We start from the raw sequence: 72,089 nt of genomic DNA, 5'->3' as shown, positions 1-72,089 counted from the left end.
GGAAGACCCCATGACCATGGACGTGGGATTGAGAACTTGTCTGACTATCAACTGTATGTGTCACATTGTTAAGTTGCTTACCTTCATTGAGATATAGTTCCCTCATGGATTAATTTAAAGATTATGTGGTATGGATTAAATTATTACATAAACTATTGGCATAATGATTAATCAAGTGATAAAGTCTCAACCTAAATGGTTCTTGTTCGTGGAGTGTCGTGTCCCGCGAGATGAGGATTGTGGGGAGTGAGGAGGGTGGCCCAGGGTTAAGAAAAGACAGTAGCCATTAATAGAGTACAAGTGGGGCCAAGGGACTCCAGCCTCAAGGACCGGGCCCTGAATCTCTGGCCTAAGCATAGATTTTGTTAATTAGGTGAGGAAGTAAAGGAGATAAAGCTTGTCAATCTCAAGATCTGTGAATCCCATACATCATAATAGGAAACTGATTCAAGCCAATCACCCTTGCCTGCAGGCAGCTGAACTGTAAGTCTCAGGATGTATGTACTTCGCCAAGGGACACAATCTTTATGCATATGAATAGATGGAGAGCACATCATTGAGTCACTTCCCCTGCAGGTTGTGAGAAGGAATGCAGCCACAGAGGCAGAGGCTCTTCTTAGCCGGGGGAAGGTGGGAGCTGTGCCCACCTCTGTGAACCCCGTGGATTCACCTGTTGGTCCCCACTCGACTGTGCCTGGCTCGAGTTGTCCCCACCATGGGGAATCTTACTCGTCATTGGCTGACCAGCCATCTTTTGGGGGCCAAACAGAGAGACATAAGGTGCAACCACAAAGGTGAAGCAATGTCCCTGAAAGGATCCGTCTTGTTGCGGAAAAAAAGACTCAAGTGGCACGCAGAGATCAGGGAAAACACAGCTTTATTACGCCGGTGGGCTCAGTGGGATTATTCCCAAAAGACTGAGCACTGACTGGGGTCGGGCGCTTTGTTTTATAGGGTTAGGCCTCCGGGTTTGTGGGGTATTCGCGCTATTGTTATTGCGGAGCTAAGGGATTGGTTAAATCTGGCCGGTGCAACAGCTGTGATCACGCAATACTGTTTTGACGGGAAAGCCTCTAACTGCTGTGCTCCCAGGGAAACTGCTCCGATCAGATATCGGAGGAGGGAGGGGGCGGGAAGCTCTGCAGGTACAAGGAGACAGAAAGGTAGGCTGTTGCGTGGCAACAACAGAGCTGCATGTTTGTTTCAGTACTTTCCAAAGCCTGACTTAATGCCTGGCAAAGGGCTAGTGTTTTCCTTAACAGTGGTATTTACCAGATGCCAAAGGTTGTGTTGACTTGCTCTAATAAAGTACGCTAAGAAGAGCAAGTGTTCCCTTTGACCCTCATCTACCACCACCAAATATGTGATGATGGAAGGAGAACTGACTCTCGGTGGTGAACACACAATGTGATTTATAGATGATGTATAACAGGATTGTATACCTGAAACCTATGTAACTTTACTAACCATTATACCCCAATAAACTTAAAAAAAAATAGACCAAGTATGATTGGAGACATCATGTGATTATTCTATTGTCACAATCTTAGATGGATCTTCATTGTCCAGCAAGCTACTTTTATAGTGATAAAATAGAATCTTTAGGGGATTGTATCACAACACTAATCTGCAGCATTTCCTCATAGATGCCATTTGGGTTTTTATTTCACTAGGAAAGAAGAATTACAAAAACTTCTACTTGAACTTTCCTTCCCTCGTTTAGTGAAACAGAAGAGAAACACATCTGTTCAACCAGTTGCTGTCTACTTCAACTGTGCTTCCAAAACTTGCAGTGTAACTGCCGGCTATATTCACAGACTGACCCTGCCCACTGATTGTGAGATGGATTTCGGACAATTTTACATATCCTATGTAACTGTCTCTGTAAAATATCAATTTTCACATAAAATTCAGGCCAATCATTGAGTCATTTCCCCCATATATCTTTTTCCATTTGTCTCCATATCACGTTCCTTCCTAGAAAGAGTCTACACAGTGTATTACTCGTTGCTAGATGCCAGGTGCGCATAGAAAAAGCTAATTCTGGTTCTCATTTTTATTGGCCATTACATACATGTACACGCAGCTAAAGATTGCAATATTTTGCTCCTTCCATAGACACAGATGCTGAATTAATTACAGAGGCTCTGCCAATAAATAATTATATTATTCCAGGGAATCTGGATGGAAGAGAACTTGCAGGGGGAGAAGGAGGAAGGGAGGAGGCAAGCTGGTGGGGTGTGATGTCATTAAGGCCCCATGGAAGAGGGCGTGGTTACAGTCAGTGTTAGAAGCAGTGACTTCTGTCACACAGGCATGCCTGTGAGAATTGTACATTCATCAATAGTTTGTTCATACATCATTATAATGTTCGTCAGAGAAAGTATATCTATATCTATATCTCTATCTCTATCTCTATCTCTATCTCTATCTCTATCTCTATCTCTATCTCTATCTCTATCTATATCTATATATCAATCTATCTCTCTATCTAGCTATCTAGCTATCATCTATATGCGGTGTCTTTTTAGATTAAATTCATTAGTATATGGTACCTGTCAAAATTGTATCACAATTACTTTTCTTCATTTTGACTGTTATAAATGTTATTCTCAAAGAAACTTTAAAATCAACAGATGAGCAGATTAAGTGTTAAATATATGTAAAGATAATTGAGAAGAGGGATCATTGTATGGAACAAATATGAGGAAGATGCTCTAAAGCCCTAGTTCTTTTAAAACAGGTATCCTGGTACATTTTTTTCATTATTTAAACACACTGACTTAAGGTAACACATAGTTACATAGCAACCGGCCATCTATCTATTTTAGAGACAAGCATTAAGTATTCTTTGAGTTAATCCAAGTACTTTATTAACAATTATAATAAAGTACTTTATTAAGCTAAATTTTTATTTTATATATGTAATATTTGTTTACTTTCATACTAAAATGCTTGATTCGATGGGACATTTTATCACAACATTATTTATGAAGATATCAAATATCTGCCTTTGTTTAATTCTCTTTTACTTATCATTATATGTAAATATGCTTGTCTGGATATTAAGAGGGCACATATTAGTCCCCTGTTGACGGCTGTTATTTATAACATAATAGAAACATTGTGCTCATGAATATTGTGGTTGAATCAATTTTGAATTAATTATGGAACACTGTGGAATGTTTAAATAATACAAGAAAATTCTACAAATTCATTCATAAATTTTTTTCTTCTATTCACCCTCTAGTCATTAAAACAACATCATTTAACATTATTTAAATCTGCCTATATGTGTATCAAGTGAATTACATTTTCTTTATAGCCTCAAAATTGAGGTCTGGTGCAATAGCATCTAACAATCACAGTATCTTTGAAACATTGATTATGGCACTTAATAGAATAACTTATTATTCAAGGTTTTAAGATATCTGAATTTAAAAAACAAAACAAAATTTAATTCTGAATTATGTTACTGTATCAAGAATTGCACTACTACTTAGTTAAACATTTTAAACTTATTTTTAAATGATAAAATTCTAAAGCTCATGTCATCCTAAAATATCAGATCTTATCTCTTTTATAAGTTCAACTATGAATAGTTTCCTTGAAGGAATTGATTGGTTAAACAAATTTGAGGAAAGCCAGGTAAACTTCACATTTAACTAGCATACATTTAGCTAAGCCCTGCAAATTCTGTAGTCATTGCACAGTGATAGACTAAATATGAATGTAACTAATATGTAGAAATCTCTTAACTAACAGAAGTTTTAGTCCAAACAGATGCAAATACAAAGGTCAATGTGTCCAACTCGGTGAGAGATTTTAATCCATGATATTGGCAATTGCAAAGAGCAAGAGAATTAAAGGTCCAGAGACAGATGTGTGGAAGGAGAAGGCAGTTGTCTGAAATCATGATTTGAAAGTGTGCTCAGGACGTCCTAGAAACTTATGTTCATGACAATGTAAGAATGAAAATGCATTTTAACGACAATAAAATGTCAGGAAGATCAGATAAAATTTGTCGGTGTCAAAATCTGCCCTTGTTAATGGGACCTAGATACTTAGGGTGAGAAAGTTTCCTAAGTTAAGCTAAGAAAAGTTTTTATAATTAGATATGTATGAAATGCCTTAATAGGTATTCAAATTCTGATCCTTAAGAGGAGCAAAATCGTATACACATACATGCACACACCACATACACAAAAACCACACGCAACACACACACACCACTTACCTCATTCTAGCCTTCATAGTGTTTAAAAAAGAGGACTCTATTTTCGTACGGGCATAGTAAAATAAAGGAATATTGAACAAATAGAGCACTATTGAAACCTAATAGAAATATTTAGTTTTATAGATTCTGATAATGAGATGTATTTATTTTTTCTAAGTCTTAACAAACCAAACTGACTATTGAGAGAAGTATATGGTATTTAATTGAAGATTGACAATTTAGAAGCTTCTAAAATAAAACTTATTATTTTATTTAATGTAATAAGTAAATCAAAGGAAATGGTACTTGAAGATTAGTAACTGTGGTCTAATCTTCAGGTGGACAAGATCCTGTGCTTCACACCAATGCAATAAACAATAATATGAGTCTGTTTCAGGGCTTTGGAGAGGGTAAGTTTATTTTACATGTGTAAGTAACATAATTAATTTATGGCCAAAGAGGAAACTCTGGCAGATTAAAGATGGCCATAGTCTTCTTGTGGAGTGCTGGAACCAAACTCTACTCGCTTTGAACTTGGTCTAACCTGAGTGACTATTTGACCAATAGATCGGTATATGGGACTTTGAGACTAAATTATAAGACGATTTTTAGCTTTGGCCCAGACCTCTTGGAATATTCATCCTCAGAAACAACTTATAATCCTCTAGAAGAACCTGAAACCTAAGCAGCACAATGGAAATTTCCAGAAGGAATGGAAATAAATCTTCCAGCTGAGAGTCCCAGCTAAGCCATCACTCAACAACCAGCATCAATGTGTGAGCCACACTGAGTGCATTCTGCCGCCCCACTTGTGCCACCTCCATTGTCACTATATGGAGGTGAAAAGAGCTGTCATCTGACCGTTACCTGACCCTTCCCAAGCTGTAGATTTGCCAGAATAAATAATTAATATTGTTTTAAGTTGCAACTTTGCCAAATGCTGTAGATAACTAGAACAGTCACTTCTCATGCTGCATCCACACTAGAATATATGTGCATCTTCGTAGTCTACGGTCACATACCACAAGCATTCACTTGATTTTTCTCTGTCTTGTCTCCAAAGCTTATCTGGGTCTACTGGTACATTTGCAGATATAGTTGTATTTCTATTGAGGGTCCAGGAACTTCTGAGAGCGTCTCATGTCCACTATGTGGAACCTCAGCTCAATCACTGCTGTTGCAATAGATGTGGGTCTCTCTAGGATGCCGACAATCTTTCTGGAGGCTATCTTCAGAAGCTATTCCATAATGCCCCTATTCTGCGATTCCCATCAAAAATGGATTTTTCCCTGTCTTTGCCTTGGGGGCTAAAATCTTTATACCCATGTTTAAGTTCAGTTTAAGCCCCATCCAATTCTCATTGACTGGATGAAATGTAGTCCTTTATTAGAATGGGATTTATTTCCTTACATCATTCTACATCATCCTTTTTTTCTATGTTGTGATTTTTGCTGTATAATTTTTCAAAACTCTCAGCCCATGAGATTTAAAAAATTATTGATAAAATTAGATCTTGAAATTGAAACACCTCTTTAGATATTTGTTTTACGCATTGCAGGTGCCCCTGTTAAAACTCAGAATTAAAAAATACATTCTTTGTTTTCAGCTACAACATTCTTCACTAGTCAGTATATACGGAAAATCTGAGCTGCTAATTCTACAGGGGGCAGTGTCAAGAATAAAGGTAGATCAACTTGATATTCACTCAAAATATTGTTATTAATACTACTACTACTAATAATAATAGAGCCTGCATCTACAGACAAGCTCAAAAGACTTATTTTTTGTTTAACCAAGAAACAGTGTGTTGCTTAAACGCTATCAGCCTAATAATCAAATCAACAGGAATACTTAAAGCCTCAAAAACGTTTTATCTATTTAATGCTCACCCTTACCCCCAAATGTCACTAGCTTTTTTGTACAAGTGCAATTACAGGAAATTGCTCTAGCAGAAAGATTTTTGGCAACTGCAGTAAAAACCGATCAATAGTACATCAGGCTCATGGTGGTGTAAACTTTAATGGAAGGAGTGAACATGTTTGCTATAAATGCTTCTCACCAGAAATGCTGGCAATTGTACAAAATATTTAAACCTCAGTTGTCACTTGAGCAGCAGTGGGGGAAGATTGTGAGAAGTAAGGCTGATACATTTAAGTCCCAGAACTTAACTACACCAATACAGTTAGTCACCCCTTATCCACGGTTTTACTTTCTGTGGTTCCAGTTACCCCGAGGTAACTGCAGTAAGAAAAAATTAAACGAAAAATTCAGAAACAAACAATTCATAAGTTTTAAATTGCATGCTGCTCTGAGTAGCCAGATGAAATCTCTCACAGTCCCACCCCGTCCTGCCTGGGACGTGACTTATCCCTCTGTTCTGTGTCTCCACACTCTATGTGCTCCGTACACTTCAGCCACTCAGTAGCCATCTCAGTTATCAGATCGACTGCCATGTACCACAGTCACCTTATGTTACTTAATAATGGCCCCCAAAGTTCAAGAGCAGTGATTCTGGCAATGCAGGTATACCAAAGAGAAGCCATAAAGTGTTTCCTCTAAGTGAAAAGTGAAAGGAAAAAACACAGTACATATATGTAGGGTTTTGCTATTACCTGTGGTTTCAGGCATCCCTGGAGGGTCTTGGAATGTATCCCCGGAGGACAATAGGGACGACCATATTCGGAATGATATTTTTGTGAAAATAAACTATTTCTAGAGTCTATTTATATCATCTGTATATTTGATACAATCTCCCCTTTCTATGTTTTTATAAAAGGCTCTTTGCCTTAGTAAATAGGAACACTGAAACTGAAATTTTCTTCTGTAATTTGGGAGGAATTTGACACATGGAGGCAGCACATATGGAATTTTCCAGAGATAATAATTAACCAAGAGAAAGAAGTAGGATGAAGACAGTCATGGAAGATCAAGCTCATCTATGTGGACATTTTTTCAGATTTCCTTTAATTTTCTGTCCCTATCTCCGCCCTCACTAATCCCCAATCCTTACACTTCCTGCACCCCCTGTAGATAAAATAATCTCTGGTGCTACTATAACTAAGCATTCATTAATTTTAAAAAAAATCTGATATTGCAGTGTGAACCAGTTGTATCCTAAGATAAATACCAAGGAGCCTCATCACTGACACAGTAGTAATTATTAACAGAATATCATCTCAAGTTAGACGCAAAGAAATTTCAATAACTTTCTCATATAATTGGACATATAACAGCAGACGGTTTTACTATGTCACATGCTGTGTTTTAGTTTTGGGGTGGCAGGAGCTTTTTTTTTTTATTTCCTTTGTTTTTCAGTTAATTAAACAAACATATTGGTGTCATTCCAGAAAAATTTTCTGTCAGTCTACCGGGAAACATTTTTCTGATTGAAATTATGTCTCATTAAAATTGTTGAACATTTTCACTCGGGAAAACATTTTATTAATTTATATTAGTAAAATAGATGTTAGGAAATTTATTTAATTGGTGCCATTCTTCTATGCTTAAGCGTCTTTCCAGAAATGAAATGGATGACCTGATTCACTTTCCCAAAAAGTGTAGATTTAAAGACTGGATGACTAAAGAAAATCATCTAATTTCAACCTTTACGACTTAACATATTCCACTTCATTTTTCTAAATTATTATAGAGTATGAATGAAAAACTACTAAAGGAAACTATTAAAATGCAAAAAAGATATTAAAAATTAAGACAGATTTCTGTTTTCTCTCAGAGACAAAGAGATAGAAAGACGTTATCCCTACCCTTACAAGAAAAAAAAAAAGCTTTGAAAGACTGCAAGTATAGATCTGCTATGAACCCAGAAAAAAACTGAGATCAAAGGACAAATGGCCATGTCAAAATCTGGAGACTTCAGTAAGAGAACAAAAATTGAGCATTTACTTACCTGGGTAAAAGCACCAAGAGCCAATACAAGACTGGGCGGATGTTACAAAAAACTTGACTTGAAGGTTAGACACATTGCTGAAGGCAGAGTGTTGAGCAAGCATGGTAGTGAGACCCCCTAGGGGCACAGGCACAGAGAAACTCCCATCCCCTTACTTATTTCCTCTAGGAACCCTATCAGTTTCTCAGGGGAAGACCCTAAAGAGTCAGCAGAAAGTCACCCCCCTTGAATGAAATTAGTTAATTTGGCAGATTTCCTATGGAATCATCTACAGGGGAGTAAGAATGTGACACAGGTAGAGAAAGAGACCAATGCAGAATATATAATCAACAGAGTGCAGAGTGCTGTTTTCGGCAACTCAGAGGCAGTGCAGAAAATACCTGAGTTATCCCAACAGAGGGGCAAAGCAGCTAAGGCTATTATACACCAGTCCCTCTTTTCACTGATGCCGTTGGGAAGCATGAACTCTCTGACACTTACTGCTTCCACCAGACATCATCATAGTATCTATTTAAAATTGACACACACGCACACACACACACACACACACACACAGACACACACACACCGTTGAATTCATTAACATTTGGCTTCCAAACAGAAATGTATTCTATATTGCTCTTAAAATTACATGGTAACCAAATGCCTTGAGAACTAATCAGCTAGGGGAAAAAGAAAAAAAAAAAAAAAGCCTCTGAATATCTTAAAGACATGCATCTTAGATCCACCCATAAAACCATAAGCCTCTTCAGTCTTTAAGCTTGTTGCCCCTGGGTAGTCCTCTAGGAATTTCAAGGAGAAAAGGGCCTATCTCAGAGATATATGTGGGTTTAGCTTTTTTATCTACAAAAGTGGATATTTCTTATGGAAAAGAAAAGTAGACTCAGAAACACAGAAGGCAAAGCCATGGGAGAATGGAGAACCCAAGAAAGAGAACTAAGCCCTGAGAATGGAATTGGCAGTGTGTTCACAGATTTCCAGAACTCTCTTAATCAGGGGTTCCTAAACTCCAATCACATTTTAGCCCTCTGTGAAAAGGAGAATCCATACGGGTGATCCAACTTCTGATCCAACGTGGTGTGTTGAGGGCACAGACCTGATAACTCATCTTTCTTGTGTAGCCTCATCCTTACCTGGATTTTATTTGGATAACATGATCTTAGAACACAGTTTCAGCCTGCCTCCGTGTCAGTGAGACTTTTATTTGTGTTCGGGTAAGTATGAGTGCATTTGGGAAGGACATAAGTGAAATAAGCACCAATTAGAATAGAAAATACCAACAGTGAGAAACTTATGGAGGGATTTTAGAGACACTGTTGCCATCAACAGAATTAACTCATGAGGGGAAATGTGTAACTGATTTAAAAAAAAAAAAAAAGAAAAGAAAAAAAAGGTGCCTTGGGATTGCCTGTTCCGGCAAGCTCCAGGGAACTGCAAACGTGTTGCTTCCTCTGCTGACTTTTATAAAGTATTAAATAAAGAGCAACAGGACAGTACAATGGGATTATTTTGGCTTGGAGTAAAGAGAATTATTGCTAGTAGTGCTCTCTGGGTCCAAAAGACACATGTCCTCAATCTATTGTCAGGTGTGGCCAGGGATGTACATTAGGAGAGGAATATAAAATCAACACATTAAACTTTTCTGTGTCTATAAAATTGTGTCTTTTCGAGAAGGCTTTCTCAAGAGTTTGTTCTGTGAATTCAATAGCAAAAGTAGTGGTTAAATTCTTAAATGCTGTAATCCAAATGACTAGATTCAAATCCTAATGCTGCCACTTCCTAGAAGCATTTCCTCAGGGTAAGTCATTCATCCTGGATAAGCCTCTGCTTCTTCCTCTATACAGTGGCGCTAAAAATAGACCTGCATCACAGGATTGTAATACATTTAGATAATCCTCTTAAAATGATTAGCACATTACCTGAGACATACTAGTGCTTAATAAAAACTAGGTGTTATTTATGCCACAGAAGACAGTATATATCCTACACTGGGTACCCAATAATCTATTTAGTTTTATTAGAATTTAAAAAATATAAACAAGAGAATTATAGAAATAAACACAAAATTGGCCAATATTTCATAAAATATATGTCCTTTATGACATACTACCACCTTGTTTTTTGTATCCACATTACTATAATAGTACCTACATTTTCCAGACCATAAAATAAATACAGACATAAATAAAACTAGTATTGCTATTCAACTAAATAAAGATATTATAAAGAATTATGAAGCAATTGACTTTTTAATAGTTATTATACCTGTATGCAAATATACCTGCAACATAGCAATGCTCTCTATTTCAAATTTTATGAAACATTTTCTACAGCATTTAATATTTACAAAAGATATTAAACGTCTTGGTAGAAATTCATCCGGTATATGTTGCTTATACTTCAAACAATCTTTTCAGTAGTTAACATAGAAAAAGAGCAATTTGACAGCAACTGACGCTTTATATTTTAGAATTTTTAGCTAAATTCTTGAGCCCCAGAAGTATTGTGAGACATGCCAGAGGTAATGATCTGGGCAAATTGAGAAGTGTGATACTGATTAGGCAAAGAAAGAAGGATATCACTGCTCTGCATGAATCATTACCAAACCATTTGATAATGTTCTCAGGCATTAGCCACTGACAGACTTTTATCAATGGGTAATTAGAGCCATACAAATAAAAGAAAAACAGGGCTCCTAATTGTGCCAATACAATAAGAATCTATTTGTGGAAGAAACTAGGTATGAAAATACTTTATGATATTGGAAATATGTTTTATATATACATATGTATATATATATATATATATATATATATATATATATATATATATGTGTGTATATATATATGTGTGTGTGCATACACATATATATATATATATATTTAATATATATATATATGTGTGCATACACATATATATATATATATATATATATTAAAGATGCCTTTGTGGAAATGTTACAAGGACTTAGGAAAGTCTATAACATTTTGTAACTTCATGATTTGAAATAAGTCCATCATCGTCTGCTTATCCTTTCAGGTATGGCCTTGGTTCTATTTTATTCTTGAGAGCTGTTCTATATAACCTGTCTATCATCATTACATCTACTGTCCAAAGGATATAATAGCCATGGCCTCTTCTCCTAGTCCTTCAGTCAATGAGCTGGGAAATAACAAGAGAAATAGGGGCCAAAGTAATGGAAGATGCACCACAGTAGAGAAAATTAATGATTAGAGTTTCTAAAATAACGATTCGGATTCTTATTTAAATATGTATTTGATATATTGAATAGGTTAATCCTACAAAGCAATATTTCTAGACTATCTTTCAGGTGCCATCTAATATCGAATAAATCTGATTTTTAAAAACTTACTTCATCAAAGTAAAGTTACTCAGCATGCATTTGTTATCACAGTTAATCTGGTTTGTGAAAATATCTGACATTATATTTACAATCTATTTTTTTCTGCATCTGATGTAGACAAAGTAGAGACAAGAACTACTGCAACAGCCTTTTAAAAACTCCTATGCAATTTTACTACCGATGTCATCCCAATAAGTTTAATTTAAAAATTCAAATAACCAGACATTACAACATACAAAAATAGAAAAATCATAGCAGATAAACGGAGAGAGAAAAAACAAGAAAGAATGAGAAATAAAGATGACAGAGGAGATTAACATCAAGAATAAACAGGGATAATAGAGACTTTAAAACACTAAAAAGACATTAAGAGGCCATTATATAAACTTTAAGCCAACAATTTCAAAAACATCAACGAAATTGATAAATTTCTCAAAAGACACAAAAATGTTACAGCTCAATTAGAAACAGATATACCAAAGAGCCCTATATTTATTAATAAATAAAAAAACTAACAGATGAAAGCCTCCTTACAAAGAAAACTCCAGTCTCAAATAACTACCTGGTGGATATCTAAAAATTATTTTAAAAAAATACCAATTTTATTCAATTCTTTATGTAAATAGAAAAAAAATATATAGTTAATAGAAGAGAAGGGAAGACATCCACCTTATTTTTATGAGGCCAGTAATATTTGTAAACAAAATGATATGTGCATAGGTGTTTCATTGTTTTCTATGAAAGAGACTAGGAAAACCTCAAGCGTCTACACATCAGGTATGATATATAAAAGATGACAAGTCAACATAATAGAATACTTCACAATCACACAAACAAAATGAGAACCTTTTTGTGTAGTCCATGATCTCTCTACAACTGTATGACATTAAAAGAGTCCCAGGCTGGTTAATGCAAGAAGATACAGAATGGTTAATATACTATAAAATTGTGTGTAATGGAAAAAAACTATGAAAGCGTACTCAATTATGCTTGTTTATGATTGCCTTTTTAAAAGGGAACGCTGGAACAAATGACAAGAAACCAATAAAACGGATTTATTCAGTATAGAGGGGGGCAAGATAATGGGGTTTTTCAGAAGGAACTTGCCTGAGCAAGTGATAGTCAAGTTAGGATCCAGAGAATTTGTAGAAAATTGACTGCTGGATGAAGCTACAGCATTTGCAAGAGACTGTGGAGCAGCCAGGTTGGTACTTAGAGATCCAGGAGAAGAGAAAGGCAAGATGCGGCTGGAAAACCAGGCTGGACAACCTGTAATCAGCCTTGCTACATCCCTAATTACCTTGCAGAGTGATATAATTCCTTTCCCAAGTATGAAATCTTGGCATTGCAATTAATCTTATGATGTTATGGCACATATCACAAAGATTTTTATTTGCTTTTTGAAGGTTTAAGAAGAGAATGTGTCAGTACTCTTAGAGGCATTATAAAGTCTCCAAACCCAATAGGAATCACTGGCTTCCATGAATGCAGCAAAGAGATCATCAATTCCTTGAAAGGAGGAAAGCAAATCTTTTTTTTTTATAGAATGCTCAATCTGGCAGGTACCTAAAAGTCCATCTGGCCCTGAAATCTTATCTCAGGAGCAAAGATGCTAAAACAAATAGATAATGATTTGCTCAAAATTCCAGCTTTAGAACCACAATAAGAACATAGTATTCCTGATATTACTAGTCTATTGCTCTTTGCTCTAGTGCATTCTAATTTCCAAAAACTGGTTGCAAACTTTGTAAAATACATAATCAAAAAGCATAGTCACTGTATATCGCATGCAAAAAAAAACCCACACAAATTAAATGGAAATCAAATCTGTTTATCTTTAGAGCTTTATTCTCTAGCAAATGGAAATCGCCTCACCAAGAACACATGGTTGACAACCACATTCCTTCCTATGCATCGAATAATGAGAAGTCATTGTTTTTTTGACATCAGTAGCTTTCATATCAGAAGTGAAAAACAGAGATATTTTTCACTAGTAAAAAGAATGTGAAATATGAGAATATTTAGAATAGCTTTTAGAAAATAGTTGATTTTTAATCTGGAATAAATGATTTGATATTTGAGATTTAATTTGATGTACTATACATCGATTCATTTATGTTTTATGACTAACAGAGAAAAAAATAAAACAAAAAAACAATTGTACTTGGATTTGATTGATAAAGCTTTTGCTTTAAAAAGTACTTTTTAAGTTCTAAAATGCTTTAAAGAGTATTTTTTAAAATTCTTAAAATAGTGATAGTTTAACAGTTTTATAAATATGTAATAGATAATTATACCTCTGTATCTGATATTTAAGCATAATAATGCAGATCGCACTATTTAGTTGAGATGCTCAGAAAACTTTATCATTAATTATAATGTTGTGTGGCAGTTAGGTCACTTTTAAGGAAAATAATCCACATATATCCACAGTGTTCCTAGTGACACATGATGATCTGAACTGCAAATCTTTATCTTCAAAATCTTTTCAGTCTGATCTTCCAATTTTCCTTCTATGTTTAATAATAAGTAAATAATAAGCAAAAATGCTCTTTCATGATTCATGATTCCTTGCCACTTTTTTTTTTACATCTTATTGAGATATAATTGACATATAACAAAAAAGGGACTAGTAGTTCTGTGACATGGTGGAGGTGTTACCTAACGCTATAGTGATAATCATTTTGCAATATGTAAGTGTATCAAATCAACATGATGTATACTTCTACGTTCAATTTTCTCAATATAAGAAACTTAAAATAATAGTGTTTAATATCAGTTAGAAAACCCTTCCTTAACTACATTTGTTATGAAACAAACCATTATATTATCATTTCACATGTAATGATATCCTTCAATGAAATGTAAGGTGATCCCTTCAATGAAATGCAGTTCTAAAATATGCCAAAATATGTTTTTCACATATATAGCCAAATGTGCATGTCATCATTAATTCAGATTAATTTCAAAGCAAGTATGAAGATAAGTTATAAAAATCTAAATGCTTGATTTTCCTTCAAATTCAATTGTATTACTTAGAATTCATTGTACCTACTGGAACAATTCTAAACTTACGTCATATTTAATGACGTAGGAAGATATTTTTACAATCACCATACCAAACCATAAGCCTCAATGTTGGGGAAGTTATTTACTGTAACTTCTTGGACATCTCTTGAAGTCAGAACACATTGTCTCCAATGTCATTCACTGTAGACATGTAACTTTATCAAGTACTCATATGTACAATGCACAAGGATCCAGAACTTGTTTCTAAGCCATCAAGAATCAGTAATTGTCAAACATTTTTTATAAAGTGAATGTAATTACAACTTTTAGAAAAAAATATCAATGTCAAGTTTAATCTGACTTTATTTTTTGATTGGTTTGTTGTAGAAATGTGTGTGTGTGTGTGTGTGTGTGTGTGTGTGTGTAGCAATGTAACAGAGTTTGTCCTCTCCTATAGATTTTGATTCAAAAGATCAGGGGGAAGAGCTATGTGCATTTTACAAGTGACTCAAGTAATTAACATTGTCGCACAAGGTTGGGAAATGTATTATGAACTAAAAAGGAAATCAAGATTATCAGCATTTGTAAACCAAATGTTCACATTAATTGAGGTTTTATTTGTAACCTTTCTTTTGTAAATGAATGCATCTGATTTGCTAAAAAGCATTTTTTCTTCACAGAAAACTTTCCCTGCCTGTGTGTGTGCATGCCTCCTATAGTTCAGACAATGCAAAATATTCTTCAGTTAATCCCATGTCAGAATGAAGGAAAACTTATATTTCCATGAATAAATTGGTGAGAATTTTTTGTAGGGATTTATCTACTTTCATTGAAAACTTATGAAGAACTTATACGGCATATACGTTCTATGGGAAACCGTGACTTGTATTTTAAAATGATCACAAAAATGTATTCACTATAGCATACTTGCATTACCGAGAATAAGACCTAGATGAAACACAGGATAAATACTAAAAGTAATGTGAGAAGATAATGTGGATACACTTACATTATGTTTTTCCATTAAGGACTTGGGCATACAACCCAGTAATAATACAATTTCCGTTACTTTGTATACAACTTGACCTTGAAATTATTAATTGGTGTCTTTCAATTATAATCTGATCATTTAAAAATGATTTAATATGTTTATCATCTTAAAATATATTAATAAAAAATCCACCTCATAGGTTTATTTTGAAGAATATATTACACAACGCATTCGAGGTGGTTATTACAGTGCCAGGTAAATAGTAAATCCTCATTTAGTAGACAGGAAGAACCAGGAAACAGTCATTGAATCAAATGTCTTTAAAAAGAAATAAAATATGGGTAGTTTCATAAGAAAAAAAGCATAAGAACATAGATGATAAATGCATTCAAATTGCCATTATTTCCTACGTATGACTATGCATATCTATAAGCTATATCTGGATATAAAATATAAACCACAATATCAAAACAATTCAATTTATCCCTCTTTCATTATTCTAGGAAAAGAAAAAAGAAAGTATCATTAAGGCAAAACTAGGAAAACATTTTGCGAGAGAATAAGTGTACTAGAGAATATGAAAACTATAGCCAAAGCTGATTACAGTATGTTAACCCAAAGAAAGAACAGCTCCAAAAGACGAAAGATATGAAAGGAAAATATTAGTATTTGCCAATACACAAGTATTAGTGAGAAAAAGAGAGAAAGGATACAGGAAAAGTCGGGCAGGTACAGTGTAAATAAGGATACTATTAATAAAAGATGTGATTATCATGATGGAAAAAATTATACAACATATGCTTCTAGAAGGTGGAAATTTGGATTGGAATTTCCAACACCTTTTGTTATATAACGTCAATTATATTTTGTATTATGTGTATTTACATAGCACTCAGTTTTTTCATAAAAATAAAACCCATCATGAAAGCATTAGGAACTATAATTTCCCACGTAATGGGACAGGCTATGCTGCAGCTTCCATACTCTTGATTAAAAACATACTGTTATCTCTTTTGTGTGCTTTATTTTGTTTTTTGCTAAAGAAAAGATGAAATACTGCTTTTGGCAGGAAATATTCACTAGATCTGCCAAAATTACTCTTGGTAGACAGCAATTCAAGTAGTAAATATATTTTTATGGATAATTAGTTGATTGAATGTCTGTGTGAATTAGAGGCTTTTTAATATGCATGGCTAATTTATATCTATGAATATTTTATTAATTTCTATTTTGTTTGAAATAATGATGCTACAGAAACACAGAACCCAAATACATAACATTAATAAACTCTAAATAATATGTCAATGGATGGCAATTCTGTGATTAAGTATCACCCAAAGCTTCCTTGACAGAACAATATGCAAAATACAAACACTGTGGCTCAAGTATAAAGACATGTAATCCATTTCTTTCCTTATAATTTAGAAAATATTTATGTAGAGCCTTGATTACAGGAAATTAAATTTGCTTTTTTGTGACAAAACCCTCATCCACAGAACGGGTTGCATCACTGCGTGAAACTGATACACACTTTCTTTGTTGGACACATACTGATTGCCCTCCCTAGATTTGTATTTAAGCACTTATGCCAAAATATTGTCATTGTTTACTTTTGTTCTTTTCTTTCACTGATGTGTACATTTTTGAGGACAAAAATACGTTACATTTTGTTTTTGCTTATGTCTTTGTTTCCTGGCTCTAATACAATAAAAGTTTTATGTAAACAAATAAATAACTTGCTCTGAAATTCAAAATGTTCATGGAAAGTATCAAGAGAGAGAAAAAATAAATTACATTTAAATTTAAATGTCTAAGCATGAGATGATAAAATATTGTCAGAATTATCTGATTTCTTCCATAGTCCTGCAAAATAACATTTCGTACCATGGCCTTACCTCTCAGATTCTTGATTCTCTTATATTGATTACACCCATGGCTTCTCTGCTTATAACTCCTGCAACGTTCTCATTAGTGCCCAAATCTGAAACAGTCACAGCATAAATCCAAGCAGGTGCATTCAGATGCCCCCATGGAGATGGAATCTCTAGTCCTTCCAGCTGACCAATCAGAAACAATTTTTTTTTTTTAATAATTCGAGGAGCTGAAAATGACAGCTCCACTAGAAAACTGTTTCTCTATCTGTCACCATCCTGACTCACATCTATCTACAGCAGGAATATCTCTGCAACAGAAAGCTTGACTTATAACGTCTACAACAGATTGACCATTTAAATTAACATATTTTACGTGGTGTATCAATTCCTGTACCTCACTAAAGCTACAAAAGTTAGATATTTCTCAAAACCTCTTCTCAGATTTCTCCATGTTGGCTCTCCCTATTGACTACACTCTTCATTTCCCAGGAGCAATGATCTACCCTCCAGACAGTCAATCAAGAAGAGAAAACAAGCAATGTGGGCAAAGCCTAACATTAATCTAAATCTCCGTGTCTTACTTTTCGTGAAAAAGAACAGACCCTTCTTTGGGATCTGTAAATAATTATTCAGGTTTTGAAATTGTTGCTATTACAAAAAGAGAGACGGTCTGTTACTCAAGTCAACCTCCATATCCATTGTACATATTTTATCCTTTGGAAAGTTTTATATATAAATAGAGTTAGTAAGACTAATAAAGCACCTCTTATAGTGAATCTTTAGTGATACAGAATTCTGTCTGAATTCTATAGAACCTTAGTTATTCCAATTGCTAAGATGTGTTCACTGTAAATTTAGTACACGTGTTATAATTTAAGAAATGAAAGTCTAAAATACCTCTGTTTAAGGCCCTGCTGTTTCACACATCAGTATGTAGACAAATGCTAGCTACAGTAATCAAAACAATGTGGTAGCGGCATAAAAACTGACACAAGGCCCAATGAAACAGGAGAGAGACCCCAAAAACAAACCCACACATAGACACTGAGCTGATCTTTGACAAGAGCATCAAGAATACACAATAGGCAAAAGATAGTCTCTTCAATAAACATTACTAGGAAAACTAGATAGCACCCTGCAGACTGCAATTGGACCCTTATCTTACACCACACACAAAAATTAACTCAATATGCATGAAAGACTTAAATATAAGACCTGACATGGTAAAATCCTAGAAGAAAACGTAGGGGAAAAGCTTCCTGGCATTGGCTTTAACAGTGATTTTCTTTTTTTGATATAACAGCAATCGCCAACAACAAAATCAAAATAAATAAGTGGGACTATGTGAAACTAAAAAGCTTTTGTACAACAAAGGGAACAATCCACAAAATGAAAAGACAACCTATGGAATGGGGGGAAAAATATTTGCAGCCCATATATCTGATAAGGGGTTAATATCCAAAATATAAGGAACTCACACAACCATCAACTAATTAAACAAGGAGCATGTGGCTCTAAGGTCTTGGCAGCCTAAACCTAGAAATATCTCAAGGTTAGGAAACCAAAACGGTGAACAACCAATCACACACAGCTTTCATCTGTTGCAAATCAGTAATTTCCTTACTTCGGTTCCACCTTTTCTCCCTGAAAGCCTCTCCCCGAGCTCCTGGCAGCCAAGTACCCACAGCCACTTTCAGTTTGGCGCTGTCCAAATCGAATAGCTTTTTGCTCAAACTCTTACATGTTTTAATATGCCTCGGTGTGGGGACAGAGCCAGCAGTGCAGTTTCCAGGCTCTCAGCCTCACGTGGAAAGGTGCTGGCTCAGGTAGTAGATGGCCATCGATGGTGATTGGATGGCCATCAGCTATGGCTAGTTGGCCGTCAGCTGTAACCAGGGAGCCATTGGCCACTAATATAACTGCCGTGGCTGTGTTAGGGAGTGAAGTGGAAGAGAGAGTCAGTCTGTTGGCAGACAGCGGACAGCAGGTCGCACGTCATGTGAATCCATCCGCCAGCGAGAATATAATGGTATGACTCCCCTATCTATGGCTCTGTGGGTGTTCCTTTTTGGCCTCACCATATCCTGCGTTCTTATGTGGGGAGTGGGAACAGAGGCCCCGCAGGCCACCCCGCACGACACTCAGTTTACCCCTAAACAGTTCTGCTGTCAGAAGAGGGTACCGAACGAGACCCCCAAACCTCCCAGGAGCAACGAGCAACTGAGAGACCCCAAACTCCCCAGGAGCAATGAGCAACCAGGTGTAGGTACCTGATGAGGCATCCAGGCCTCTGGAGGTCGTGGGAAGTCCTTCTGGAATCATGGACACCAGCTCTGAGCCTCTGCATTATGAGCTTTCAGACTTTGAGCATTGTTTTATTCCAGGCGAGGTCCTGAAACCAGCTGGAGTCAGACGAGGTCCGACTTAACAACCAGACGGGTCGGGTTCCCACTGGGTCTGACTTAAGCTGGGCTGAAGCTAATGCAAGGCCTCAGGTGAAGAAGGTTTTGTTTTCCAAGTGTGAACAAGCAAGTTAGCCTTAGCAAAGACAACCTTGAACTCCAGTAGCCACAGAGGAGAACTTTTAAAAACATAGATTAGTTTATCCGTTTAGGGAGTGCCCTAGAGAAAAAGGGGCCTCAGCCAGGCACTCACTATAAAGGAAAATGATTTTTCCTCCTCTATAGTTTCTGGTGACTAGGATGGAACCCACCCGGACACCCAGGAGTTCTAGAGCTACAGACAGCATCCTGGGAAATTGGCAGAAGCCGGCAGAGGTCTGGTCAAGACAGGAAGGGAAAAATTCTCATGGTCCCTTTTTTTCCAAATTCAGATTGGCAGGAGGAAAAAGGAAAACAAAACAAAACAAAACAAAATGGTTATTGAACCTTACTGTCCTGGGGGAGCTATTGCCTCTTGTTTGTCTCATTTTCTGTCCTGAGATCTTGGACGGGCCCAGGTTGGGTGATTGCAAATACCGGAAATAGTGCTTTTCTGTCCTGTTGGAGGCAAGGCTCTTAGTATGACTTTTTTTCATTCTGTTCCTTCCATGTGTGGTGAGGGTGTCTGTCCCCTATCATAAATCATAGTCAATAGTACTAATTTCAGTGGCCGTGTCAGATGCAGGGGGAACATGCTCTGGCCCAAAGGTTGTGCTGGGGAGGGGCCACCTGAAGCCAAAACGGAGGCGTGAACTGTGCTTGCCGTGATGGAAAAACTGTAGCCTTCCAGCAGTTGGAAGGTCCTGGTGTGACTTGGGCTTCCGTGCACAATGCTGCAGCCCAAAGTCAAGGTCCAAGGCCACAGCAACCCATGCACCTGTCCCATTGCACATCCTCAGTGCCAGGTATTCCTCTCAGCAGCTGAAAGGTACATGCTTCCATATATAAGGAGATATTATTAGTCCATAAAAAGGAAATCCGGCCGTTTATGACAATGTGGAGGGACCACGAACCTGGAGGGCAGTATGCCAAGTGGGATGAGACAGACACCGAAAGACAAATCCCGTATGACCTGACTTACATGTGGAATCTAAAAAAGTCCAACTCCCAGAACCAGAGAGTGGTTTCCAGAGTGTGGGGGAAATAGGGAGAGGTAGGTCAAAGGGTACAAACTTTCAGTAAAGAAAAAGTTCTGGCGAGCTAATGAGCATCATGGTGATTATAAGTACAGGTAACCCCTGTATAAGACGGGGGTTAGGTTCCTCAAATATGACATTTTATGCGAATCTGTGTTATAGGAAACAAAAGAACTAGCCCAAAAAAGGGGGTTAGGTTACAAAAATTAAAAAAAAAACACACACATACTATTATATTTTTATAATTAATAGAAATGTATTAAAACAATTTTCACCAAAAATATGACATATTAATATGTATTAAATAATGTTTTTTTGTCATCACCACTAAGCTTGTATTACATTCCATGTTGTTCAGGGATTTCTCTAATTTAGAAGGAGGTATTTTTTGGTCTTAATAGCTCTTCTTACTCTCCGTGTTGTTTGGGGATTTCTCTAATTCTCAAACCATGTTAGCGCGAAACTCTTACAGAAGTGCTGTGCTATATAGGGGTTACCTGTAATAATAACTTACTGTATACCTGAGATTTTCTAAGAGTAAATATTAAGTTTTCTGAACACACACACGCACACACACACACACAATACATACAGACAGGTAACTATGTGAGGTGATAGATTGTTAATTACCTTGATTGTGGTAATCATTTCACAATGTGTATGAAAATTAAATCATCACATTGTGCAGCCTAAATATACACAAACTTCATTTCTCAATCATGCCTCAATAAAATCTGGAAAAAAAAATGAAGTACGTCAATTTGAATCTTTGTTCTTCTGCCTATTAATGAACAAACAAATGAAAATCAAGTATTTGTGAACTTCAGTTTCCTCTTTCAGCCATATATTTATGAATATGGAATATACATCTGGGATTGCACACTTAATAGATGAGGCAGAAAGGAAGGTGATAGGAATGATATGGTTTCCATGAGCCTAATGATCTTAAAGTTAAACCCAAATGGCAGCAATCACTTGATTTCTTCCAAAGTATCTGGCAAAGTTTAACTGTGTGCATTGCTAATTATTTCTGATTTAATTTAGAATTATTTGAATATTTTGTGACTTTCATCAAATATATTATGCTGCTTCTAAAGAGACTTACATAGAGCTGAAACTATAGACATTTCCTCAGTATTTCATTAACAATCAATGAAAAGAGTATTTGTTGTGAAAATATTATCATCTCTTAAAGTCTTCTTGACTTCGTCTAATATTTTGCATAACCGAAAGAAAAGCATATTAAATATACTTACAGTTAAAAATTTTAAGCAGAGTAGAAAAATGCTAAAATAGTCTATATACATTTTTAAATTTTTGGAGAATCTTTGCATCAATATTAGAAATATCTACACTTGAATTTATTGTTATCTTTATCAGCTCTGTGAAAACGAAAACTAAAGCTGATATTAATTTTTCATTAGTTTCTCTTAAATTACACAGGTAATTCACAGATTTTCTCTTAAATTACACGGGTAATTCACAGATTTTTAAGAACAATATATTAAATGTATTTTATGTGTTTCTCCCTCCCCCCCACACACACAGGTAATGAGGCCTTAGAAATTCCAAACTAATATTTAACACATATTGTATAACTGTCTTAAAAGAGGCAAATATGAAATTTATAAAGGTTAAGAAATTGTCTCTCTGCACTTGAGAACCAGGGAAATTTCTTATTGCATTAAAGACATGACTGAGCTGAGATTTGGAGGGATACATGCTTACCTGATTATCATGGGGCTTTAAATATTGGCATTTGCTTCTGGTCAGTTTCTGCTGTCTCTCTGGTATGGAGGGAACTTATAGCAAATAATGGCCCCGAGATGATTCTGTATTGATTTAGATTCAGATTTTCCTTTGTCATCAGATCAGAGCCAGTGGTATCTCTTAATCTTTATCCAAGTAGTTCAAATCAGTTTGTTGCATTTCTTTTACAAGGGCTTAATCAAAATTTTAAAATTATTCTCATATTCTGCCTACTAGTTCCCACAGCATGAAATCTTTATAAAAAGGTGAGTTTAATACTTCATTTTTCTATTTTTATTTGTTTTAATATCAATCCATGCAAATGCTGGTATTGTAAAACTCCCCTTGGTGAAACACTGGAGATAAATAATCCCCTTGTTCGGTAGAAATAATAGAGCCTTATCTATATCAAGGGCTATCTGAGGTGTTCTCAGTTTCTCAAAAACTTTCCTCTCTTTTATTTTTAAGTTGTAAATGGATTGTTTTCTTAATTTCTCAGTCTTTGCTTAGTGGCCTTATATAGTATGTGTTCTGTGTAGCCCAATTGCACAGTCACCCTAATCTCTTGTGCATGTGTTCAGGAATGTCCATTGTGTGTTGTGCCTGTTGAGACCCCCTTTAGGGTGTGCAACTTGTGGGACTAACAAGAGGTGCTCTGGTGTGGTCTGAAGCTGGTCTCTAGGTGTGTTTTTTCTGGTGTCTCTTGGGAGCGGCTCCCATGCCGGCTAATTTCATCTTTGCCTGTTACCAGCCCACAGCTATCTGGTAGGAGCCACAAAGTTATATGTGGTTGACTGCTGCCTGTGCTGGACATGGAGACTTATGGGGGTAGTCTCGCTGTGAAACACAGTTGGCTGCCACCAGTAGTGGGACTGAGGAATCTTAACAAAAGGCCCAGGGCACCCTAGGCCTATGGCCACCCACCAGCTGTTCAACGGTGCATGGTCTGGGCTAGTTGACCCAGTATTGAGAGAGCCGTTGGCAATGCAGTGCTAGCTGAGCGGGGTGGAGTTCCAGGGAGTCAAGAGACATGACTGGTGGTTTTTACAATGTTAATGCAGATTCAGTTCTTACCCCAGTGCTCAGTCTGTGACCACTTTGCCCAGTGCCCTGAGAACACTGCAGCCAGCCACCACCTCAGGCTCACAGATTCCTGCGAGCTGCCCCCGAATGTCTGTCCACCACCAAAATCTTCCTGGTCCATAGCAGATTGTTTGCTGCTATAAAACACCTCCAGAGTTTGTGGGGTGGGGCTGGCCACCCAGATGTCCAGAGAGCAATGCAACTCTGTGTGGGTGAGGGGGAGTTACAGGTTGTGGTCGGTGGTTTCTACAAAGTCGATGCAGTCTCAGTTCCCACACCAGTGATGGGCCCACGACCACCCCACAACATGCCCCGAGAACACTGCAACAGCCACTGTCTATCTCAGGCCTGCAGGTTCCTGAGAAATGCCCAAGAGACACTGAGGTGCAGGTCTTGGGTTACTGCCCACCTGAAAATGTTTCTCAGGTCACTGCAGGCCCTTCACTCACTTCAAACAGGCTTCTATTGCCTGTGGACGTGGCCAGCAGCCCAGCAATCAAGAGTTTCCAGAGCGATGTAGCACCAGCTGGATGGGGGGGAGGGTGGGGGTCCAAGGTGTCACCAAGCTGGTGCGCACATGCAGATTCCACTAGATCAATGTAGTCCCAGACATGTCCCCTTAGGGGAGGGCTTAACACAGAAAAGATGCTGTCCTCTTGTAGGCCACACTTGTGTCAGGCTCCACATAGGGACAACAATGGCTCCTGTCTCTCCAGCTCACTCACTGAAGCCATGCAACTCAATTCTTCCTCTCACATCCCTGGGCTTCATGAGCTGCCACCCCTCCACCAGAGACCTGGTGAGGGCCCACAAGCGAGCAAGTCTGTGTGTGGGCTCTACTAGAGGGCATCTGGGTTTCCAGCCACCTTCTGCCCCATTGTGAAGGGCAGACAAAGTCCTTGCTGATTCCAATTGCCAGATGCCATGGGAACTCCTCTTCCCGGTACAGGACCCCTGGGCTGGGGATCTTGGCGTGGGGCTGGGATCCCTCCCTCTTTAGGGAGGACCTTTGCCACTGAGGTGTCCCTCCTGGCATTCAATAATTATCTGTGGGTTTGCGGTTAACCTGTGCTGTGTCTCTACCCTTCCTACCAGTCTCCGTGTGGCCGCTTCTTTACTAGCTTAGTTATAGGGACTCTGTTCAGTTGTCCTCAGATGATTCTTGATGTTGATAATTATATAACTTGCTTGTAATTTTGGTGTGATCCTGGGGTGCAGTAAGCATAGTGTTTACCTAATCCTCCATCTTGGATTGGACCCCGTCCCCAATTCTTTTTTTTTTTTTTTTTTTTATTGTTAGTTAATTATTTTAAAATAAAATGCACTGTAGGATTTCCATTTCAAGAGATGAAAAGTACCTGACAGATATGTAGGCTGAGATAAAGAAAATTAAATTAAGAGATACATTTTGAAGACAGACCTCAAGACTTTGAATTCCCATTCCTCATCCATTATTTTTATAACTGTACATCTCTTTAAAGAGTCTGTGTAACAGTCTATGAATTTTGCATGAAATCTAGTTCAAATGCTTTTCACAATACAGACATATTTTACAACTGTAGGACTCAGTTAAGTATATTTAACCACTAATCTCTATGACAATGTACATTGACCATTAAATAGATCTTAGATAAAATCTAGGGTTGATTTTACTTTAATTGGAATTACTGTGAAGCCAGGAATTAAATAAAATTGTATTAAACATAACTAATTATTAATAAGGAGTGAGAACAAGTCAAAATAAATCATTAAGGAGAGAGAGATACAGAGACAGAGAGACAGAGAACGAGAGGTATTTCACATTCCAAAGAAGGAGTCTGAATTTCAATAAAGGTGAGTAAAGTGTAATGTAGCAAGAATTCTTCGCAGACCTTTTAGCATTCAAATTATGGCATGCATACTGCGTGGTGCAATTTTACAAGCCTGCAAAATAGTAACATTAATGGCACAGAATCCTTAAAAATCATAAGTCTGCAAAATGATTCAGTTGCCATGCATATTGAATATTAATAACATGAAGTAGTTGTGTTTATTAACCTTTACATTAATGGTCAGAAATGGAACATGCTGAGAACAATTGCACTACAGACAGGAAAATGTTTCTGATGACTATGGGGTTTCATTTGACAGTTAATAAAAGGCATCAAGTACATATTATGTTAGATTAGCTGATCTGGATTCCATACGACAAGTCATTATTATTAAAGGCAAATAGAGGGTATTTTCAAATACACCCTGGAGTGAGGTAGACCAAAATGTGATAGTGCACTCTTGAATGTCAAGGACATTTTGTGCAGTGTGTAATGGAAAACTACATGTAATGTGCAGTTTGGGAACTATTTTATGTTCCTCTGAAGACCTCCAAGCATCACACTGAATATTTTATTGGAATCTGTCACACTCGGCTATGGGTTCAAGTGCATAACAAGTATTTATAGACTATCATCACTTTGATGACAGAGAGAATGTGTCAGCGCTAACTACATCATTATACGTAGCATATGAGTAAGTGTATAATGTCTCTTTCTCCCTTTCATTTTCTTGTACCTAAAAATGAATCCATCAAGTTTTCCATAATGTGTAAGTTACTCCTTGTTGGGAAATTAGAGTCACGAACAATTAGGTGATTTTTCAGTAATGTAGTAAGTGATAAACTGTGCTTCTGACTAATTGTGCCTTCCTAAATGTCAGCCATACTCATTAGGAAGGATGAAGACCATCGGGAGGAAGACGATTTTGTTTAAAATTTTAAAGTATGCAAATATGGGTAACCTCATCAATAAGTGTTTTACAATATAGAATGCCTTAAAAAATGACAAGGAAATATTGTTCCCTTTAAGAATGTGGGTAGTAATAAAAACCAAGAACTTGGAATCAGAAAACCTATATTAGACTGTGCTCTCTACCTGCTATTTAATATTATCAACACTAAATGAATGTTATAACCTCTCTGAACCTCAGTTTTCTTCTCAATCAATCCTAATCCAAACAAGGTTGTGTCCAGAATTACGTACAAGTGAGAATTTATTTTTTTTTAATTATGGAAAAAATATTAAGGAAACAAAACAAACTTATCAATAGTTGTAATTTCAAAAGTAACAGAGATCTGATCCTCAATGTCCTGGGGGCGGGGGTGGGGCTATGGGGGAAGGTAGGGCGAGCAGGAAGAATTACAAAGGGACATCAAGGAACCATGGGGGATCACGTACATGTTTATTATCTTGATTGTGGTGAAGATTTCATGGGCATATATATGTGCCAAAGCTCATAATATGTTTTCAATATTTGTAATTTATTATATGTCAATTACAGCACAATAAACCTATCTAAAAAATATTAGGACTGCTACTATTACAAGAAAAAAAAATAGATGGATGGGCTTCACAAATATCATATTGGACAAAAGAATATACAATATACTTTATTCATGTAAAGTTCAAAATTAGGCAAGAATTACATAGTTTAGGGAGTCGGGATAATGGATAGTGGGAAGGAATCAAAATTAATTATGAACAAAAAGAAAGATAATGGAGTATTGAAAATATTCTATGTCCCTACCTGGTTCATGGTTACATGAGCGATGTTTCTGATAACTTATTGATATATGCATGATCATTTGTGTGTATTTTATGTTACATATCAATTAAAAAGTGCATATAAGAAAGGGATAATTTGTGAGCAAGAAGAATCACTTGAGTTGAAATGCCTTATGACCATCAGTTGTACACTTTAGCAACGGATTGAACTGAATTATTTACCTGGATAAGTAAAGGTCTCTATCCCAGAAGAATATGAATATATCTAAGAGTTTCAGTTCTGTAGTTCTACTAAACTACTAAATAAAACAGAGTCTTGGCACTCCCCTAAGAGCAAATTTCAGAGCAAAACAGAAGGTCCTCTGATAAATGTATCAGGCTGGGTTCTCCACAGAAAAAGGACCAATATGATATATATACATCTATTTATTGTAAGGGATTGGCTCACCCCATTATGGAGACTGTGAAGTCCCACTGTCTGCAATTGGCAGCTGGAGACCCAGGTATGTCGATGATGTATATAGTTCCGTTCTGAATCCAAAAGCTTGACAACTAGAATAGGCAATGTTGTGAATTCCAGTCTGAGTCCAAATCCAAAAGCAGGAGAAGACAAATAATCAGTCAAGTTTTACATAATCCATAAGTCATCTTCTGTAGAAAATTAGAATAATTAAAAATCAAATTAGCTTTTTCACCCAGTCAAGCAGAAAGAACAAATTCTCTCACAGCCTTTTCGTTCCATGTAGCCCTCAACCGATGTAATGCAGCCAGCCCACACTGGGGAGGGCAATCTGCTTTAATCAGCCTCCCAATTCAAACATTAATCTCATCCCAAGTCACCCCACAGACACACTTAGAAATAATGTTTAACCAAGTATCTGAGCACCCAAATGTCTGGGCACCAACTACCTGGGTTAAGGACCAGTCAAGTTGACACAAAGAATTAACCATCACAGTAATAACAGCAAAAGGACAGGGGACTTTGAGATACAGCATTGAGAATGACATAAATGGCAGTCAAAGCAAAGGAAAATGACCAAAACTGAATCAAACCAACAGGTGTATGCTTTAGTGTCTCCAGTTGTGAATTCTGATAACCCTGGATCTTTCTTAATCTCTCCTTTATCCCATCCCAATTTCATCACCAGGCCTGCACATACTTAAATATTGTTGAATTCCTTCTGATTTTCTGTTTGCTTTCAAAAGTCTAATTCAGTTTACCGTCACTTCTTAATTGGACCCAGTGCCCGTGTCTCTGACCTAGTTTTCCTGTGTGGCTTGCTGCTGTAATCCATTTTCTGCTTACTATCCAGATTGATTTTTGTAACACATATATTGGATCAGTCAGCTAAAGAAATTAGTGCAGGTTTTCCATTGTACTTAGAATAAAATTCCGTAGTCCAAAAAGGATCAATAGGGCGGCCTGGTTGGTCCCCACCTTCCTCTCAGACCCCGTATTACACTCAATAACTTTTTCTGTCCGTTACAATATTAAGCCGTCTCTTTTGGGAATTCAGAATGCTTTTGCCTCCATCACATCATTAAAGACTCAGCTTAAATGTTACCTTTCCAGGGAGATGGTCTATGTCAACATTTTCTCAAGGAAACTTGTAGCTCACCATATTAATTGATCACTAGTAATTATACAATCTTCATAGAGAATATAAATTGTCCCAAGTTACCACTTGCTTCCACTACCAGTTTTTCTATATTCATTTGTGCCCAGTTTGGTCAAGTAAATATACATGGAAAAATATTATGGAATATCTATGCTATGTATCATCTCTCCTCTCTCTGTACTAAGCTATCACTAACTGTTATGAAGTATGTTTCAATATTAATATAATATGTTGCTATGATAGCATGGTTGTGAATAAAATGTTGATTTTTTTTGTCTTTCTTGTTTAAGATTTGAAATTCCATAAATAGTTTGTGGGTTGCCAAAGTATATTTCTTGACATCATTTTTATTCCATAATTGAGGAGCTATGAACTTACTTTGAAGTATAAGTCATTCTAACAATTTTGCTGATGACATAAAATCCAAATAGGGAGAAATAACTGAGAAATGAGACCAAGCATCTATTCTGAATGTATAATTATTCTCTGTGTGTCTAATGGAGCTATATGTTGAAAGTGCCTCTCGGAAGCTGCTTCGCAAATGTGTAGGAAATAGAAGGTGGATATTCATCACGACATAAAACTCCCATTAGTAAAACCTCATCTGCACACAATGCAAACTCAGGGCTTTCCTTAATTTTCTACACAAAACTTTGCACACATTTGGGTGCTGCCTGGTAGAAACTGAGAATTAGAAAAAGAAGCAGATTGGTTTATGTAGAGGATATATAAAGACAGAAATAATGTGTGTGGGAATAATTGCTTTTATGGATCAGTAATTTCATCTAAAGGAGAAAAATGGCTCTTTAGAAGAGGCAAGTTAGAGTGGAAAACTATGTGTACAGAGAAATATATACAGCTATAGATATAGTTGTCATATACATAGTAGAGTGAAACTTACTCTGACACTGATTATATGTCTACATTGTGGAAAGTACTTGGGTGATAAAAATCAATTGCCCTTAATCTTATACTTCAATAGTGACCAAGGTAATATATAGAAAAGGGTAAAGAGTATAGTGTATTCAGTTTTTAGTGACAAAATATAAACGCTTAACCCTGAAGGATAGGAATAATATGGAGGCTAGAATATATGACAGAACAGGAATACTTGAGGAAGTGAAACTTCTGAAGGCTAAGAAGATATATTCCCTCATATCAGAAGGAGAAAATTCATTGATTTAGTTATAAAAATGTTCTGTCAATTAGAGCATAACAGCCTTTTGCAATATTTATCTCAGTGTGGTACAGAAACAAATTGGGTTTCTGATTTCACAATCTCCATGTATTTTTTATACATTGTTGTTACAAGCAGTGTTTTTTTGTAACATTCCATATAAATAAGCTGTAACTTTAAATTCATTGTTTCCCATTTTTGAGTTACAAGTTCTTTTAATTTGTTGATGAAAATTGATGGATCAAAATGGAATTTTGATGGTGAAGCTTCAGGTCATAAAATGCTTCATTTACATATCGCAAAGAATAGCACTTTCTTTTTGCATTATTCTAAAATGTAACTGAGTGTATAACAACATTATTCTTTGCTGCAATGGAAGTAGCACAGTACATTGATTAGCGTGATTGTGGATTGATTAGATTTCATTCTACATTGATGAGTCAAAGGAGATAAGCAAAGGAAACTATGCTGACTCTGAATTTATTAAATGACAAGTGAAACACTGTTAACCAAGCAGGATTTAAAGTTATTTCCTATCTCCTGAAAATCTATTCTAAAGTCTGCATTATAAATGCCCTAAGACAGTGAACTCCAAGTAGAATAAAACAATAAAACATGTATATCTCAACTAGAGTGATATGGAGGGGGTTACCTCAAAGTAAAATCATGTTATTCCTTAAGGGGGGAAACATGTCACTTTCAATATGAGATATCAGAAACATTGCCAGGAGTGATATGGAAATCAAAATATCAGAATTGTAATTGATATTTTGATGATAATGATATTATCAATGGATCTGTATGAATATAGGGCACTCTAGTTTACAGTTATGCATTAAGTAGCAAATTTTTATATACTAATGTTTGCCAGGCATTGTATTAGGCTCTGAGGATACCAGGAATGCAAGGGTTTTTGTGTGTGTGTTTTTTCTCCTAGAACATTTTTTCATAGTCCCATATGACTGAATTTCTCAGCAACAATTGACAATTTGGGCACATCTTTATTCTATGCCCTTGATCTCCTTTGGTTTCAAGACCGTGAAGTGTCTTGCTTTTCATTCCAACTTTCTGACCTTTATGTTACTGTCTCAGTAAATATTTTCCTTATTTCTAATTCTAGACTTTCCAAATTTTCTGCCTCAGAATAGCTTCCATCGGTAATTTGTAGAGAGATGAACCCTGATCTGTGTCTCAGCATTTGATTTTCTCTTGGCGTGGGCCTCAGTGGCATTCCGAATACACAATTGTCACCGTATCAACTAGTCCTCACTGGTTCTGTAACTGGAACCAGTAGCTTTCTTTTCACCCAGTTTCAAATCTTTGAAATTAACTTTGAATCCCCCTCCCCCTTATAATTAATTATTATGCACGGTAAATACTATCTAATTTCCATTCTCAGGGACTCTCTTCTAATCAGGGTCTCTATTCTTGCTTCAGTATATAACACAATAATATATTGGCACTTCATTACATGCATTTTTCTCTTCCTACTTTAATCCAAACATCTCAACTATTCACTTTAAGAGCCCAGCCCTCATCATGTCACTTCCACATATTTCTAAAATACAGATAAAAACATGATAAAACTCTTAGTGGCGACTCAGTATCTACTGAAATGAATGCAGTTTTCATTATTGCATTAAAAACCCTCTGTTACATAATTAGTCAGTCAGTGTTTTCTAACTCACATTGTCAAGAGCTGTGAAGAGTTTGAAATCTTACCCCGATTTCACGAAACCAGTTAGCCTTCCATGGTGGCACGAATGCTGGAAGAAAGCACGAGACTCCTGGTTCAGAGACAAAGAACCTTATTACTCAGTCCCAGCAGGCAGCATGCGATTCCTTTTATCCCTTCCCTCCAAATCCAAGGGTGACGTGGAGCAGCCCGGTTGAATGTGGTGCAGAGAGATAGATCCATCACAGCTGAGAAACTCTGCGTTTAGGGAATCTTGAACTTTTAAAAGGAGCACACCAGTAACCTTACCCAAACATTGCCTCACAGTTATCTAGCGTCTTTCTTCTCTGAGACAGAAAACTGATCTGTTCTCTGCCCCCATACGGAGGCAAAATATTCCTATCTTCTAAGGCTGTTTGCTATATGAATTTCCTTAAAGAGATTGTCCAGAACAGAAGAAATTTGAAAGCATGAAGAGATGCGAGGCCCTGCTTAGAATTGTCTCCCGACACACATATTCCACTCCATAACCCCCTTGTCTATGAACTTTCATTTTATATTAGCAGGGAAGCTTGTTAAGACCGAGATTACATGTGGTGACCAGTGAAAGGGGTGAATTGTTGGTTTGTCAAATGTGAATGTAGTAACTACTGTTCCTTTTGCTTATTTTATTTTTCTGTTTTCCTTTAAAAACTTACAAAGCTATTGACAATACACATATTATTCATGTTTAAAATTGTGTACAGATGGAATGCACAAATTACCCTTTATTGGATTACAAAGCTGTGACAGGAATGAGGGAAGAACAAGGTCAAATGCAAAAACCCACGGCTACCAGGAGCTTTGCCATTATCTCCACCGAAAGGTGATATGAGATTTTATTCTGCAAAGAGAGTCAAGTAGAAGCAGACGACTGCCTTAAAAAAGGGCAGTGGTCTTTAGTCAAGTGACAATAGCTAACTCAGGGAAATCCCTCCAACAGGGGAAAAGAATATAAATATGCAGTCCTCATTGTTTATTCTTCCCTCCTCTATCCAGCTGGGGATCCCTGCAAGCCAGGTCTCACCAGAAGCCAGAGGATATGGGAGTCGTGATGCAAGCTATGTAAGTCAGTCTTCCAATAATTTCATAAGTAATAGTGTGGGTGTAGCAGGGAAGGTAATCCATGTGCACAATAGTTTCTACTTACCATCCAGATGACCAGCTCATACACTTAAGAGATGCTGAAATAGCGATAATTCAGCTGTTGGCAATGGGAGTAAACAGATTGGTGTTGGGAAGAACAGTTTTTTAGTCAGTCACTTCATAGCTGTGAATGGTTCCCATCCCCAGTGCTATGGCCATTTTGTAAGCAGACCTATTGTACAAGAGTCAGGGATATTTGGCAAAGCTGCTGACTTAAATTTTCAGAGATGGTCATTGTTGCCTTGATTATTGTGAGCAGCCATTGCTGTTGACCTCTATGTGGCATTTGTGAGAAACGTGACTGTTTTCTCATTCTGGGTGGTTCCAAGAAGTCCATCCACATACCTCAGCCCCACCTCCTAATCACCAATTTTCCCTCTTCCTGACTTCCCTGCCAATCATTAATCATTGTCAGTCAGTCTACTGTTGATCTGTGATGTCAATGGTCCTTTCCGAGAAAGTGTACCATCAGACGTATAGGTCAAAATTCTATTCATTGGGACACTATGCCTGCATCCGGTTTTCAAGGCTATTCCTTACTAAAGTAAAATGCAGTACTGTCTACTTCCGCCCTTACCAATACGCAGGGTAGATCCTCCTGTGAAGCAGGTTGAAGTTTCTTTTTTCCTTTTCTGTTAACTTGTTATAAGTACTCAAATGGCGTTACAGGTATAGATAAAAACAGATATGTTGAAATAGTAACAAAGGATCATCCATCTGCTCATGCAATTTGTGTTCATCATATGGATGTACTCAACCCTCTGAAATTATATAGCATGTCTATTTGTAATAAAATCCTGGTACTGTGTATGTCCAAACTTATGGTTCAGTGGATCAGATTATATCCAATACATTATCGATGGTTTAGATTCCATAGTTATTTTTTGTCCCATGGTCAAATGTTCTGTCTCCACTAGGGTTTAGCAGCAGAACCAAGAAACGATTTAAAATTGAGTATTAATCAACAAAGGAGGAAATAGACCTACTCAAAAACCTTGGAACATAACTTGCGATTTTCCTATTGGAGCTGCTTGTCAGAACTTTATTCTTCATTTCTGTGTGGCCCCCACACTGTGGGAACTGATGAGTCATAAGTTCCACGTGATGGGGAAGCAGGGGTCAGCCTGGACCTGCTGTGGTGCCCACTCACGCTTTGGTTCTGTTGAAAACTGGCAGCCTTACAGATTATCCCACAAGTGGTTTCTAGAAGCAAGTTCAAATGCAATATATGTTACCTTCAAGAGTTTTGCATTTCATCGTGATAGGTAGCTGCAGCAACTGGTCTCTCATTTTAGAGGGGCAACTCTATACTCACCATACCAGTAGACTCCCGAGAATTTCACTGGGTTTATCTTCTACCTTTGGGCAAACATAGATATTGATAAGGCATCTAATGTGCTTGCTACTCTTTCCTTATCAGGTTTAAATGATGTGATGTTATCAATGTTATGAACCAGTACGATTTTTTGTGGTCTCTGAGAATGATAAAACTTCAATTAACTATATTAGGATGGTAAACAGGGGGTTTGATCTAGCCCTAGAGAAAAATATTAAATGTATACTTTTGTTCCTGTCATGAAAAGGCAACTGGCTTGGGACAGAAAATACCCAGTCAGAAGAAGACTATACTAGCTGTCAGGAGTTGTGTTGATTCACTCCAGGAAAAATACCATATCTGGAATCAAAGTTGTGATTGGCAGTATCATTTGAATACACTTACAATAATTGGCTGTCGTTTTCCACAACCCATTTGTGTTCCTACAGCCAAACACAGGAAAGTTAAATGGACATATGGCAGGAGTGACTAGATTTGATTTTCTTAGTCTTTGCTATTTTAATTAGTCTGTACAATTATCCCAGAGGTTTAGAATTGTTTTTTTTGTTGTTTACTATTTGGTGGGAATGGCCAATTTCCAGGACTTCCACTTGGCCATTTCTACATTAATACAGCTCCCTTTGGAACCAATAAAATCATTGTGCAACTAGAAATCTATTCCTACTATATATTCTCTACCAAGACAGACAACTATAGAATGGGTCTATGGTCCCACCATTCCTACTGGTAGATGTATCAGACCAGATCCTGACCTGCTCATCAGTCATCTGCCTCTGTTAAGAGTCCCTTACTCTGAGAGATGAGCTTAAGGGTCAACATACTTTCAGTACCTGTATACAAATACAGTTACCCCAGATGGTCTGTGCAATTTCTATTTTCCTAGGAAACAGTCACTCTTGAAAATTTTGAAGGGGATTCATGTTCTGTATCTTTCCCCAAAGGAACCTGCCTTCCAATCAATGTAGAGTGTAGTGATTTCTAAAGTGTTTATATCTAAGAACTGAGTAAAAGACAATATATCCCCATTAAAATGACACCAGTTATGCACTTGCCCAGAAATCTTAGAGTATTTCCTTGTAGGTATGTCATGGGAAGCCTTAGGAGGCTGTCCAGTAATTTAATTTCTCAGCGATCCCGAGATGAATTAGACAAAAGTGCTCCCTCTGCATCCAAAACTCTGATTGCTATTTCAATCCTGTGGCTCATTGTGGCAACCTTGTCTCTGACCTTACTGCCACCACCTGTCTTCTAACCTATGAGATGCCTTCATTTCCACTGAGATAAGGGAACTGAATTTCATCACAACATTCCTCACCATCTTTGACCTCAGAACTCAGCCATGAAAGAACAGTTCATGCTGAACACAGCTGAAGGTGAGTTTCCATTAAAACTGGGTAATGCATATAATCAGAATCTAGGCTCGCCCTCAGCCACGCTTGTCTTATGACTTAGAAGAGAAGGGTCTCTTGACAAGCTGTCTTCATTCTTAACGCCTTTTCTTAGCAACTCATTTTCCCTGTGCTTGCTCCCTATGACATGACTGTCGCCTTAAATGCTTAGTACGGCCACCCCTTGATGTCACGCTGCCTTGCCTTTCCCGTGCTCTTCGCTTCGTACCATAACCAGTGAGAGTCTTAATAATTTTGTGGGCGTTGCATGGAATGGAATGCATACGTCTAATTTACCAAAGCACAGAGGTGAATCTCTTCTCCTTTCTCCTTTTCTAGAGCATTTCCTTTAGAACACTTAAATGCTCTCTGTGTCTCTTTCAAGTGTATGTAAATATTTTAAAAGCTAAATAAGCCTCTTGCCAGGCTAAAGACCCAGGAATGCCTTTCTCAAGGACCTGGGAGTCATCTCTCTGAAATATACTCATCGAGGCAGGTATTTCCGACTCTCCCGCCCTCTCTCTGTGGGAAGGTAGAGGGTTAACGTCACTGAGCACCTGGCTCCAAAACTACCTCCTGGCAAAGACGTGAGAAGTTTATATTTCCTTTGGATAAAGCCATTTCGCTAACACATATGGTCACCCCAATTACCACGTAACCATAGGATAAACTGTGTGTGACAAATGATGCTGTCAGAGCCGCTTACTTGGGACTACTTATTATCTTGAGAACATGTGTGTAATGGCTTGTATCTGCTGGGCACTGTAAAGGTGAAAAGTCATTCAGTCTTTGCAGTCTCTTAGCAGATTGCCTGTGATATGTATCGCATTCCAGTTTAATGCATAGTCAACAATAAAATTGTTTTCTTTCTCTTCTACCTTTATGGTAACGTATTCCGGGTTGGGAAGAGCACTCATTTTTAATTGCATTTCCCCAACACCCACCACACTGTGGTTGGTCTTTAGAGAATAAGTGCTGGCAAGAATGGTGTAAAGAGGTGAAGCTTTGAGAAGTACAGAACGGAGGACCTTTAGCCAAGCTCAGCTTTGAGAGGGTGTGATTCATCTCTGCTGAAGAACTGCTGTGCCCAAACAGGAATCTAAAGAAACACCTTCATCACACCTTTTTCCAGGTCCCAGCACTGTTACTAGTGACACCATGGTAAAGAAATAGACTGTGGAATGCCCTGGGACTAATTTTCTCTGGCTTTCCGGCACTAAAAAGACAAAGAAGGAAGGAAGGGAAGGAGGGAGGGAGGGAGGGAGGGAGGGAGGGAGGGAGGGAGGGAGGGAGGGAGGGAGGGAGGAAAGAAGGGAGAAAGAAAGAAAAAAAGAAAGAATTCCATCAGGCCTGAATAAGCCAATTCATGGACAATTATGACCTGAGAGCTTTCAAGACAGACACCTGACTATTTCTAACATTAGGTGTGTCAGTGAGTCATTGATAACTGGGAAAAGATAAGAGATGCAAATTTATTTGTACACAGAGTTTGTAAGATGATTCATACTAGCTAAATTTAAACACATTATGTTTTTGTTTTTTCATCTTTAGTCCTTCGATTATATCTGTTCTTAACCAAGAATGTGCTTATATCTCCAGGTTTCTATAACATTGACATTCTTTTATCAATGTCAATCTTATACAATCACAGCTTTGGAGTTTTCTCTGGTTGCCCACTCATATGGGATCTTTCCACAAAATCTAACTGTATAATATACAAATTATCGGCATGCTGTGTTCCATAGTCAAATTAAGTTAGGTTTATTTCACTTGCTACGGGACAGGAGAAGGGACCCTCAGAGGAGACTAAACAGTCACAGAGCGGGACCTGTACTACAGGTCTGGGTTTGTGCAGGTCATTCTAAGAAGGAAATAAGGAAGCAGGAGCCAATTCTTTACCGAATAATGCAGAAGGGAAAGCAATTTATGATTGTGTATATTAGTGTGTATGCAGAGGACAAGAGGATTCAAGTAGAAGTATGGCGGTTAATCAAAAGAGGGCGGATTTGGTCATCTTTGTGGAATTGACGGAGTCTCGTCTGCAACTTGTTCCGAGACTTGTGTTCTGCTGGGATTATCACAGCCTGGTATTTAATAAGACTTTCACTTTCTCTGGTTGTCAACAGGATCTCTTTTTGCGTCACTAATTATAAACCTCATTTTTGAAGAAGGTACTGAAGGTCTTAGAGAAAAATGGTGAAGTCAAGGTCCCACAATTATAACCGGCAATGTTAATACAGGCTTCCAGGTTCTGTCTCCCTTATGCTCTTTAGTATAAATGTCTACACCCACATGTTTCTGGGGGTTTGCCTCACACTTTCCTGCTTAGGCAGATTCCTGTACTGACCTGGTGAAATTGCCCAGATACTTTCAAAAACCAATGCTCTGTAATTCATTAAATATATACCGGGGGTGCCAAAAAATATATACATGTGACGTGTATTCATCTTCATCTTTTGTTATCGTTATCTACGAATATTATTACAATTTTAATAGTTTTTATTTTCCTTTCTTAAAATGTGTATACATTTTTTTGGCACCGTGTGTGTGTGTGTGTGTGTGTGTGTGTGTGTGTGTGTGTGTCCTGACTACCTGGGTAAAGATTTCACCTTTGTCGTGATTACTTAGGTATTCTGCAAGTATAGCATAGGAAGGACTCACTCCAACTGACATATGATATAGTCACTGCAGTGCTCCAATACCTAATGTAGACAAGAAAAAAAGACACATGTTCTATGTTTTTACTAAGGATCTCCAACATCTTGATTAGTATAATGGTGTGGGTGGTTGACAACTTGATTAACTTGAGCAGTCTCTAATCAGAAACACACTCCAATTCTTTTCCCTCTGAAGGATTTTCTGTCTCCTTTGCGAACAAGATCAATCAAAACCGGGATAAATTTAGTAGCTTTGTAGTGGGAGAGCCCTCTCTTGGTGCTGAAATATTCTCGGTCTTTTCTGGCTTGCTTTAGATAGCTTTGCTCAGAGAATGAAAGGAATAATGAAACACCTTTTAAAATACCTAGGAATTGGATGTATAGTCTGTTTTTATATAGTCAGCAAAAACGTCTGGAATAATTTCTGGTCCATTTCTTACTACTTATATACCAGAGACTAACATAATATCTATATTTTTATAATATTGTTATACCTAATATAAAAAGCAAAGATTTACTCCATTATTCCCTTCAAAGAATATATTTTATTCTTTTTGTTCTTAACTCTTCGTTACCTACCACATCCAATAAGCCGTGAATTGCTGATGGTCTGTCCCAGATATGTTCTAGAATCCAACATTTTCCTAAGAATATGTTTCCTTCAGGCATGGACTTTTTGCTTTCTTAGTCTCTCAGGCTTTTTTTGTTTTTTGTTTTTTTCTATTTTTGCCACAACCTCACCGCATACCATCCTCCTCTTTCCTTCTAAAGAAATGCATTCCCTACCTTAAGAAGAGTCAGTACCATCCTACTCCCTTCAGGTTAGGGTTTAAAATTACCTAAGCTCCATAGGGGAGCGTATGACCTCCAAGACTCTGTCCCCACCTCATAATCCAGACTCCTTTCTTTTTTTACCTCACGTGCTAAAGATAAAAAAAAAACTGCTCTAGAGTTTCCTGACCACACGACAGCATATGACGCCTCTGCATCTTTGCTCATTGTTATTCCTCTGCCTGGAGAGCTCACGTTTCCATTTTTCAGCAGCCAAATTCTACTTGTTTTGGAGATACAAGTCTGACATTATTCTTTCAAATGTACAACGCATGGATGCATCTGGAGGTGGCCATTTTCCTCCTGCTGTGAATGCATTGCCTTGGCATGTTTTTATGGCATGCCTATTTCCATGCTACATGTCATGTAACATGTCTGATTTATTAACGTATGTACTCACCAGGGAGAGGCACGGTGCCTGCAAGACAGGAGGCAATCAGATATTCAATAATTTTACTGAAATCAGAGATTCTCATAGCATATTTCACATGTATCTTTATGTATACTTATCATTTTAACATATTCAAATGTATGTTTTAGATTAGCTCCTAGTCTTCTCTTTTTTTCTTTTTTTTTTAAGTCAGGGTCAATTTTTCCAGCACAATGCATGTACGTAACATGTCTTCAGTGAATATATGAGGTCTGTCAATTAAGTTTGTGAACTTGTTGCAACGATGTTGCTAACCTTTTTTGATATTAGAGAGATTATTCGTTGTGAATTTGTACCAACTGGACAAACATTTAACCAAGTTTACTATTTGGAAGTGCTGAAAAGGCTGCATGAAAAAGTTAGACGACTTGAACTTTTCGCCCACAATTCATGGCTCTTGCATCACGACAATGCACCAGCTCACAGGGCACTGTCTTTGAGGGAGTTTTTAGCCAGTAAACAAATCACTGTATTGGAACACCCTCCCAAGTCACCTGATCTGGCCCCCAATGACTTCTTTCTTTATCCAGAGATGAAGGACATGTTGAAAGGAAGACATTTTGATGATATTCAGGACATCAAGGGTAATACGATGACAGCTCTTATGGTCATTCCAGAAAAAGAGTTCCAAAATTGCTTTGAAGAGTGGACTAGGTGCTGGGTTGGTGCATAGCTTCCCAACTGGAGTACTTCAAAGGTGACCATAGTGATATTCAGCAATGAGGTATGGAGCACTTTCTCTAGGATGAGGTCCTGAACTTAATTATCATACCTTGTTTAGTCATTAATGGTTCATTGTAATTTTGAAACCTACTGGGCACATGTTGCCAATTTCTTGAATAGAGTATTGTTATACTGCTTGGAAAATACCCTCTGTGAGTCTTATTCTATTTTCTCACTTTGATTTAAAGCTAAAAAACTTTCTAAACCTGGATCCTACTTATTTAAGGGTATGAAAGCATTTTTTAAAACATTGTATAGTATTTTTTGTGTGCAAAGTAGTATAATTTACATTAAAACTTTGTGGGAATTCTGTGAACTGAAACATGTTTCATTAGACAAAAGTGACTCATTTCCTTTTGATGTAGACTGTTCTATACTTTGTGTTGTGACTCAGTTTACTATGTGCCCAACACACTTACCATTCGTAGGAGCCTCTTAGTCCATTTAAGATTGGTCTAATCAGCGTGTCCTAAAGATTCTTAGAAGCTCTGCTAGACCGGCCCTTAAACCTTTTGAAATCTAAATAAATGTTCTTCAATCCAGTGTTAAGATCTTAACCTTCAGTCCATGTTTAATTGCAAGTGACGTGGATTTAACCTCTCCCTTGAAGCCGTTTCTTACTTAAGGAGATTTTTAATGGAGAGACTGATGAGAACCAGCTTTAATTTCATCCCACTAGTCCCTGCTTTATATTTCTTCTAAATCTTCTTGAAATTGAATATTTATTTGTTTATTTATTTAATTTATTTAATTTATTGGCATACCTTTCTCTAACCAAGCTTCTCATATGTCACTAAAATCACTATTTAGCATTTTCAACATAGAACTCTTCTTAGCCAAATGTAACAAGTCATTAGGTATACATTTCTACTGTATGTACAACTGCAGATAACTGTGTTACCAAACTTTCTGCCCATTTCCCTAGCTTTCGGTAACAATTTCCATATTATTTTATCAACTCTCACCAAGAATTTTCTGAGGCCTGGCAGGTCTTCTAACTTCTGCTTCCCAAAACCAACACCCTTATACTTTGCTTTTAGTTAAAACAGCACCACACGTCAAGGTAAAATATGTTGTCTTAGTTATCTACTGAGGAATCATAAATTATTCTATTAATAAAACATAGAGACTTAAAAAATCGTTTCCTTATGTCTCAAAGACCTGTAAGTAAAACTGGGCACAATATTGGCTCTACAAGCATTAACTGAAGTCACTTCGGAAGTCATCCAGCAGAGGGGCTGTTTTGAAGGCACCTGAAGGGAGGGCTCCTCTCCCACGTCTCACATCTTGGCAGGGATGGCTGGTGACTCAGCCATCTTTAAATAATGTAACTTTGTTTAATATTGGTAACACATTTGAATTATGGATTAATATTCCATCACAGAACTGCCACCACATAGTTTAATTGTCCCTTGTTTGTATCCCTCTTAGATTGTAACTCTTGTGAAACTGGGCCTATATCTATTTAGTTAAACAGCATGTCCCCAGAAGCTGGTGGAGGGTTAGGTCTAAGTAATTATGTGCTGAATAAATGAATACGTGAATGAATGACTTTGACTTAACCTGGAATGAATTCTAATATTTTTTCCATAATTGATTATGGTATTTACATCCTTCTTCTTCTTTTTTTAAGGATATAACTAGATTTTAGAGGAAATAAGCACATTTTAAAGATTCAAAAACGAGAAACACAGCTTTATCTAAGAATAAGTACAATGAAAGAAAGTGTGTAAGAAGCACTCTTTGTGTTAGGGGAGGCAAAACTTGTCTTCTATTCACCTTGGATTGTCAGTAGGGGCTCTTTAGCAAAAAGACATATTAACAAGAAAAACAAAACAAAAACAAAAACAGTTTATTAATGTGCCCATTGCACATCACATGAGAGAAACCTAAAAAGAACAACTCAGAATGATGACTTACAACTCTGGCTTATATAGCATCCACAATAAGAAAAAACAAAAACAAACAAACAAACAAAAAACTAAAAAACCTAATACATTTGTAGAACAATGACAGAAGAAAAGAAAGTGGTTTTAGGTTTCCAAGGTTGACAAACTGTGGGAAGGTAAATCTATGGGAGGAAACTAAATAAGGAAGGAAGATTTTTGCAAATGGGCGGATAAGAGTCTCTTCAGTAAAAGGGGAATTTATAACCTGCCATTAGGCAGAAAAGGGAAAAGACAGAGAGCTTTTCCTGCATTTACTGCTTTTTAATTACCTTAAACTGAAAATAATTTTAATGCCAAAGTGGCATATTTTGGGGTGGCATATTATGCTTCCCTCCATTTGTTTTTTAACTAGTCTTAATAACTGACGCAAGCAATAGCTTTTTAAACAGGTCTTATCCAAGGAAACTAATGAATCTTTGCTTTGTCTGCTCCACAATTTCTTTACATTAAAGAGTCAGGCTCTTTGTTTGGTGGGATGCTGGGGTTCTTTCTCTGAAACTGCTTTCAAAGTAAGCCCTATACTTTTACTTAGGTCTTATGTTATATGGCTGCATGACTTTTGGCAGAAACTGATAGAGACTATGGAAGGGCATGCTAAATAAAAATAGAAAACAAAACAAAATACTAGTACTGCACAGCTGTTTGAACTCAGGGTACATAAACTATAAGCAATGGCACGTTTATACCATTAAGTGGTTGTACGATGCATCTTGTGGTTAGAATTTCTGCATATGTATACAGCTGGAAGAGTAGTTATGCAAATCATTCAAGACTCAATTCTTTTCTTGATAACAGGTGAATTGAGTTGGAATACGCATAAAAGTTTTCCTCAGTCATAGATGTCGTTCTGTCCTTTTTTTCTGACCAGAAGCACAGATGGAGATCTAAAGCTAAAAGAGAGTTCAGTTGGGTTTCATAAATGATAATTAGCGTCATCTGTACCATGAAAGTTATGTATTTTGGAGCTAAAAGGCTACTATGATCTAATAATGTGGAGGGCAAAATTAAGCCCTGTTTAAAAAGGAGTTAGGTATGCAAATCGGGGGTGCTGCCATGAGCTTGAACAGATGTTTGAAAATTTAGCTGAGTGTATTTATGCATTCTAAATATGCTTACATAATGTATTGTATGCTATTTTCTCAAGCACATTTGCATGGAAATGTATGTATGGCCCTGATTCTGCCATCTTTAATCATGCAAAACTGCCACTGGCTTCTGGTGGAATTATGCATATGTCACTTGTGGCAGAATTGGACCCATGGAGAAGGTCTTGCAGTCAGGGGAGCAAATGGGCCTATTATTACTGCGTGTTCAGTTGTTCAGCAGTGCTTGTCAGCAAAGATGGGCAGAGACCTTATACGTCTGGAAAGGAGATTTATAGACAGTGCTCTGCATTACTCAGAGAAATGCAATTATTAATTAATACACACTTGGGTTGTTTCAGGTAATTTATGCCAGGCTAATTTTTTTTCTAAACCTCTTTGTAATGCTAGACTTCTCTCACTTATCTTCCCCGACACATACCCACACACATATCTCTCATACATCTCTATTAATGACGAGTAATAGAAGAAATACTGATCTAGAGGAGGTCAAAACTTAGATAGTTATCTCCTTCATATTACGTACAGAGCATTTATAGCAGTGAAATTAAGGCAGTTTTTTATTTAGTTATATTTTGCTCCAGTTTCAACACTGTTAGTCTGACCATGAAAAGAATTACCCACCCACTGGGACAACTCAATTTAGATCAGGCCTTCGGTGTTATCTTTTTTGAGTTAGTGAACTTTAGGCTGCGACCTGAAGGGTAAATTTAGATTTAGACATATGGAGAATAGGTCCCATATTCCAGGAAGATAGAATGACATGTGTAAAAGTTCTGGGGTAAGAAAATGCTTAGAGGATATAAGGAACGAAGGAAGCAAATGTGAAGTCTGAGTTTACTGGAATGTCTAGAATAGCCAAGTAGAGATTAGTAGACAGAAGCCTGATAATACACCGCTTTATGACCCTGTTCCAGAGTCTGAATTTTACCTGAAGGCAATGGAAATCCACTAAGAAGCTTTTAAGCAGGATTTTGGTACAATTATATTTTCGTTTTCAAAGGATATATGTGTCTGCTGTGTTGAAAATCAATTTGCGTTTTACAAGAGTAGAAGTAGGAAAACCAGTATGGCAGATTCCGCTATAATGATGATAACTTAAGCCTGTACAGTGGAAATAGCCATGGAAAGAAGTTGGTTTCAGAAAAAATATTGAAGTGAAAATGAGTGGAACACAGTGATATAAAGAATGGGTAGGGATAAAGAATTCAGAGGGGTTTATACTACCGGCCAATATACTGGTTTAAGCTACTCGGTAAATAGAGGCGTGCCTCGTTCAGTGACAGGCAAACAGGGATGAGGAGTTCAAACTTAACCGCAATTTGAGATGTCTGTGCTGACATACCCAAGAAAAGATATTAAAGAGAAGCTGGCTCTGTCAGTATCCAGCATAGGACGACTTTTATCTAGTTGGAAATGTGGGTTTTAGAGCTATTTGCACATAAATAGTGATTGAAAATCACCAGGAAGGAAAGAACAGAAAATTATGGGTTGTTTGGGACTGAATGTTTCCCCCCAAAATTCGTAAGGTTTTAACCCCTCATATGGCATTTGGAGATGGGGCCTTGGGAGGTAAATACGTTTAGATGAGGTTGTGAGTACAGGATCCTATGAGATTAGAGCCCTAATAAGATGAGACCAGAGAGCTAGCTTTCTCTCTCCTCCATGTGAGGACATAGCGAGAAGACTACCATCTATAGAACCCCAATAGTCCAGAACCTTCAGCTTGGACTTTCAGCCTCCAGAACTATGAGAAGTAAATGTCTGTCATATAAGCCACCCCACTTATAGTACTTTGTTAGAGCAACCTCAGCTGCCTAATCCATGGGCTCAGCACTGATTCCTGGGGACGCCAGCTCACAGTGATATTCTTCTTTGTACACAACATTTTCAACACCAGTGTAAATCCCATTAGTCATATCTTTTATAATATGCACTTACCTTTCATTATGAGACTATTCTGTTAAATGTGTGTTTCGCTTGAATTACCACGTTATTCTGCAGTATCGTAAAATTCATTCTTTTTTTCAAAATACCAATATTCAGTGGTTCTCTTCATTCCATCTGACAACTATTTTTCCATAATGAAGCTTTGGGTGTATATCTGTGATACCCTTTCAGGAATTCCCCTAACTTGCCCTTTTCAGTAAGCATTTTTTGTTGATGTACACGTATCTTTTTAGTCATCTTTTTCTCTATTGTATTTCAGTTGTCCATATACATTTGTTTTCTCCTCCTTCATTTGAAACCTAAGTTCTCAGAAGGCAAATTCATCTTTCTTTAAAATTCTCATAAAAATGCTTTTTGATACCTTTTTTAGTAACAATCCACCTAAGGACACTTATTATGTAACTTAAGACGTACTAGGAATCAGCATTACAAAGAACAATAACATTAAAATAAAGGAAGTTAAACATAGTAAAAAGTGAATAACGAAGAAATGCTTGTATTGAATTAAGTAAGAATGTGGAGAATTTATATATCTTCTCTGGGATTTAAAGCTTTGCCATATAGGACATGCATTTTATCTTTTTAGGATGTAAAGAAAACAGTGAGACCTAGAGAAAGGATATAGATTATTTTGAATACTGGACATGTAGGGCTGGAAGAATGGCTACCTCTGTCACCATTACCCTTAGGAAATAACACAGTCATGGCAACAGAAAAAAAAACAGTTAGATGTGTAATTATTCTTATGTATCTACATTCACCAAGAATTCATAGATTTTTTTCAGATGTCAATTTCCTCACAGCTGTTGCTAACCATATTCTTTACAATAGCTCATTTGAATGTTTTACAAAGGAATACTCTTAGATGATCTTTATAAAAACGGTTACATTTACCATGATAAAGAAGTTTCCTTATATACCTAGTTTAATTTAGAAGTAAATATTAAGTTCTATTAAAAGACTTTTCTGCATCATTTGAAGTAATCATACAATTTTTCTATGTGTCCAGTGGTTGTATACTTACATTCTACCTTCGACCCTGAAAAAAAAAATAGAACAAAAAATAAAGCCTTATTTGTCTCTATTAAAAACAAAAACAAAACAAACAAACCAAAAACCCGTGTTAGATCAGAGTAGAACCAAGTCCTAAACACTGACCTAGCCATTCGAGACCTTCACTCACACCTCAATTCTGTTCTCTCTACCAGTTGGAACTATATTCCCCAATCTTTCCTCAAATTTTGTTTCAGCTGTATTCATTTTATATTTTGCTCAAGGCCGTTGTGTGTATTTGTGGGTGTGTGTGTGCGCGTGTGTGCACACATGTATACGTACTACCATGTGTGTAATGGTCTGTCTTCTAAAACCTTATCTTCTAATGTTTATGGAGAGCACTATTATGAATTACTTTGATATGTAGGATAAGAGTGGGCGGCCTACTGATTGCACTATTTGATTGCATACTTTTACAACATATTTTTATAATGAGTATTACGTATTCCAGTATTACTGATCTCTAGCAGAATGTTTAGATGTACATTTAACTCAGATACAACTGTTTTGGGACCTTAATTCCAGCTACACCATCCCTTCAACTCTGACATATTGTCCAGAAGCAAGTACAAGTCCTGTCCACACTTAAATGGGGGGATTAAACAAGGTGTGAGCCCTGGGAATCAGGGGCCATTGCGGCTATCTCAGAATCCTGACTCCCACAGTGGGTAAGGACTCTGGGGAATTAGTGGAGTTTCTGCCTGGGACAGTTTTCATTCCCTACTTCATCCCAAGGTGAGTCAGTACAGCAGTTCTCCCAGGTTGGAGTAAACCATGAAAAATGAGCAGATCTGCCACTAGATGGGGGTTGCTTCATTTGGAATAGAACATGGAAAACCCTTGCCCTTGACAATAAGAAGCTCAATCTCAGCTGTGGGTCCGGGGGGAACAGGAGAACGCCAGTGTCTAGGCGAGCCTCAGGTTTAGCAGCAATACTCCTGTAAACTGGACAGAAATTTAACAGGAATAGCCAGGAGTGAGCCACAGGAAGCTGTGATAAGCTCATTGCATATACCTGTTCAACTGAAAGCTGCATGCACATGCCTGGAGAACACATCGCCTCACTGTATCTATGCATCAGGTTGATTGTGCGACGGTGCACACAGGCAGGGGAAAGTGAGATGAGGGAGCAGGAAGTAAAACTGGACAGAACTGGAAGCCAACTGGTTTTTGAATATGGTTCCCAAGCCTACTCCCACTGGCAGATAGGATGGAAGATTATTGGCTCAGATATTTGAGCACAGACTCTAAGCACAAAACAGTACAAGGGAGACTCTAGGAAGGCATGATTGAAATAACCAGAATTTTCAAAAGTTGAACAATGGCATAAAGGGTTATACACTTAGGGGAGGACACGTTTCGTTGGTTTAATCCAGGAAAGTTACTAAATAAGCAAGCAAGCAACCAAACAAACAGCAATGACCACAACAATTAAGAAGGAAAAAGGAATTGGGAATTGTGCTCATACAATATCTAAAATGCCCAATTGTCTACCAAAAATTACACAGTGAATTCTTCAAAGATTTTTTTAAAGTTATCAACAATGCTATGGAGTTAACATTAGTGGTGATCTTTCAAGAAATTTGTAGGCTAGAGATCTAACAGAAGTCGGGAGAGAGGAACTGAAATGAAACTGTATCAGGAATTTTCCTATTAAGTGTAAGATATATAGAATCATTTATGTTTTAGCAGAAAAAGTAAATCCTTGCATAGCGATTTTAAGAAACAAATGGTAATGAATAGAAAATAAAACTAAATGATTTAATTTTCAATCTGTAGAGTAAAAATTATGAAACACAGGACAGTCAATCCATCCAACCAAAAATAGAAAGATGGAAAAAGGTCATGGTAAAGTATTATAAAGAATTGGCCTATATAATTCAATCATTAAAATAAGAATTGATGACATTGCAATATTTAATATAGTTGTTTTTATATTCATAGTTCAAAAACAAAACTCATGTATGGTTTTATGAGACAAAAATTATAACAAGGCTGGTATATATCTCACTACACACACATATACATACACCAAGTAAGTGCTAAAATAGCATGCTCAGTACCATGATTAGAATGCATGACTAAGAGCATTGAATAAAACAGATACATGAGATTAACAAAGGACTTCTACTGTTGACTGTTGACTCCCAATAGGACCACCGACACATTGATAAGTAAAATTAAGTTTGTTAGACTTACTACAATGTGTAAGAAAACCACCCTGACATGGTCGCAGTAGTGTCTCCAAATGGGGAAATTATGGAAAAGTTATAGGATTTTAGGTCCTATGTTGGGTGATTCTAAGGGAGGTCTTACAAGCCAGGGAGTTGGTTGGAATTGGACAGTGTTTATAGGATATATTGGAATGAGACAGTTATTGAAAGTAAGTCTTCATGAGCAAGATGTTTTCGCTGAATCAGTGTTCTAGCCAAGTGTTCCATGGAGCAAGAAGGTAGTGTGTTTATCCTTAAACCGTGCACAGTTTAACACGAGAACCTTTAAATATGCCTGGTCTCAATTTTATGTAATAAAGTAATGTTAACTTTGTCACTCACTCCAAAGAAGCTAAGAGGTATTATGAAATTTTTTATCCAACCAACAGAAATTACGTATTCCATTGGAGTACCCACTGAAAATTCAAAAATTTTATCTTAATTTAGTTTAGAAGAAAAATGCCCATAAATGTATAAAAAGAAAAGTTCTAAACTCATCATTAGACTACAATGCAAAGTTAAAAAAAAGTATTAATATTGATTTACAAAACATAGGAAACCAAAACAAGCAAATATTTCTTCTAGTGAATGTTTAAATATAAAAGCCCTTCACAAATAAATAACTTTGATGAAGAGGAAATTAACATTAAAATATTTTTTTTAAAAAAAGAAGTGGAGAGCAGTTAGAACTCTGCAAGTGGAAACCTGTAAGCTCTGACAATGTTCCAAAAAACATGCATATTCCTAAATTAATGTTAGAAAACAAATTCAGAATATTTCCCTCTTCTTTGTGCTTAGTAAAAGATTAAAGAGCGTTTTGGATTGAAATTAATTCAATAATAGTAAAGATTTAAGATAACTTTATAAGGCATTTTAAAGGTATAGATTATCTATCTATCTATCTATCTATCTATCTATCTATCTATCTATCTATCTATCTATCTATCAGTGTGCGTATCTTTTCCAAATATTAGTCTCTCTAGCCACCTGAGCATATGTGTCATTATAAGTATGTTCAAAAGAGTGAAATGTAGAGTGATTCTTTGAAGCATTTAAAAAAATCCACGGGCTTAATGAGGCCTTTGGTATCTAGTGTTCTGGAACTAACTTGAAACTTTGGGGGTAGGGTTTCCCCACACATCCAACAAGCAATGCTTTCGGATACTATCTACCAGGAGATAGCATCAAATTCGACAGGTTAAGGGGTCAGTGACACAATACCCCCCAAACACACACACACACTCACACACTCACACACTCACACACACACTTTAGAAACTAGCCTCAAGACCAGGTTGCTACCTGTACAAATGACTGAATGGCTGTCAATCAGTGGTTTCTACGACCATTTTCTCGGCTTCCATTAATTTGCTACAAAGGCTCACAGAACTCAAGAAAACACTTTACTTACTAGATTACCCATTTATTACAAGGGATAGGGCTCAGGAACATCTAGATGGAAGAGACACGTAGAGCAAGGTATGAGGAAAGAGCACAAAAAAGCTTTCTCTGTATGTTCACCCCCTGGAAGTTCCCGGAACCTGGTCCTTTAGGGTTTTTATGGAGACTTTATTACATAGGCATGAACATTTAAATCATTGGCCACTGGACATTGATTCAACCTCTAGACTCTCCCTCCTCTCCCCTCCTGAGGTTCTGAGTGTGGGACTAAAATTTCCAACCCTCTGGTGACATGGTTGGTCCTCCTGGCAACTAACCCTAATCTTTAGGTGCTGTCCAAAAGTCAACTTATTAACATAAAAATGATATCTTTAAATGATATCTTTATTGCTTTCATCACTTAGGAAATTCCAAGGTTTTAGGAGTTCTGCGTCTGGAACAGTAGATGAAGACCACAAATATATGTCTTCGTATAAATCACAGTGCCACAGTATCCTGTTATGCTCACAAGATTAGAAATAATTGTTTAATAAACCTTTTAAAATAAGGAAGAGCATATGGTTCAATCATAGTCAATATGAGAGCATCTCTGAAATGCTTAAGAACACTGAATCGAGAAGGGTGTTTAATGTTATTTTTATTTCAAACAATTGTGTAAAAAACATTTCTAGTGGCAATGGTATATTGAATTTCAACTAAACAAGTATACTACTGAATTATTCTGAGACTGTAATTCTATCCCCAAATGGATATACTAGGAAGCCAAGGACACGTCAACTCTCCTGGTTAAGAAGAAAAATGATTTCCTCATTAAGTTGTACAGACAAAATATTAATATGTTTTCAAAGTATGGATTAGAGAGTTAAGTGGTAGTAATTCAGAATGCCTATACCAGCTATGAAAATGGAAGGGAAATATGGAATGTAGACATATCTGTTGCATACTGAATGCTTGAATTAACACAGGCATGTCCACTATAGCAGTATAACTACTGCATGCCCTCTCTGTGCCCATTATAGATTATATAGGATTAGGACAAAATCGGCACAACCTAACAATGATCCCCTGGTGCCTTAATTCCCAAAGATCAAATGGAGCTGAGCAGTGGTAAGCAGAAAGTTGAGGAGTTGAAAATTACAACAGAGTATAAAGTCAAAAGACAGTGCTAAGTCAAATAGACACAATCCAATTTATTCTTGTTCTTTTTGTGTGAAGAGTTTATGGAAAATGACTCAAATTAGTCTGCCACCCTTGGCAGCTGCTAAATTCCCTGTTGCTCAAATAAGGGATATTTATGTTAATTTCACTTCCCTTCAGCTATTTCCTGGAACAACTATATACTCCCTTTGCTGTCAATATTTTTTGAGAAACTGTTAATGCTAAAGAAGAATAGGCACCGTTATAGACATTTTTAGGATTTAGTTTAAAAGGAACACAAAAAAGCCTTGCTGTAGAATAGAACAAAAACATGTTGAATTTTTTTGGAGGAAGTACAACTGGATATAAAGAAATAAAATGTTCAAAAGGTAGTATATAAAAGATTACAATGTGAAGTGAGATTAAACAAGAAGGGAGCAAAATGCACATTATTCTTTCCCATTTCTGTCTGTAATATAACATAATAAAAGAGTTTATATTTTCAACATGAAATTTGCTTCTCCAAATGATCAAAATTCTGAAATCTGTTTTCTTTGTACCTCCCTCTTCCCTCATTTCCTTCTTTTCATTTTTAAAGAGTGAAGATTTTTAAGTATAAAATGAATTGTTATCGTTTTGTGAATTCGTAAGCGTGCTCTGACTGTAGGTGGCATCGTTGGGGTAGGTCAACTTCCTAGCTGATCCCAGATAAAATATTTGGCATATCAGCCCAAAGTACATGCAGGGAAGTGTTGCTCTGGGCCCTTTCAGAATTCCTCTTTGGTATCTTCACCTCGGTCTCTACAGAACAAATTTTTAGGTGCACAGAAGCATTGTGGCTTTTCCTTCCAAGGTAGCAGAGTTAAGTAGCCATAAATCATAGGTTCCCTGGCTTTGGATTTTATTAACATTAAATAGGAATCTTGTGATATGTAAGGTATTCAACTTAGTATTGTGATAATCAAAGACAGTAAACATTTACCAACGTCATTTTTTAAAGGAAATGTATTTTTGACATTCACATTTTTAAATAAAAGGAATAAAATGGAAAACATAATTTTTGAAGTCAATTCACTAAAGTTTAGGAAAGATAAAGTTATAAACATACAGGATGTTTCTTTGAACTGAATGGCACTTAGCCTTGTATTGAGGTTAGGATTGCCAGATAAAACATAGGACTCTGGTTACATTCGAATTTGTGTTTGATATCTGGTGCCTACTTACCCTAAAAAAGAGATGTTGTTTATCTGAAATTTAAAATTATCCTGGCATCCTCCTCTATTTTTATTTTATAATCTGGCAATTCTAACTGAAGTGTAAGTTATCCAATATACCTGTAGGCCTTGTTTGCAGGTAAGCACTTTAAAATGATCATCATAGAACACAAAGCAGAACTGGACATACTAGCTGTCAACAAACTTATGAAACGATTGACACTTTTCTTAAAATGGTACCTTGTTTTCCCAAACGTCTCTTTATACAGATTTTTAAATTGCTTTTCATATGATTGTAGAAATAATTCTTTCCCAGACAATAAACTGAGAATTTGGTAAAGACAAGATACAAAGCAATTATATAAATATATTTTCAAATATATCCTAAGAATAAATGTAGACAATTGTGAAATGAATTTTGAAAACTAATAATGAAAGGTGACTTATGTCATAATTAAAACAATCTGCTAGTGAATTATGAAACAGAGAGTCCAGAAAATGACCTCTGTATTCAGGACAAAGTCTAGGATGAAGCTGGAATTTTAAATAAGTTGACAAATACTGAATCAATGGTTTAAAATGAAGTAAATATCTATTTTTTAAAAAACTGGAGTAAACACACACAAATTAGTCTTATCTCTCTACAAAAAATAATAAAATAAATTCCCTGAAACAAATGCTTAAACTTTCAAACATTAAAAGAATGCATCAAACGTGGCATTTTAAATCAGCTGATAAATGACAGATTAATAAATACTTTAAAGTCAGCTAACAAATTGGTAAATACTTTTGTAATTTTCGTATGACAGAAAAAAATTGATATGCACAGATCTCTTTAGAAAGTAAGAAAACCATAAAAATGGGGAAAAGGGACATGAAAAGCCAGTAAACAACAACAAAAATTGGTAAAAAAAAAAAAAAAAAAAAAAAAAAAAAATATATATATATATATATATATATATGCTTAGTCTCTTTAACAGTAATATAGATGCAAAAAAAATCAGCTTTTTAAAACTAAAATATTGAGAAAGTTTACATATATTGAAAGAGTCCAAAAAAGGGGAAAATACTCTATTAAGCTGCTACTTAGAGAATTATACAACATTTTAAGGAGAATCTGACAATAAAAATAAACAATTTAAATAATAATAAAAAATTTAAATACACGCCATTGTACTCAGAAACTGTCTTGAAACAGATCCTAAATAACAATCACACAATGCACTAACGTACATGAAAAGAATATTCATTGAAGGATTTTTATACTAAACATTAAAAAGAGGTTTTACTCAATTTATTACATAATTTGTAATACCTCTGTATAATGGCATTGCATGAAGACTGTAAGAAATGAGAGAGCTAAAGGTATTGACATAAAAAGCAACTAGTGACATATTAATAATATTGCATCATGAAAGTAAGAACAGCATGGTCTGTATGGCATGATCTCATTTATTAAAAAGATGAAGTATAATCAGACATAGTTAGACAGAAGGAGAGAAATATAATAGTATACATACCAAGCTCAACTTGTCCCCTTGGGTTGGGTGCTGACCTAGCGAATGACACAAAGTGGAATGGATGCACATAAAACAATGTGGTAAGTGAAGCAGTACCATTTCCCAACGCCTCTCAAATGTCTACAAAGGGTGACCCTGAAGTCCGCCGATTGGTGTCTTTGGGGAGGGAAGAGGAAGGAAGCCACATACTTCTAGTCATTAATAATCTCAGGCGGCTGCTGGTGCCCATTAAAACCTTCTAGAATCTATCCTATTAGTTAATTCATTTCCTTTTTGCACAATAATTACATACTTCTGTGTACTGTGCTTTTCCTTATTTCTGCTTCATCAGTCAGAAAGTAATCTGACCATGGCCTTCTAAGAGGCCACATTTTTATTACTTTATTTAAATGCTAAGTAAGGACTTGGCAAGCGTTTTCTCTTCACTTATTGCAATATTTTCGGGTCTGTGTTCCTCATCTGCCATTCATCACTGTTCAGTGTGTGTGGGTGCATGTTTGTACCTCGATCACCCTTTGGGTCTTCTACCTCTGCTGCTGGGAAGGGTCAAAGAGACTTCAGGAATCATGTTTCAAGAAAAGAGTCATTGGTTTTGCTCTTCAGAGTGACGTGCCACCTTGAGTGCCCTCTGTGGTCTTTCGGCTTTGGCTTAATCAGAGATCTGAAGCCCAACGCCTCCCACTCAGGGCTGCTGTCCCGACTTCAGCAGACATTCAGTATATGCATTAATTGTTAGCGTTACAGTCTTTGATTTTTATTAACTGTGTGAAGTATTTCAGTCTTCATTCTTTTTCTTTTTCCCCCCTTCTGAGCAAGTTATTTTGTGAATATCAACAAACAGATTCCCAAGTTTATATAGAGAGGCAAAATACCCAGGATCGCTAACACGATATTGAAGGAGGCGTTTGATGCTACTGACTTCATATATTACTGTACAGCCACAGTAATCAAGACAGTGTGTTATTGGTGACAGAAGAGACAGATCGGCGGAACCGACTGGAGAGCCCAGCAATAACACGAATTGTCCACTGATCCTTGGCAAGGTTTCAAAGGCAACATAATGGAGCAAAGATGGTCTCTTAAAAAAATGGAGCTAGAACAACTGGACCTCCACATCTGTAAAAGGAATCTAGACCTAAACCTTACAATCCTTACAAAAATAAACTCAGTATTGACCACAGAGCTACGTGTGAAACACAAAATTTTGAAACTCCTAGAAAATAGCGTAGGAGAACTTAGATGAGATCATGAGTGTGGTGATGACTCTTTAGATAAGCTGTACTTTAATACAATTAAAGATGTCTTGCTCTGCAAGAGACAACGTCAGGAGGAGAAGATAAGCCACAGACTGGGAGAAACATATTTGCAAAAGATATATCTGATAAAGGTCTGGTATCCAAAATTAAAAGGACCCTTGACACTCTACAATAAGGAAACACATAACCCGATTAAGAAATGGTCTGAAAAACCTTAAGAGACACCACACCAGAGAAGATACACAGATGGCAAATAAAATAGGAAAAGATGCTCCATATCATATGTCATCAGAAAAAATGCAAGTAAAAACTCCACACCTATTAGAATGACCAAAATTGGGAACATTGGGAACACCAAATGCTGATAAGGATGTGGAACAACAGAATCTCTTTCAATGCTGGTGGGAATGCCAAAGGGTAGTCTCTTTGGAAGAAAGTTTGGTTGTTTCTTATAAAACTAAACATATTCTTAACATGTGATCCAACAATTACATTCCTTGGCGTTTACCCAAAGGAGTTGAAAACGTATGTGTACACAAAAACATGCACTTGATGTTTATAGACGCTTTATTCATTATTGCCCAAACTTGGAGCAACCAAAATGTCTTTCAGTAGGTGAATAGATAGATAAACTGTGGCACATCCAGACAGTGGGATATTATTTAGTGTTAAAAAGAAATGAGTTACCAAGTCGTGAAAAAAAAAAGGAGAAACTTAAAGTCGTATTACTAAGTGAGAGAATCCAATCTGAAAAGACCACATACTGTATGATTCTAACTAGGTGACATTTTGGACAGGAAAAACTATGGAACAGTGTAAAAAAAAAAAAAAAAAAAAAAAAAAAAATCAGTGGTTGCCAGAGTTTAAGAAAGAGACACGGATGAATTGACAGAGTTCAGAGGATTTTTAAGACAGTAAAACGACTGTGTATGATATTATAATGGTGGATATAAGCCGTATACATTTGTCCAAACCCATAGAATGTACACCGCCAAAAATGAACCCTAACGTAAATTTTGGACCTGGGGTGTTGATGTGTCAATGTAGGTTCATAATTTGTAACAAATGTACCCTCTGGTGGGGATGTTGATGGTGAGGGAAGCTGTCGGTGTGTAGGGCAAAGCAGTCTATGGGAAGTCCCTTTAACTTCCTTTCAATTTTTCTGGGAACCTAAAATTGCTCAAAATAATGAAAAGTCTTTTGAAAAAGTATACTAGCTATGGGTAAAATTTAAAGAGGGAAAAAAAAAAACATAGAGAAGTGAGAATACTAAAAATATGAACTATAATTCTAGGGGGAAGGAACACAAAATCCAAAGGCTCTATGACAGTGGCTGTAAACTAGAAACTACTTTGCCTCACAAGGGACTTTTGTCAGTGTCTGGATATATTTTTGGTTGTCACAATGTGTGGCCAGGGGTTGCTGCTGACATCGAGTGAGTAGAGGCCAGGGTGCACAGGACAACCCCACCCGACCGAGAATAATCCAGCCTAAATTGTCAGTGGGGCGAGTGTTGAGAAATTCTGCTCTAAGATGATAACGTTTCTGTTTTGCAAACACAGCAAGGAGGCTAGTGGGGCTAGATCACCACAAGACTGGGGTCGTGATGTGACCTTGGAGGGGAGGGGGGCCACATCCTGAAGGGCCTTCAAGTTGACCAAAAAGACTGGCCTTCCCTCTGTGAGAATAAGGCGAGCTTTGTGGAGTTTTCAGCAAAGCAGTGACGGTAGCCTACCTGTGGTGTAACAGGATCACTGGATGCTGTGATAATTCAGTGATGTGATAGATGACAAGGGAAGATGCAGGCTGCTTAGTTAAGAGGCTGTTTACAAATAATCCAGACAAGCGATGGGGCCCACATCATGAAGTGGGGCAGGTGAGAGTAGTTGAAATTTGAATACATTAGAAGGCAGAAAGACTTTCCTACCGTATTCAGTTTGGAGAGAGACACAGAAATAACAACAGCAAAAGCAGAGCCGCCCTTGGTTTAGCTGGGGAATCCTCTGAAGGGGGTCCTGAACGGTGGAAGCTCAGTTCTCTGTATTTGTTTTGAAATCAACTCTGTTTTTATATAAATATATTTGAATTTCTATGATCAGGCCTGTTTCACAAGCTTGGTAACATTTAAGAAAGGCATTTGGGGTTTGAGATGAAGTCTAGGTATCTAATTTTTATGTTAGAAATGCCACAATCGAGGAAATTGGAGATATTTAAGTGGTGGAATTAGAAGGCATAGCAGGGGAATGAGAGCAGCTTCCAGATTTTGATGACATGCTATTCAGAAAGGGAGCTGAGACCATTAAGAAGCTCCCATTAGAGAGACTTAGGAGTGATGAGCAGAGCTTAAACGGTGGCAAATTTCGACTCAAAATAATGGAAAACAGAAACTGAAGAACAGTAGCTCCAAAACAAAACAGCAGGCTGGTGAGCTCTCTCTTTGCTATTAGTGGTTCGTGCAGAATGTGAATAATTGTCTCTCGGCCTATTCTTGGATTGGAAGAAATGTGAGATTTTCAACATCCTGTTCACCCTAAGTGAGTATAAAGCAAAAAGCCCCTTGTGTTACCATCCACTGTTTCGTTCCCAAGTTATTAATGCACCACATGTAGGTAGTTGTCTGTCAGTGAATATGGAAAATGTGCCAAATTATCTTCAACTGTTTCTTGCTACAGTGGGATCTATTACCTCTTAATATGATTTCTAGTTTTGCCAAATGCCTCAGGTTCAATAAACAACGTTGAGTTATCTTTGCTTGATGCTTAGTTAACATAGACCTTTTTTCAAATCAGAAATCTGCACAAGAATAGAATGCTTTTCACCCAAATATAATTACTGTTACAGTTCTTTTCCCAGGTGCTGTCGTTAAAAAAGGTTGTGCGTTCTAGGCTCAGAACGGGCTGAAGAAATGTGTTTTGTTAGTTTTCCCTAGTCAGCACTATTTAACAATTTTTGTTAAAGAAAAATATCTGGAGGGCATTGTACACTTTTTTTCTCCCTTTAAAAATGTGCAAATATGAGAAGCTAGTTTCTATTTTTTTTTGCCATTACTAACTTTTTCTTGAATGAGTGAGATGATTACAACTAAATTCCGTAACACTTGTCAGTCAGAAATTTAAGAATGCCTGAAGCAATCTGAAACTACTTGAGCTGCTTTGGGCTATTTTAGAAAATAATTTGATACATTTTTTTGTGTGTGCATTCCAGGGGGGTCTGACCCCTTTCCTTAAAGGCTGCAGCTTGAATTCTTATGCAAGTACTGTGGTGTGGAATTTGGCACGGGTATGGAAGAATGAGGGAAGAAATGGTCGACTGATAATCATCAGTGTTCTGATTTTCTTTTAATTACCAGACGTTGTGGTAAAACGCACCGAGATTCAAAACGTCACCGCTTCCAATACGTACAGGACGCTCGGCATTATATTACTTATTTCCTGAGCATCTGGCTCTACACTTACTGTTTCTTCTTTAAAATCAGGACTTAGGTGGCTGATAAGGGAAGTTTCAACATTTTGATCAGCTTACACTATGGCAGGACCGATTGCTGTGACAGGTGGAAGAGATACCTCCTAAATACTGATTCTCCTTGTGCAGTTGGTTTATCATTTGGACAGAGAATTCAACCCAAAAGGCAAGAAAACTATTTTTAGATGGAACTAGCTTTTTTTCCCTCTCATTTATTTGTTTGTTTATTTATTTTATTATTTTTTATTTTTTTGACAGCACATACCATCACTGGAAACTGGTTGGAAACACAAACACAAACTTATTGTATGTGTTTGTTTTATTTGGCAGAGTCATAATAATTGCTAGTATATGGCAGCATATATACATAGTCTGTGCCATTATCTGATTTCCCATAACCCACAGGAAGCATTCCCATGAATAATAATTCTCCAATTATGAGTTAAAATTCTAACCTTTCCTTCAAATACAGCATTGCAGACGAAGAACGGTGGTGAGTTAAACAATCAGGTTATGCTTATCTAGTTAGCACAGAGACTTTTAAATATGTGAACTAACAAAGTAGTTCACGTCAGTGTTCTACTTTGCAGTCAGTGAAAATTTTGCAGTTTTCTCATCAGCAAAAGAGGGATAGGAATCGTACACGCATTATTTCAGTCACAGGAAGAAGTCCATAAGCATTGTGTGTTTAAGTGCTGAAAAACTCAACGTGCCTTTGCGAATAGAAGTTCATTTGCCGTTGTCATTATATGACTCTGTTACGTCTCTCCCACCGTAATTCGTAGGTACAATTATAAGGATGAAAGAGTTTCTCATTGGGTCAGCCATTGGGCCCACAAAGTTAATAAGGGGGTTTAGAAAATTCGAGAACCCCATGGGGACAAGCTATTATATCTAAGAGACAAAATGGTTAAACAAAGGATGGTAAATGAGAGAACTAACTTAAGTGGAACGAAGGGACAAGTGGTGTGTGTGTGTGTGTATGTGTGTGTGTGTGTGTGTGTGTGTGTGTGTGTGAGATAGCGGTAGCTTAGTGTCCATCAAAAGTAAGAATAGGTAGTAGTTATCACCAGCATGTGTGAAAGAGGTACTGGGAGGGACAAACAGGGCCAGGACTGGGGGAATGTGAAGGACTGAGTTGTACAAGCGCAAGATTGGATCCTGTCCTTAAGTAAAATTTCAGTATTTTGTTCATGGATATTTTTGCATTAACTTTGACTTTTCAATAGTGCATTAAAATAAATATTGCTTTGGTTTATTACTGAGAATTTGAGTGCCTATTTAAACTTTGCACCTGAGGTTCATACCTCACGTGCCACCCCTGGCCCTGATTTGGAAACAGATGGAAAAAGAGCTTTTAGAAGCTGGTTTTTCTTGTAATGTGTGTAAGGATTCCAATCTCTGCTTAGTATTTTCTCCATAAACTTAGATAAAATAAAATAAATACATTTCAAATATTTTTTTTTGGAGGTCAGGCTACCATTTCTTTGAAAGTACCTCCAATTTAAAGATGGAGTCAGAAGGCAGCTTGTTTTGTTGTTGTTGCTGTTTTGGGTTTTATTTTGTTTGTAATAAGAGGTTGCATAAGATGTACTAAAAATGCCAACTCAGAAATCATAGGAATCCCAAATTGTGGTCCTTATTTATGTTCAAGCTGCATAATGTCTATTGGTAAATAAAGCTAACTGTGATTTCCTTCAAAGGAAAAAAGGACGGAAGTGAGGGAGGGAGGAAGAAATTCAGGTGTGAAAAATATTAAATAACTTGTTTGTGGTCACAAAGCTAGAAACAATCAAAGCCAGGCTTTATGTCCACACCTTTGTGACCCCCAAAACATACCTGTTACATTGTTTTGTGCTGTGCACAGTTATATTTTCATTTCAACACCAATGGTCCCTTTTCACTTATCAGTTACCGTGTTTCCCTGAAAATAAGACCTAGCCGGACCATCAGCTCTAATGTGTCTTTTGGAGCAAAAATTAATATAAGACCTGGTATGATATTATATTATATTGTATTGTATTGTATTGTATTGTATTGTATTGTATTGTATTGTATTGTATTGTATTATATTACATTATATTATTCCCGGTATTATATTATATTATATTACATTATATTATATAGTATATTATTATATTATAAGACCGGGTCTTATATTATAGTAAAATAAGACTGGGTCTTGTATTAATTGTTGCTCCAAAAGATGCATTAGAGCTGATGGTCCGATTAGGTCTTATTTTCGGGGAAACACGGTAACATCCACTACAGGTGAATCGGTGGATCATTTCCGTCTTGAAATCCTCATTTCCCATGATTGACTTAACACCATTCTCTCCTCTGAACTTTTTTTCTTCTTTATACTGTTGGCTTTTGTTTATTGCTTATGTTTAATGTAACCCAGGACTCCCTTGTAAGCTGTTTTCTTTTTCTCTCTACATACACTATTTACTTGGCCTAGTACTTACCATGTCTTATAGCACACACAGAAGTGCAATTACTATTAATACTTCTACGGGAGACTACTGGTTCTCTAACTACGGTCTGCTTACCTCTCCCAGGTTCTAAAGTTCTTGAATATGCTTTCCTGGACATCTGAAATGCACACCTCAAACTGAGTTGTTCTCGACTCCAAACCTTTCGTGTCGCTATATTCCATATGTCAACAATGGATATTAGCTCATAGACAAATATATGAACTTGGGAATGACCACTTCTGAATCTTTTATTTTAGCAATTTCCTTGGTGATTTTAATCCTTTGTAGTCATACAATAAACACTTCTTTTGAAAACCCCAGGTAACCTCTCCTAATTTCTGAGGACCAAAGGGAATATTTACCAAATATGGCTTTTGACCATATTAGCACAGTCAAATGAAGGATATGCATATTTTTTTTCTTTATGGTTTTCTGCAAACAAACAGAAGCCCAGACTATGACTTAAACAGAAGGATCTCCGTAACAGCTGAACTGCTTAGTAACTTGAGAGAACAGCAGTCTCTCCTTTGGTTTCCCCAGGCTGCCAGTGGCTGGAGACAAATGCTTCTTGTTTCTGACTGCTCGTCTAACATCCAGCAGGCACCCACGGGAGGGGAGCAGAGGGCTAGCATTCCAGTGGTGAAGTGATATCTGGAAATAGGATCTTTGGCTTTCATTATGCCAGTTAATTTCTTTGTTGAGGGCAGTTGTTGGTTTTATCGAGCATGAAAACTGCTACTCAAAAGTATCCCTACTCAAAAGGCACTTAACCCCAAACACATGAAGAAAGACACCCCTAACACACACAGGCCCTACACACACAATTGCTAGGAAACAGAGTGAGTAGTACAGTCAACAACAGACTTGACTTCAGGTGATAGAATTCAATGAGATTGCAAGCACAGTTTTCAGTATTGGCCGGTGTATAGGGTGGGCAGGGAATGTAATATTAGCTAGAAATAAATTGTCACGGGGGTGGGAATTAAGATTATTTTTAGGACTTACTCCAAAACTTCTCTCTAGTCTGAGAGTTAGGGTCCATATTCCCCAGTCATAAAGGCTCGTTCTGCAGGATGGAGCAGATGGCGATATGCCTTTATAGCAGATGTCTTCTTTCTGCATCCCGTATGTACCAAGCATAGGGAATAGATCTTGTGAGGTACCCTGATGCTTACGACGAAGAAGACTTTGTTCTGGGACCATGCAGTTCTCCTTTCTCTGCTAGGATGCATTTTTGTTAGGATTTCACGGTCTGGGACAAGGCATCTAAGGTAGCCTGCCCACCAGTTCGCCAGACATTTCTCAACATCACCTACTGTGTTTCCCCGAAAATAAGACCTAACCAGAAAATAAGCCCTAGCATGATTTTTCAGGAGGATGTCCCCTGAACATAAGGCCTAATGCATCTTTTGAAGCAAAAATTAATATTAGACCCGGTCTTATTTTGGGGGAAACATGGTATGAACAAAGCTTAGATTCAAACTTTGGTTCCCAACCCCAATTCCTGGCTGTAGCATTGGACAAAAATAACGGAATATTTGTCTGTATCCTCCATTAGACCATATGGGACTTGAGGGCAGGGAGTGTGCTTAATTAATCTTGGTATTTCTAGAATTCATTACAATTCCTGAAAACTATGTAGCATTCCATAAATATTGCTAATCCACTGACATTAGTTAAATTGACATGAACTTATTTTCACACAAAATTTTGTTTTTTGTTTTAATTATAACTCAGTCATTAGAATCCAAATGAATAAAGATTATTAAAAATAAATGAAGGTGTTAATCCCAGCTAAACTACTTCACTGTTGAGGAAAGTTAAATAATATATTCATTTGCTAGGGCTGCCAAAGCAAAACACCACAGACTGTTTGACTTAAACATCAGAAATGTATTTAGTTCTGGAGGCTGGAAGTCACAGGTCAAGGTGCTGGCAGATTTGCTTTCCCCAGGACCCCCACCTTTGTCTCGCTTATGGCTGCCCTGCTGTGTCCTCACAAGGCTTTTCTTGTGTACTGTGTCAGGAGAGAAAGGTGCAAATGTTTCTTTTTCTTCTTATAAGGACACAAATCCTACTGGATTAGGGCCCCACTCTGATGACCTCATTTAACCTTACTTATGTCTTTTTTTATTACTCGTTTCAGCTGTAGAAAACTATGTAATAGAGATTTATAATTTATATCCCTCACACAGTCATAACCGCGTCCCCCCATCCACTACCCTCTGACATCGCACACAGCCATTACATTTCCACTGTCTCTATTCCTAATGCTGTACTCAGCTTCTTGTAAGTATAGACATATATATATATATATAAATTGTAGTTGACAAGCATTATCTTACTGACCTCTTTAAAGGCCCCATCTTCAAATATAGTAGCATCCAGTGTTAAGGTTTCAATAGATGAATTTGGGGAGAAGACACTAGGTTGGTGCAAAAGTAATTGCGGTTTAAAAGGTTAAAAATAATTGCAAAAACCACAATTACTTTTCTACCAACCTAATAATTCAGTCCATGACAAACACACTGAGCTATTTCTCTTAGTTTGTTTAAATTATATTTTAATTACTTTATTCATAGGTCAATCAGAAATGAAATATTTTCTACCTCTATGTTTTAAAACGTGCTTTCTGAACTTTCCACCTGAAGACAATGTACCTACTACAAGCTTTTTGATCATTTCATAACAAATATAGTTAAACAAACATATTTAAGTTATCAGGCACATATGATGTCCTATGCTGAATGTTATTTCACAATGTTTATATTCAGTAAAGGAGCTGGGAAAAAAAGATGTGACATTTTAAATCCAATGTATCCTTTAGTTAAGGATGCTTTATATCACTTTTCATAACATACTTTCTTGCCAAAAAAGTAAATAGCTTTATCTTTGCTCTGAGAATACCATGTATAGGAAAGGTTTGCTCAGGTATCTCCAAATGTGATTCATGCTGTTATTTTGTGACGTCAATGAGATACATCATGTTAAATTGCATAACACTCAAAGCCAATTTATCTCCACATTCATGAGTAATGACATTTACAGAAAATTACAAAAATGAAATGACTTACTGTTTTTTTTTCTCAGATTTCAAAAACATTAATAAATGCTTCTGGATTGATAAAAAAGCGGGAAACGCAGATATTTAGATATTTCAAAGGCTAAATGGATTTAGTATGCTTACATTTCTAAAACATTTACTACATCCCAGTTTGTGTACAAACAAGAGAAGTGTGGCTTTAATTGAACATATAAGCAAAAAGAAAAAAAAAAGTACTAATAGAAGACCCTCTAATAGCTTTAATTTTTGATAATCGCCAATATGTTCAGTAGCAGTGTCTGATTTTAAATGTCATCCAAATACAGCCATATCTAGGTGTCGGTTGCCAAGTTTTGTATTATTATGCTTCTTAATCCCTACAAGAATGTAATTTTATTTAAAACTAAATAAATGTGTGCCTGGGTGAGCCAATTTGTAAAAGATACAGAGAACTGATTTTCTCAGCAGCTACATAATCCTCTAGGTGATACTTAGATCTCTTTGGAAATAATTAATTCTGTGGATGCATAAAATAAGTAGAACCTTAAATTTATACTAAATATATTAAAAATAAATAAATCTATGACTAATAGAATCCTAAATTAATGCAACAATATGTACTCATACTCTATAGAATCATTTCCACAAAAAAGAAGAAATGTAGGTGGTTTTTTTATTGTGTTAGTCAATGTTATATCTGTTACTTTATATCATTGCAATAACTCTTTGATGTAGAATGTAATATTCTAATGATAAGATAATAAGGTAAATATGTTTCTTAAATATCAGCTGCAAAGCTTGTGAAAAGGTGAATAGACGTTCAAATTCAGGTCAGTAGAATTGCAATGGCAGTGTATCTCATTAATTTTAATATTTTTGTTCATCATTTGTGCTGGGCAGATTGAATCAACAGTAATATGGCATGGCCCATGGCATACCATTGGACCCCATGGTTATTTCAGAATATCTGACTAACTCTGGGCAAGAACAAACTTGCTAATTACCAGTCCAATGCCTGTCCCAGTTGCAGTAGAAATCAGACACCATAGGAGAGAGAAAATAAATGTGTGCAAAACAAAATGAAATAGCAAAGAAACAAATGCATATTTCTACTGACTTTCCTTGACTAAATAGTTTAGTCAAAGTGAAATGCTATTGTCAGTTCAGCGTCTATTATTAAGAGCAAGTGAAAAGTTTATAGGTAATACAGGCAGTATTTCCAATCCTTTTTTTTCTTCTAGAATCTCTCTCTCTCTCTCTCTCTCTCTCTCTCTCTCTCTCTCTCCACACACACACACACACACACACACACACACACACACAAAATTATTCCTTTACAGCTAAAAAGTGTATTTACCAATATTAACACCGATTTGTGTTTTTTTTTTTAAATAACCTTCTTGGTTTATTTTCTTAAGTTCAGAAAACACAAGCTTTTTATTAAATTTGAGGCTTTAGTTCAAGGACATTATAATCTTCCTGGCTCAAGAGTATTATGAAATCAATCATTGAATTGTTAGTCTTCATATATAACAATTAGAGAACTATCTATTTTGGAAAAAACAATGGTTCATAATTATCCTGTGTAATTTTATATTTCACAATAACATGGAGTTGATTCTTGCCACTGTTGAATGATAAATATATAACAACCTCCCTGAGAAATCAGAATCCTGTTTAAGAAGTGGTACAGATTTCACATGTTACGGATTAAGAAATACATTCACACTGGCTTTTGTGTTATTTCATTCTACAAGAAATTTGGATGCTTAGTTAAGTTAAAGTTAGTCATTACTGTCTGAACCGGCAAGAAAAATTGCATTGTATTTTTTGTTCGGGGAGTGCAGTAGAATGACTCTGCAGTTTGGACAATATGAATATGGCTTATGAGTGTGGTGATGGTAACCTACTAGGCAAGTAATTCATAAGAGCACAGCACAATGAAATCTTTGAGGAGACTGACTTCTGTGAACCGAACACGAATGGGCCTAGTGTTCCCAAGTTGCTGATTTGGAAACATAAGGGGGTTAGATCACAAAAAAAATGGCATTTTGAAACAAATTTGCCTTTATATTCTCTGGTCATACCCTTGGGATATGAATCATTTTCCAGGGAACATTCCAAAATAAGGGAAGTGTTCATTGCAAAAGAAGAAAACAAAATACACAATGAGTGGAATGATAGAAAATGAACATGAAAACATCGTTACTTTGCTCATAGGCATGTTTTATGGTTACTCTTCTCTATTAGAGCAAAACATAAATATATAGATAGGAAAAAAGAACAAAAGAAAAAATGTTAATAACTGCATGCTAGCTTAAAGAGAATGATGTAGCACAACTGATGAATAAGGAAAGTTGTAGCAAAGGCAAGGAGAAATCACAAGCGTGGTAGGTGCTGGTGAGAGGGTTTTCTCACAAATTCCCTGAGCTGTACATTTTCCACTTCTGAGTTACAGCCTATATTTTTTCTCCATCCTTATTAGTCATCCTTGCTGTTCTCCTCTGAAAAAGTGCCAAACATCTGGTATCAAATATAGGGCAAAAGAGGCAACGTGAATGTGCACTTAAGTGGAAAAATACAAATCACATAGAGAATAAAATGAGAAACTAGAATAAATTTTCATAGGTTATCCACATTTACCTACTGACTGGTTGATAGATTAACTCAGAATGTATAAGTCTTATTTCTCGTTCTTATTATAACTAACAAGTGGGCAAATTGCATAACCTCCATCAACCTCAACTTTTTCATCTGTAAATTGAGGGAGTTAAACTTACGGTCCCTGCCATTCCAACTTGTGAACTATTTTATAAAGTTTTCAAATAACCCTGAGGAGTAACATTGATTTGAAAGTGATCTCTACTGTGAACAGTATAAATTCCAATCAGAAATAGTAAGCAATGTCTGAAATAAACTATGGGATAAACAGATACCTCTCATTTCCCTTATTTAAATGTTGTCGAGGAAAACAGAGATGAAATCTAAAGTATACTCTTAAGACAGTAATTTTTAATCAAAAATGATTTGAAACTCTAGAGAGGCCAGGGAGGTGGACTAGGAATAAAGGAAAGAGAAGAAGGAATTGCCCTAGAAAGAATAACCCTGATGTCATATATTTCCCAATGTAAGGTTTTGCTCAAAAATTATGCAGATTGATGGATTGGTTGGGATAAAAATCTCATAAACAATTATATTTGTAGGATTAGACATAGTAAAGTGAATACCACTGACTAAAACATTTTTGAAACTGAAGACAGTGTTTTATTTTTCGCACGTATCAGCTACAATTTGATTTCCTGAGGGCAACAAATATTTAGTGTACATCCAGACTGGACATATTTTGTACATAATATGTATCATAAAATAATTTTATTTGGAAACACGGGTACATTTATTAAGACGTCAACACCAACTATGTGTTCATTAGTTGTTCTCTGTGAAATAGTATTCAGATTCTTCCAGAAAATAGGTGTGAAAAACAATTGATACAGGAAAATAAACTTGAATACAATAAAAACACAGAAGGGCTTTCATCATAAGCTCAGTTAGAGGTGTTTTGGTTTGTTTTTTATTTTTTCCTAACCCTAAACCTTAACCCTAATTCTAACCCTAATCTTAACCCTAACCCTAACTCTAACCCTAACCCTAACCCCAACCTTAAATCCTAACCCTAACCCTAACACCCCGGCGATGTACCTTAAGATTGTCATAGGTAAGAACTACAGTGACCTACTGTCCCATTTCTCAGCCCACATGCTGCCAAACTGTACTCATCCCTTTCTGCATCCGATGCCTATTCTGAAGTAGGGACCAGATATCGTCACAGTCTTTAGGATGCCTCCAAATAGGTAGACTCCCAGAGACTTCCATTGAAGTGTCCGTCATAATTGTCTTGACTTCTACACTAGGAAATGTTTGGGCCTGTTCTGCTACTAAGATTATTTAATTCTGAGTATATACACTTCACATTGTTTTTGAGTTTCACTCCCCCACCCCAATCTCGGTTGAAAACTCAGATGATTCTTGGTCTCCTAGGCACCATAAACTATCTGAAACTTGTAAAGTTGGCCACGCATTCTTAAAGGTTAGATTTCATTTTTATTTTCTCCATTGTCATTGTATTCCCAGCATTTTATTGTTATCTTTATTTTCATGGCTGTGTATACCACGTAGTCTCTTTATGGCTACTATTCTTAGAGTAACACACACACACACACACACACACACACACACACACACAGTTCAGATTTATTAAATCTCAGCTGTATGAGGATGTGTGCTAAGTGACATTATCATCTCCAGTTGACAGGTGAAGTGAGTGAGGCTTTGGTTAAGTAGGTGGCTTGAGGTCAGATGGCTACCAAAGGCAACGCATGGATTTGAACAGTGTGTTAGACTTCAAGTCAGTGCCTTTCACTGATTGTCAGGCATAAATCAATCATTTTATATCATTCTGCATATATTGGGGGTGCCAAAAATGTATACAAGTAGACACTTTGGTCAACATTTCTCAAGCAGTCGTTCGCTGTAATCAGAAGTGTCTACACACTCGTGGTAACCACTTTGAGCACCTCTTCCAATTGCAGAAGTCAAACGTGACTTGTAGTCATCTTTTGTTATCAGTATATATTGAGTATTACAATTTTAATAGATTTTTTTCTTTCTTAAAATGTGTACACATTTTTTTTGGTACCATTTGTAGGTATTGATACCAGTTGAGAGATCAGCAATCTATAATTTAGACAAAATTTAGCTTTTTAATACTTTGTGTTGTTGGTTTTCCTCAATCATTGTGAATGGGTGCTTCAGGATTTGTGGTCTGTTCTAAGTGCTGCATCTACGAATTTGATCACCATTGGACAACCTGTGGTTATGTGCCTGGTTAGAACCCATGAGCTGCATGTGTCAGTGTTCCATTTACCTACAGTATCAAAGCATCAGTCAAACGGTGACCAAGATTGTGCTCTGGTCAGGCACAGAAACCTTAGCCGGCCATTTTCCATAGCAGGTCCCTCCATTGCCTACTGGTGCCGGGAAAAGATGGACAGGTCAGAAGAGGACCTTGACTTCCAGGAACTCAAATCTAGTAGAAAAGAAAAGACGAGGATGTAGGTAGGTGAGGGAATCACACACACACATACACGGATAGTACAGTACATGTCTTAGGGCAAAAAGAAGTCCCAATGCACCCCCTTATCCATCACACCCTTCCCTTGATTAACTTTCTCAGAAACATTTGATACGAGACTCTAATCCTGCACAAATACCTTAAAGGAAATGTATTTTTGACGTTCAAATTTTTAAATAAAAGGAATAAAATGAAAAACATAATTTTTGAAGTTAATTCACTGAAGTTTAGGAAAGATAAAGTTATAAACACTTTATAACTTTTAGTCCCACACTCAGAACCTCGGGAGGGGAGAGGAGGGAGAGTCTAGAGGTTGAATCAATCTCCAGTGGCCAATGATTTAAATGTTCATGTGCATGTAATAAAGTCTCCATAAAAACCCTAAAGGACCAGGTTCAGGGAATTTCCAGGGGGTGAACATATAGCGATTTGAGGAAAGACATTTCCTGTTCCTGGGTACAGGAACTAAAGCAGGAACTGCTCAGGTGTTCTGAAATTGCTTGAGGCAGTATTTTCAAGCACCCACTTTGAACTGGGCAGCTGTGTTATCTCATTCCACCTGTGAAGCACCGTTCTAAAATAAATGCATAAGTAGAATACTAAGCTAAGATAAATGAATTAATCTAAGTGAACTGTGTCTATCTTTGTCAGGCACCTTTGGTGTGGTAAACTGTCCAGGGGTGTTTACCCAACTCTCCTCTACCCAAGAATGGCTCAGAGTCTGGGAATCAGACCAGTGAATGGGCCCCAGGAATCTTCAAACACATCAGATTACATTATCCCACTCTGAGCAGGTCCCGGGAATCCCTGCAGTTCTCTTCTGAAAGTGTTTGTCATAGTAATGCTGACTTTTATTATTATCCTTTACAACACACACCTTCATTAAGCCTATTTGTGTAGCAAAGTATTACACTGGGCTGACCCTCAAAGTTCTCCTACGGATTAGACACGGAAGATCCCTGTACGTTCTTCCCACAAGACCCTCTGTGTATGCCAATCGTATCATTTACCAAAACGTATTGAAATGTTAGTTGGCCTGAATTTCCTTCTTTGGAAAGCAGGCTATTTGAGAACAAGGACAAGTTTCATTCATCCTTGCAATTTTAACATCAAGCCCAAAGCCTGTCACATATCAGGTAACCTCAAAAAGCTTGGACTAAATGTATTTGGAATGAATTTAGAAGGACTCATTCAATCTCTTTGTATTTCAGAGGGGCCTCTCAATTTTAAATTTTTGCTAGGACTTCTAAACAGTATTTCTCAAATCTATGACAACTCTGCACTCCACTAAGAAAAATTCTACTGTAAACCCCCCAAGTTCTATAATAAACAGCTGTCAAAGGGCAGATCTCTGAGCCCAGTGAGCGAGCTGCCCCCTGTGCTATGCTTGCAAAGCCGCCTACTGTCAGCACACTCCTATTGTGTCCCCACTCCACTTCTGATTGAGATGTGCCAGCATGAACTGTCTCCTCTCATTGATTCCCAGCAGCTACTGATTATGCCTCATAACTTGATCTTGTTTCTTGGTCTTCCGTCCAGCTTGTAAACATCAGGATAGTACCTGCTGCCTGTAATATAAACATAGGTTCAATTCACAAGAAATACGAGCATACATTCTATTCTCTGTAATTGTGTTTATTTCTCATCTGGTTATTCCTGTCATTGTTAAACTCAGTTATTCTGAAAAAAAAAAATATGGGCAATTGTAGTGAGTTTATAATGTTTTCTAAAAGACATTGTATACCTCATGTAATTTTTTTTTTTTTTTAGGGAGAAGGGGCAATTTCAGTGATGATACTGTCACTTTTTAAAAATACAATATTTTGAATAAAATGACAATGGAAAAGATGCCTCCCTCATGAAGATTCTGACCAGCTATTGACAATATAATCTGAGGCTGAGAAGAACATACATAATTAATGGAATAAAGAAAACAGTTACTCTTACTTGGTTAAGTATGTAGCAGAGATATAATGCATTCATATTTCCATTTCACTTTTCTATTGAGAGCTAGAATACTAAGATATTTAGAGAGAGGATAATAAAAGAGTCTCACAGAGTCCAGGAAAGCCTCCTACACTCATTCCCCACTATTTCTTTACTTGTCATCTCGGCTAGAGTCCCAGCCTTCTTAATTATACATGTCACACTTCCTAGGACCCTCATAACACGGCTTTCAATTTTCTCCAGTGTGTAGTCTCCTTTCAAACTAAAACTCCAACTATCCCAAAGACTAAGGTAACTCCGACCAGCGTGCCATCGAAAGCATCCACTTTAGTCACCGTTAACATGATTAAAACCGTGAAGGAGTTCTCAATAGGCAAGATCTTCCTCAGGTTTAAATTCAGAGAGGGCTCTTACTGATGCTAATCTTTCACCTACGGGGCAGATTGAAGGAATGGCATGCATCCAGGCAAACTAACACAACTATTGACTTTGAATGAATATAGCTTTGAACATAATATATATGCAAATCTATTTGTCTCCCATTTTACTTGAAACCTTATTTAGTGGAGCAAACATTTATCCTGCCTTAGATGAAATGTCTGCAAACCCTGTGAATTTACAGCTCAGGTTAAAATAAACAGGTAAGATATATTTTCCGCGTTAGTGTCTCCAGTTTTGGGTTGGTCAGCCAAACAGAGTGTGATCCACATCCACTCTCTCCTTTCACCTCTTGCCCCATTTACAAGATGCTGTTTCAGATAATATCAGGGAAAGACAGGGAGAAGTGTGGTGAATGTCCACATGTTCTTTTTTCATGTCTACCGACCATCAGCCTAAAGAAAGACAATTTAAAATTTAAATTATTACCATGCAATGCTTATTTGAAATATGTCTATTTGCTCAATA

Source organism: Rhinolophus sinicus, chromosome 4 (genome assembly GCF_057876585.1).
Source record: "Rhinolophus sinicus isolate RSI-liver-muscle chromosome 4, RSI-T2T, whole genome shotgun sequence".
Lineage (NCBI taxonomy): Eukaryota > Metazoa > Chordata > Mammalia > Chiroptera > Rhinolophidae > Rhinolophus > Rhinolophus sinicus.
Note: the sequence above shows the minus strand (reverse complement) of the source record.